Source organism: Cervus canadensis, chromosome 21 (genome assembly GCF_019320065.1).
Source record: "Cervus canadensis isolate Bull #8, Minnesota chromosome 21, ASM1932006v1, whole genome shotgun sequence".
NCBI classification, from domain to species: Eukaryota; Metazoa; Chordata; class Mammalia; order Artiodactyla; family Cervidae; genus Cervus; species Cervus canadensis.
The window spans coordinates 6,186,495-6,257,801 of NC_057406.1; the positions used below are offsets into that span (position 1 = coordinate 6,186,495).

At 47.0% G+C, this 71,307-nt stretch overlaps 1 protein-coding gene across 1 annotated transcript; it reads left to right on the top strand.

The window, feature by feature from the left end:
• The first annotated feature begins 844 nt into the window (after nt 1-844).
• ARFGAP3 (ADP ribosylation factor GTPase activating protein 3) lies at nt 845-51,110 on the top strand. The gene is made up of 16 exons (XM_043440418.1): nt 845-1,006; nt 8,769-8,887; nt 15,420-15,492; nt 18,073-18,204; nt 19,824-19,907; nt 21,234-21,318; nt 23,200-23,262; nt 24,582-24,628; nt 25,192-25,334; nt 32,220-32,348; nt 33,251-33,373; nt 39,033-39,164; nt 43,031-43,154; nt 44,120-44,210; nt 48,693-48,814; nt 50,036-51,110. The coding sequence occupies exons 1-16, from the start codon at nt 932-934 to the stop codon at nt 50,051-50,053; spliced, it is 1,560 nt and encodes a 519-aa protein (XP_043296353.1). The 5' UTR covers nt 845-931; the 3' UTR covers nt 50,054-51,110.
• Nucleotides 51,111-71,307: the final 20,197 nt, after the last annotated feature.

Sequence of the window (71,307 nt, forward strand, 5' to 3'; positions counted from 1 at the left end):
TTGAAGAAGAATTTTAAGAGTCCTTTGGACAGCAAGGAGACCAAACCAGTCAATCCTAAAGGAAATCAACCCTGAATATTCATTGGAAGGACTGAAGCTGAAGTTTCAATACTTTGGTCACCTGATGAGAAGAGCTGACTCATTAGAAAAGACCCTGATGCTGGAAAAGACTGAAGGCAGGAGGAGAAGGGGGCAGCAGAGGATGAGATGGTTGGATGGCATCACCGACTCAGTGGGCATGAGTCTGAGCAAATTCCAGGAAAGCGTGAAGGACAGGGAAGCCTGGCCGTGCTGCAGTCCATGGGGTTGCAAAGAGTTCATGGGGTTGCAAAGAGTCCGACACGACTTAGCAACTGAACAATAACTGATATACCCAAACTGATACTTGAAGAAAACCAGTTTCGCTACAGGACGCTTCCCACCCAGGCCTCAGCTTTAGCTCGGGGCAAAAGAAATAAATATATTAAAAGGCGGCTAGAGAAAACCCTGCCCTCGGGCATCGGGAAACGGAAGGGAGGCCCCTCGCCTCGCAAGTTTTCTCCTTTGCCACTTGGAAGGGCAGGTTCGGCCGACCGACTGAGCGGAGGAAGGAGTGCGTCATCCAAAGCGGTCCTGCCTCGGGCAGCCGTGAGCGCCGGCACAAACCAGACCCAGGTCCGCCTGCGACAAGCCCCGCCCAGAGCCAAAGCCAGGTAGGAGCCTGGAGACGCGCGAGCCTCCCTGCGCATGCGCATGACGCAGCGGGGCGGGGCTTGAGCGAGCAGCGCGTGCGCTGCGGCGGTAGGCAGGGCCAGGGGCGGGGTCATCGATAGGCGGGGTCTGATCTTCCCGGGCAGCCCCGCCCCTCGGTCGGCGTCTACCCCCTGGAGGCGGCAACCGCCACAGCTCTACCCTTCCCGGTTGGCGGGGCCAGCTGCGCCCCGGTTCTTGGATGATCATGGGGGACCCCAGCAAGCAAGACATCCTGACCATCTTCAAGCGCCTCCGCTCGGTGCCCACCAACAAGGTAACGGCCGCCAGGAGTGTTCAGGCTCGCCTGGCATCGCTGCGGGATCCCGCGGGCGGCCCCTGCGGCGCCAGTGGCCGCGGCCGCGGGGAGGAGGAGCCGGCCCGGCCTGTGTGACACGTCGCACTGTGCGGCCGCAACGGCTGGGCCTGGCCTGGGTCCGGTCGGTGCGCTGCCCTCCCCGCTTCAGCACGGGAGGGGCGGGGGTGGGGGTGCACGCCAAGGCCCAAGGCTGGGCCGACACCTGGGAAGTCCTGGGGGCGGGAGGCGAGAGCATCTGGGGGTCCCAGGGGCGTACGGGGCCTGGGGGCTTACGGGGAGGCAGAGTGGGCTTTGAGGGAGCAGCAGAGTGGACTCTTGAGTTCCTGAGAGAACTGGGGGCGAGCTCTGGGATCTGAGAGAGGGCTGGAGGGGAGGGGGGCGTACACGGGGCTCCCGCGGTTGGGGACGGACCCCGCAGGCCACCTGTGACCCAGCCAGGAAGCATGCACCGGGTCAGAAACTCCAGCTGGTAGCGCTGGGCCCTGGGCAAGCTGAGCGTGCCCCCTCCCCACATTCGAGCTCACCTCTGAGGCTCCCCAGAGGTGCCAGTCGGAGGCTGGTTGGTGCCCTGTGTCCTGGGGTGGCAGCCTCAATCTCCGTGTCTCATGAAGCTGCTAAGTAGTTGCTGCTAAGTGACTTGGAGCTCTTAACTCTTGCTAAGAAAGCCCAGCACAGACCCTTTCCCTTCCTTCCCTTTGGGTCTCCTTGGAGATTGGGGTTTTCCTTTTTTTCTTCATCTCAGGGGCCGTTTCCCACCCCTATGACTCTTAGCACTTTTTGCGACTGGCTAGAGACGGGATGACACATCAGGCTAAAGTGACACCCTCGGTGAGGATCACAGGTTGGCGTGGAGCCTGGCCAGTGCAAAGGGCGGTCATGTCAGCATGGACTCTCCCCTCTTCTCCGTGACTGTTCTGCCTGGTCCCCACTGCCACCTCCAAAGTGAACAGCTGTTAGCCAGCATGGTCATGACACGATGGCACAGAAAGTCCCAGAGTTTTACAACATGTAGATGTCTTTCAGTCTAGGTGGAGGGGAGCCAGTATTTTTACAGCCTAAGAGAAGTACAAAAGGAAGCCGTTTATTGGTGGTGATATCTGACGAGTGTAAGAAAGACCGGAGGAGAAAGGTTCCAGGAATTCTCCAGTGCCGACTTCTTTGCTGTTTTCTTGATTTTCAAATTTTCGTGAGTCTGTTTATAAAGAGTGGTTGCTGTAAACTAGACAAGATAAGGATCTAGAGTTAGAGTAGAAGCCATATATTTTTGTCTGCTTTATGTCAGAAACACAATATACATTCTCATTGACTGAACTCATCAACAGGAAGGTGCCCCTTTTAAGTAAGAAGTCAGTGTCTTTATACCAAGAATGCTTTTGAAGGACATGTGTGGGCTTGGCTATAAATTGTTGTCCAGACACTGTGACTTCCTGTCACTTTGGGCAGATTACTTGACCGCTTTGTGCCTTATTTTCCTCATCTGAAAATGGGGCATGAGCCGGGTCTAATTCAGACAGTTATTGTGAGGATTAAATGAGAAAAATCCAAGAAAAACACTTAGAGTAGTACCTGTATATATTGGCCATCGATACATGTCAGCTATTTTTGTTATTATTATTTTAATTATGAACAACACACCTGTAAAAAAAATTTATATTCTGTAGTAGGGTTAATAAAAGCACTGAGCAAAAATAGTTTGTGGTAGTGTTCCACATGGAGAAGGCAATGGCAACCCACTCCAGTACTCTTGCCTGGAAGATCCCATGGACGGAGGAGCCTGGCAGGCTGCAGTCCATGGGGTCGCAAAGAGTTGGAGACGACTGAGCAACTTCACTTTCACTTTTCACTTTCATGCATTGGAGAAGGAAATGGCAACCCACTCCAGTGTTCTTGCCTGGAGAATCCCAGGGGCGGCAGAGCCTGGAGAATCGCAGCCTGGTGGGCTGCCATCTATGGGGTCGCACAGAGTCAGACACGACTGAAGCGACTTAGCAGCAGCAGCAGTGTTCCACAGTATGGTGCTACATTCCTTGACTAAGACTTTTTATTTATTTGAGTGTTAGTAATAAACCACTGAGCTTCCCTTGTGGCTCAGATGGTAAAGAATGTGCCTGCAATGCGGAAGACCTGGGTTCAATCCTTGGGTTGGGAAGATCCCCTGGAGAAGGGAAAGGCTACCCACTCCAGCATTCTAACCTGGAGAATTCCATGTACTATACAGTCCATGGGGTCGCAAAGAGAATAAACCATTGGGCTTCCCAGGTGGCGCTAGTGGTAAAGAACTGCCTGCCAATGCAGAAGAGGTAAAAGACGCAGTTTCCATCCCTGGGTCAGGAAGATCCCCTGGAGGAGAGCATGGCAACCCACTCGTGTTCTTGCCTGGAGAATCCCATGAACAGAGGAGCCTGGTGGGCTACAGTCCATCGGGTTGCACAGAGTTGAACACAACTGAAGCTATTTAGCATGCACACATGCACAATAAACCTTTACCTAAGCAAAGATGGAAACTAGTTATAATTACCTAAGCAAAGATGGGAACTAGTTATAATTACCTAAGCAAAGATGGAAACTAGTTATAATTACCTAAGCAAAGATGGGAACTAGTTATAATGATGTGGAAGAATTAATAAGCATTTTTAAAGGAGAAGGTTAAAAAGAGCTCTAAGACACATGACACAGGAAAGATAACTTAAAAACACTTTGGTTTATTTTTAGAATGCGGCATCCAACTTCTCCCTCTCTGTGTGTGGTGAATATTTACTCTGGATCAAAGGTTTACCTCAAAGGGTCAGTTTTCTAGTTTGTGAAATCCTTCCCATCTCAGCTGTTCCTTGATGTTACACTGATCGTTTGAGTTATTCATTCAACAAATACCAGTTAAGCACGGGCAGCGTGCCGGGCACTGCAAAGCACAGAGGATGCGCCAATGGGAAAAGGGACAGGTTGCTGCCTTTTTGGAGCTAGTGGTCCTGTGTTTAGAGGACAGATCAAGGGCTGCCTGGTCTGGAGAGAGGTAGCGCAGTGAAGGGATGAAGAGTGTGCTCAAGGGCAGACTGCCTGTCTGGGGTCTCATCCCTGTGATACTACTTCCTAGCTATAACCCTTCACTTCATATTTCCTTAGTTTCCTCTAACATGGGGATGAAGACTGGCTTTATAAACTTTGCAGGGAACTTGAAACATGCAAAGTGAACATACAGGGCTCTTGTTGGAAAAGTATTAAGAATTTCAAGATGGCACAGCAGAGCATTAACCACTCATGGGCCCTTCTGCATGCCATGCAGGGCCCTGTGTGAGTGAATGTATGGATCACACACACGCCCAGAAGCTGGCCCTGATGGGGATAAGAAAAGTGCCTTCTTATACGGTTGTTAGAAAGATTCCATTGACCAGCAACAATGCCTGGCATGGAACACATTAGCCGTGATTTCTATAGTAATTACTATTCTCACACAAGGCAAAACAAACTGCTAGTCCAAAATTATTTTTATTACCATAAGAGCTGATATTTTGCTTAGAAAACCATATCTCCACTTTGGTTTGTCATTGTTGTTCAGTCGCTAAGTCACGTCCAACTCTTTGTGACCCCATGGATTGCAGCACTCCAGTCTTCCCTGTCTTCCACCATCTCCCAGAGTTTGCTCAAATTCATGTCAATTGAGTCAGGAATGCCATTCAACTGTCTCATCCTGTCATCCCCCTCTCCTCCTGCCTTCAATCTTTCCCAGCATCAGGGTCTTTTCCAATGAGTTGGCTCTTTGCATCAGGTGGCCAGAGTATTGGAGCTTCAGCTTCAGCAAAAAGTCCTTCCAATGAATATTCAGGGTTGATTTCCTTTAGGATGGACCGCTCTGATCTCCTTGCTGTCCAAAGGACTCTCAAGAGTTTTCTCCAAGACCACAATTCAAAAGCATTGATTCTTTGGCATTTTGTTTTAGGGTTGCATATCAAAACACAGTGGAGTCCCCATTCCAGCAGGAGAACCAAGCAGCACTTGTGAGAGCCAGGCTGGGATTTCTAGCTGCCCTCTGACCTCAGCCTCCAAAGGTCACAGTCTTGGCTCAGGAGCTCTTTGACCACCTGTGTTTGCATTTGGTCCGCGCTTTGTGTCGGGCTCAACACTCAGAGCTCAGCTGAAGCGAGCAAAGCCCCAGCCCTCATGGAGCTACATTCTTAGTTGGTAGGGCGGGAAGATGGTGAGGACACTTGTTAGAAACCTTGATGCTGTCTTTTCACAGCCAGCCTTGCGACCACCTTGGGAGTGATTCTCAGACTTGCCTGCTCTGGGCTGTGTGCTCCCAGCCTCTGGGTCATCTCCCTGCACAGGGCCATTTCCTGCACAGGCTTTTGCCACTTACTGCCCTTTTAGACTCTATTCTTGATGTCCCAAATGCCACTTGTACCCTGTCTAGAAAACTTTGCATCCTATCCTTGCTTACTGAGGTTCAGCATTATAACTAGTGTTGTCTTCTCCACTAGGACTCCTAGACTGCTGTGAGCTCCACAGGCCACCTTTGTACATCACTCCGTGTGTGCCAGGGGCTTCCCGATAGTGGCAGCTGTTGGCTGAGTGAATGAGGAATCACAGTGGCCTCTCGCAGGGGGATGGCACCTCTGGCAGAGTCGGTCCCACTGTGTGGCAGCCCACTAGAGGGGATTCCTTACTCTAATGGCTGTTACCTCGGGCGTCTTCATTTTCATGTCCCGAGTGGTCCTAGTGGTAAGGAATCCGCCTGCCAATGCTGGAGACACAAGAGACTTGAGTTTGATCCCTGGGTAGGGAAGATCCCCTGGCAACCCACTCTAGTATTCCTGCCTGGAGAGTCCTCATGGACAGAAGAGCCTGGCGGGCTCCAGTCCATGGGATCACAAAGAGTCGGACATGACTGGAGCGGCTTAACATGCATGCATTTCTCCTACATTAGTGGCCTGTTGGGGGGAAGGAGGAGGGACTCAGCAAGTGTTTGTGGAATCAGTACCACCACCCATTTCTTAGTACCCCAGGCTCTGCCATGGCGTCTGGCATACAGCAGGCAATCAATGAACACCGAAGTGAATGACCGGTGTGTCTCACGTCAGCTGTTCCCCTCCACCACTGTTCCCACAGGCTGCATGTGAGCCTGTCACCGTGAAGGGCTTTGGAAAATCCACCTGTGTTTTCACACTTGTATTGCCCTCAAGAGGCCAGAAGCCAGATCTCTCTTCATGGTTAAAGTTGGAACAACCTTCACAGAGGTTGCTCTGCCTGAAAAGCATATCTGAAATTTGGGAGTTTTTTAAAAAAACCTCCTATTCATGGAATTTTTACTATTCTGTTGTTCTGGTTTTAATTCATTACAACTATTAATTCCATGACAAGCACTGTGTATTTTAGAATACTTTTATGTCTCATTATTAGATGAAGAATGGTTGACTCCAGTCAGTGTTGAGGGGGCTGGCGATAATTTTTGAGCTGGTGATATTTTTTACAAATTGTTCATTTGATTAATATATTTACTGAATGCTTAGTGCGGGTACGTCACTATTTTTCAGGCTCTGTGGGAGATAAAAAAATACCCAGAAAACCTTGATGAGCTCTCAGCACGTCTGGGCTCTGTGTGGATGAGGAGGGGGGTCCCCAGGGCCGTAGGAGTGCCAGGTGCCATCTGTGCAGGAGGGGTCATGCTCCCTGGGCGTGAGCTGTGTGTCTGTTGTAAAAGCGGCCTGCAGAGAGTGGAGGGGGCAGAGCTCGTGAAGGACACAGCGTTCCACGCAGCGATAGCTCTCCTATCAGTACCCACTGCAGAACTCAGCATCTTAAAACAACAGACACAACTTGTCTCACACAGGTTTTGAGGGCCAGGAATCTGCGGGGAGAGGGGGCTCAGCTGGGAAAAATATTGGTTTCTTTTTTTCTTTCCTGGAAAACAATTTATTATTAGTGGAATTCTTAACAGCCCTGTTGTTCCGACTCTAATTAATCAGTAGTATTAATTTCCATGACGAGCACTGTGTCTGTGCTCCTGTTATCAGATGAAGAGTGCTGACCTGAGTCATCGTTGAGGCTGGCAGGTTCAGGGCCGCTCATAAGGCTGCAGCCACTGAAGGCTCGGGCTTCTACCCCAAGCTCACCCACGCGGCGGTCAGCCGGCCTCTGCTTCCCACTGGCTGTCGGACTGAAGCCCTCGGGTCCTCCCCACGTGGGTCTCTCCACTAGGCTGCCCAGTGTCCTCCGGACACGGCAGCTGGTGTCTCCCAGAGTCAGTGATCCAGGGGAGAGGGAGCCGGGGAGAGAAAGGAAGCCGCAGGGCGTTTTAGGACCGAACCCGGAAATGACGCAGCAGCATGTCTGCCGCATCATTGGTCACACAAGTCTCCCGGCAAAGTGAGGCTGGAGATTACCTGAGGGTTTAGGACCAGGATGCGGGATTCCCTGGTGGCTCAGACGGTAAAGCATCTGCCCGCATTGCGAGAGCCCGGGTTCGATCCCTGGGTCAGGAAGATCCCCTGGAGAAGTGAAGTGAAAGTTGCTCAGTCGTGTCCCACTCTTTGTGACCCGGTGGACTATACAGTCCATAGAATTCTCTAGGCCAGAATACTGGAGTGGGTAGCCCTTCTTTTCTCCAGGGGATCTTCCCAACCCAGGGATCGAACCCTGGTCTCCCACATTGCAAGTGGATTCTTTACCAGCTGAGCCACAAGGGAAGCCCCGCCCTGGAGAAGGAAATGGCAACCCACTCCAGTACCCTTGCCTAGAAAATTCCATGGATGGAGGAGCCTGGTGGGCTACAGTCCATAGAGTCACAAAGATTCGAACACGACTGAGCAACTTCACTTCACTTCGGACCAGGAGGGCAGGACCCTGGGGCATCTTGGAGTCTGGGTACCACGCTCTCCGCCTCCTCTAGCTGAGGAGGAAAGAAACAGGCGTGAACAGCTGCCATCTGGTGGAGAGCCCCTGCCCAGGGGGTAAGGCCTTGGGTGTTTCCAGCAGGATATCCCTGTCTAGTGTTTGTTCATGTGACGGGGGAGGAGCCCTGTTGATGCTTCCTGCATGCGTCATATTTGAGATGATAAACGCACCAGTTCACTTCACTACACATACCGCCGAGTGTTATAATAACCTGTATGTGTGCTTCAACTCTTTGTGACCCAATGGACCGTAGTCCACCAGGCTCCTCTGTCCATGGGATTTTCCGAGCAAGAAATAGCGGAGTGGGTTGCCATTTCCTCCTCCAGGGGATCTTCCCGACCCAGGGGTGGGATTCGTGTCTCCTGCGTCTCCTGCTCTACAGGTGGGTGCTTCACCACTGAGCCACTGGGGAAGTGTTATAATAGATACACAATAATATGTAATTTATTATGTAATTAATATACTATATTAATATTTCTATTAATATATAATATGTGTAATATAATAATATCATATAAATGAAATAGAAACTTGAGCTTTTTTAAAAAAATTGAAGTGAGATATTTTCTAATAGCCAGTTTGTTTATTTGTTTGTTTTTGGCTGCACCACTCTGCTTGTGGGGTCTTAGTTCCCTGACCAGGGCTTGAACCCAGGCCCCAGCAGTTAAAGCTCTGAGTCCTTATCACTGGACCACCAGGGAATTCCTTCTAATAATCAGTTTAAATTGTGAGGCTTGAGCAGTTTTCAAGCCAAATCCTATATTGTCCTATAGGATGGCCGATCTGGCAAATAAGGATCAATTGGTGACTGAGTTTTGAACTTTTCTTTCAGGTGTGTTTTGACTGCGGTGCCAAGAACCCCAGCTGGGCCAGCATCACCTATGGGGTATTCCTGTGCATCGACTGCTCTGGGAGCCACCGGTCCCTGGGCGTCCACCTGAGTTTTATCCGGTAAGGGGGCCTCTCTCCTGGGGGCGGGAGTGAGTGCAATGTTCCACAGGTCTCTCTCCCCTTTTCCTTCCCATTTGGCTTTGCCATCAAGTAACATGAGAGGTAGGTTGAGTCATGGAGATTTAAGTCTAATGGTAACTGAGTAAATTGGGAAAATGAGTAATTTTCTATTCAGTTGCTATTCTGTAGAGCCCGGCCCAAGAGCTGAGGCAGTGGTATTGAAGACACAGTCACAATCTAGGGTCTGAGGCAGTATTTCCTTTTCCTTTGTTGTTGTTGTTCAGACACTAAGTCATGTCCAAGTCTTTGCGACCCATGGACCGCAGCACGCCAGGCTTCCCTGTCCTTCACCATCTCTCGGAGTTTGCTCAAACTCATGTCCATTGAGTCCGTGATACCATCCAACCATCTCATCCTCTGTTGCCCCCTTTTCCTTTTTTGTCTTCTGATAATTAGCACATGGGAGTCTTGCTCTGACCCCTCCTGGGAGAAGGGGGGTTCTGTCTGTCCATCACTCCTTCGGCTATAGTTACTTAAGTTGGGGGGACCCTCGGAGCTGGGTTTCGCCTCTAGCGTAATCCCACAGCTCAGGCTCCCAAGGACATTAATAGAGCTGGAGGGAATGATTTTTGTATGAAAGATGTGTGCAGTGTGAAGCCTTTTTTCTTAACCTGCAGATACGGGTTGCCTGGGCTCCTCTGGCGAGTGCCTGTCTCTATTCTGACCCCCTATGGGGCCTTTGTGGGTACCAAATATACCCCACAGTCCAGTGGGAGGCTGGATGTGCCCTTGTGTGAAGTTAAATACACTGAGATAAAGGATCCCCAGGCAGGCTCCGGGCTTGGAAACCAAACAGGTCGTGCACTCGAGTAGTCCTTGCCTCTGCAGGGGACCCCTGTGGCTCAGATCTCCCCGTGGCTGGCCTCCCCCTGTCAGTTCACCTCTTTCCCTGCCTGTTATGACTTAAGGAATACATTGATCCTACAACATGATTACCACAAAGAGTTATTTGTTCCCATGGAGTAACCTATTAATATTATAATTTTTTACTGTATTAACCTAAAAAGCTTTCTTTATGTGCTTTCATGAATTCTTTTTCTCAGAAATCAATTTATAAGAGCTGCTGCTGCTACTAAGTCACTTCAGTCTTGTCCGACCCTGTGCGACCCCATAGACAGCAGCCCACCAGGCTCCCCCATCCCTGGGATTCTCCAGGCAAGAATACTGGAGTGGGTTGCCGTTTCCTTCTCCAATGCATGAGAGTGAAAAGTGAAAGTGAAGTCGCTCAGTCATGTCCTACTCTTTGCGACCCCATGGACTGCAGCCTACCAGGCTCCTCCGTCCATGGGAGCAGAATGGGTTAAATGTTGTAGCCGTTTAACTCCGTAGGCAGTGATTTAGGGAAGGGAATTCTCTTGTGTGTTCTTACTACTTTCAGGGCATCTGTCAGTTTCCCGTCCTGTCTTTTCTTTTTCCTTAGATGCAGGATATTTTTAACACTTCTGGCCCTCCTATCTTTTTCGAATGTGGAGGGGTGTGGTTGCCAGGGCAAGCTTATCTCCGTGTGCTTTCCCCCCAGTTACATGGTGGCCCGCTCTGCCCGGAGCTCGCGATCCCAGGCTCCGTGTGCAGCTGGCTCTCCTCCTCTCTGCTCGGCCCTGCCCCCCGGAGCGGGCCCTCCCTTTTCCCCACCACACAGCGTACTGCCAGTTTAAACCATCCCAGGAAACTGGTGGCTTTCTGACGTGTCCCCAGCTAAGGGGAGGGCTGACTGAGAGCCTGACGCGACTGGACTGCAGGGTCTGTCTGGGCTGTTGCAGGTTTAATCACCACCCTTGGAAAAGTTAGATAAATACAACTGGATGAATCATGATGCTTGTACATGATTCAAAAACAGCCATTAAGGAAGAAAAAAATCTCTGTATGTATAACCTGAGGGCAGCAGTCGCGAATTTGGGCAGGAGAAAGTCAAGGATGATAAAGGTATTCAAGGATTTTTTTTTTTTTCAGAGGCGAAGGGCTGCTCTTTAAACATTTTTCATTGATTAAAAGAAAAAAACAATTACAAATATTAGTTCATTGGGAAAAAAGAATCCAAACAGTCCTAGAGTAGGAAGTGAAAGTCCCTCCTCTAGAACTCCGTTCCCTCTTCTTTCTCTCCCCCTGCAAACCAGCCACACATCACATGTGTGCACACATATGCACACACACACGAAGTCCCATCTCCTGGGCATGAACATATTAACAGTTTGGCATGGGTGGAATGTTTATTTAATAAGAGCTATGTTTTGGGGTTTTTTTAAGTAGAATTTCAAGCCAATAAGTTTGAAAGGAAAAAAATCATGAACTCTGGCTTTTTGCCAAGCAAAAAGGGAAAGGGAGGTCAGGCATCTGCGGAAATGGCCAACTGCGCTGGGAGGCGCCAGCAGAATGGACCTGGTGGCCTGGCCCCGCCCCCTCCCCACCCCGACCCCAGGCCCAGCGCTCTCCCCGCAGGGCCTGTGACACCAAGTCTCCCCGAGCTCCTCTCTGGCCGTGTTTCTTCTCTAGTTCACCATTAAGTGTTTCACCAGCCATGAGAGGTGCAGGGGGTCTCAACCTTATATCACCGTTGTTGGACTGGGGGTACAAATACAATATAAACAGTAAGGTGGTCTATACAGAGCACGATAGAAAGAAATAGCATTGTGTCTCCTGCTTGGACAATTAGGCAAAGTTTAAACAGAAGGTAGCAGATGCAGCGAACTTCAAAGGCCTGGTGCGATTTTGATAATGGAGAGACGGAGGGCAGCACTCGGACAGTAAGAAAAAGTCTAGAGAGACTCCTCTGGTGGTCCAGCGGCTAAGACTCTGTGCTCCCAATGCAGGGGGCCCAGGTTCAACCCCTGGTCGGGGAACTGGATCCCACAGGTCACAGCTAAGAGGCTTCCCTGGTGGCTCGGTGGTAAAGAACTGGCCTGCAATGCAGGAGACATGGGCTTGATCCCAGGGTCAGGAAGATCCTCTGGAGAAGGGAAATGGCAACCCACTGCAGTATTCTTGCCTGGGAAATCCCATGGACAGGAGAGCCTGACGGCTGCAGTCCGTGGGGTCTCAAGAGTCAGATGTGAGTTAGTGACTGAACCACCGCCACCGCCACTGCAACTAAGACCCAGAGCAGTCAAATAAACAAACAAAAGGAAAGGTGTAGAGATGGGAAAAATGGAATGTCTGGTAGCTAGTTTTTAATGCATAGGAAAATGAGGAGAAGTTAGATTCAGAGGGGAAGGTCTGTGTGACCTTGGCAGGGTCTTGATTGACTGCCAGGCTGGGAGCTGAAACATTATACTCCTGCGGCCCATGAGGGGTGCATCCGGGAGGGAAGACTGACGTCCTGGGCACAGTGGGCGTCCCCAAGGTTCACGAGGCAGTGCTGGGTGGGCCCTGAGAGTGAGGACGCTGGGGCTTGGCTGCTGGGGGTCTGAGTCCCGCTGCCATCCCTTACTAGCTGTGGGTGGGCTCCTTCCTCTCTGTGTCCGTCTCCTTCCCTTGAAAGTGGAGACGAGAAGGCTTATACTCTTCCTAGGGCTTTGGGAGGAGTGAGCAAATGAACTCTCATGGATCCTGGCACGTGGCAAGCCGCCAGCTTGTTGACAGTGATCAGATCTGAATTATCTGGGTGCCGGCTTAGTGGATGCAAGAGGAGAGCCTTTTTATGATGTTAGCTTAGAAAGGCAACACCTCTCGTGACCTTGAATTAGCCCATCAAGCCAGTTATAAACAAATAGCTGCCTGGAAGCCGTCGCTGGGCTTGTCTGTGAGAGTCTAGATTACTAGTTACGGTGTAATTTACTCCACTTAAAATTTTTGATTCCAGGATAACTTTGTCATGTTTATTTGTGAGATTTGTTCTGATTTCATAAGTTTCTGAAATCCGTTTAAATGCTCTACTTACCAAAAAAAAATAAAATAAAATACTGACTACAGCAGCCATTGGTGCTAATTCATGCATTTTTTTAAGGCAGCTATGTCTTGACATGTAAGGATTACAGAAGTTGTGGGAAAACTGTTTTTTCATTGACCTAATTCGTTAACAGAAGCTATTTTGTTAAAGGGACACTAATTCTCCAACTTCTCTTGCTTCCCTTGCTTTACATTTTATTAGCACTGTCACAGATTCCTGCCTTTCCACTTCTCTTAATCTAAATTAAAGGTGAGACGCAACCTACGGGGAGTCGCCTCCCCCTGTAGGAATGGGAACTGACAAGCAGTTTGAGTGTCCTCTTAAGGTTGACTATGTTCAGAGTCCAGTACCATCAACCTTTTATTTTGAAATTCCAATGTTAGCAGAGAAAATCTCTGTCAGGTCAGTTTAAGCACAATCAGTTCTTACTTTCATTTCTAAGAAATATACAGAGAGAGATATTTGGCTTGGGGACTTCCCTGGTGGTTCAGTGGTTAAAACTCCGAGTTTCCAGTGCAAGGGGCACGGGTTTGATCCCTGGTCCAGGAACTAAGATCCCACATGCTATGAGGTGCGACCAAAAATAGATAAATAAAATACAAATAGCTTTGTATAAAAAAAATGAAATACTTGTGTGTGTGTGTGTGTTTTAAGGTAGTTTACGATTAAAAGTTAGAGGCAGGCTAGCAAATCTGAGTACTTATAGCCTCAATTTTAGGACCTCTAAAAATATTTAAAGCAATGTACCTATTATATGCCTGTGCTAGGAGTTGAGAGAACAATATGGGGTGTTCCTGTCCTCTGGAGCTTGCTGCTTATAACAGTGTGACAGAGTTACCACAGTGATGATGGTGGTGCTGGTGATGATGGTGGTGGCGGTGATAATGGTGGTGATGGTGGTGATGGTGACTATGATGATGGTGTGTGTGCTGGTGGTGATGGTGGTGATGGCGACTGATGATGGCCCTGGTGGTGATGGTAATGCTAGCGATTATAATGATAGTGGTGGTGGTGATGGTGGTGATGGTGGTGATCATGACTGTGATGGTGGTGGTGATGGTGATGGTGGTGATTATAATGATGGTGGTGATGGTGGTGATGGTCGTGATGGTGGTGGTGGTGATGGTGGTGGTGATCATGATGACTGTGGTGGTGATGGTGGTGGTGGTGATTATAATGATGGTGATGATGGTGCTGGTGATGGTGGTGATGGTGGTGATCATGACTGTGATGGTGGTGGTGGTGGTGATGGTGGTGATTATAATGATGGTGGTGATGAGAACTTTAGCCATATGGTAATGACCATGAGCCAAGCACCTTTCCAATATTAGCTTATTTAATTTCTATAAGAGCAAAATAGATAGTACTATAATTATCCCTACTTTACAGATGAGGAAAGTAAGGCGCAGAGAGGTAAGTAATCTCTCCAAGGCCACACAGCTTGTAATGACAGAGCAGAGATTTGCACTTTAAAGCTCCCTCCAGAGATTGTGCTGTTGATGCCACCTTGCCTCCCAGGAGGTGGGGATGGCCCCTAACTCAGCCTGGGGGAATTCATGAAAGTGTGGTGACTAAGCAAGATCTTTCAGAGAAAGAATTTCAGAACAATATACATAATTTAATCACCTGGCTTGGTATTCAGATTCCAAAGAAAGATTTTTTTGTCTTTATAAGAAATCTGTTTCTTATAAAGTAGGGTTTAATTTTTTACTTTTTATATGTTACCGGGAAGTCAGTTTGTCCTATGTATAGTTAATAATAATATGTATTAGTATTAATCTTATGGTAGCTATTGGCTTCAAAATAACGTCCTAACAGTTACAAAAATTAAATGATACCAATAGGCAGAGAAATAAGAGAAACAGGAAAGGGAGCATAAAAGGATATTTTTTGATGAATATGGAGCTTCTTTTCTTTCTACCTTGCCCATCTAGTAAAGGATGGAGCTTCAACCTATACCCATTTCAAAATGTCCACGTTCCTTACCAGTTAGTGTGGGACAAGCTAGTGTTGAATGTAGGGACAGCCTTGTTTTTTGCTCATGTCTATGGATTCAACAGAAAGATTTCTAATATTGTCTACAGTGATCACTTGGTGAATTTTTATAGTTAGGGACTATAGTCACTGCTTTTACCTTGCTTTTAGATTACAAACAAGTAGGGTACAAGGTATGGTGGCGGTAGGAGGCACACAGTTTTTGCTTCAGCGACATTAAATCCTTAGTTTTCTCCCCTTCCTGATGGTGGTGATGTTGGGTGGGTCCCTTCTACTTGATAAGACAGTGAGCATCCTCCCGGCTGCTGTTAGGGGTCAAACTGTTCAAATCAATAGCTGACCTGGAAAAACTCCAAACAGTACATCTCTTTTCAGAGCCTTGGCTTCTAGGAAGGGTGAGAGGGTCCAGGAGCAGCTTGTACCAACTGTCATTCACCCAGGAGCCCCAGCATCCCAGAAGCATGTGTCACTGCTAACGGAAACTTAGACTTCTTCAGGATCCTGCAGATTGAGGAAATCTTATCCTCAAGAGTCAAGTGGCTTGATTCTGGGGAGGAACAGTATTAACATTTCAAAATATTTTTTTCCATTTAGATCTACAGAGTTGGATTCTAACTGGTCTTGGTTTCAATTGCGATGCATGCAAGTTGGAGGAAATGCTAATGCAGTAAGTTCATCTCAGATTTCTCGTTTTCTTTTTGTGCACGTGTGTGTTGCACTCGTAAAGAAGTTCAGCATTTGCACGTAAGAGTTCAGGAGGCTCTGCTGGAACGGCGGGAAGACACAGTGGGCTTATGAGCTGGATGACCCAGATGGCTTCTTTATCCAGAAATCTATTAGAAACCTGATGTACGCAAAGCACTGGGCTAGGATACAGTGATGGACAAGATGACTGAGACTCCTCCCTTACCGGCAGAGACAGAGAGCAAGTAACGAAGTAAATAAACAAGAAAGTAACAGGTGGTAGTAAGTGCTTTGAAGAAAAAGAAAATAGGAAGTGATGATGCAGAGGAACTGGGAGGCTTCTTTATGATAATACAGTTTTTTAATATCTGAGGGTGTCTTTTGTACTCAGATGGAATGCTTCAAGCTTCTTTCATTTCAATTTATTAAATCTACAAATTAAAAAAGCCATTTTCCAAATCTTCAAATATAGTATGTAAATATCATGTATCAATTTATAAACTTAGTAATTTCTCTGTCAAAGTAGCTTTTGAAGTGTTCAATTAATATATCATAAAAGAGCAAATTTCCTTAACCCCATTTACAAACCTAGCTAAGGATCCTCAAACATTTTAAACTTCATTTACAAATTCAATAGATCTGATTTCTAAAACACTAAACTGGCAGCCTTACAAACCTAGCCAGCAAAATCTCCCTTTATATAAAATACCATTATAAGTTTATAGCAGTATGCCAAAATGATATAGATTGAGTAAGTAGAATTCCCTGAGACATACCATTAAATGTTCAAAGTATTAGAAATCAGTAAATAAAAATAAATATATATGCATTTTTTTTTTTTTAGAAAGGGACTTCCCTGGTGGTCCAGCGGCTAAGACTCCACACTGCTAATGCTGGGGGTCCCGGGTTTGATCATGGGTCGGGGAGCTAGCTCCTGCACGCCGCAGCAACGCTCCCGCATGCTGCAGCTAAGACCTGGTACAGCCAAGTAAATAAATAAAAATAAATATTCAAAGTATCAGAGATCAAACTGGTATCCACTTCAAGTAAAATTTATATCGAGCTTCAATTAAATATTCAAAATTAAAACAGTAAATCTAAAAGAATAATTTTCAAAATACCAGTTTCCTTTGGATCAGTGTCTCGGCCTTTTTCTTCATTACTGTCCCCTAAGCAGAAAAATGAAATTTAAATTCATCAGTCAGCTTGTTTTAAATTTAAATTTGATTTAGTTTTCCCTCGTGAGAGAAATGAAATACCAAGGACTATGATTTTTGACCAGTAGGGGTGATCTTTGGAAGGCTACAAAGTATGGTAATAACTAAGTTTTTTTTTTTCACTTTCCAAGAAATATTCCCCTGTTAGAATGTAAGCCTTCAGTATTTCAAACATGTGATTAGAAAACCATGCCCATGTTCATTATGTCCACAAACTTGTTCTTCACCTTAATACTGTGGGTTCGATAGTCTCTGTCCTTATTTCTAAACCTTCATAAGGTTGTAGGGTCCCCACCCAGCTCCAGAGAGCAGTGTCCTCGTCTCAGCCAGCTGATGCTGGGGAGTGGAGGGGGGCAGGTCAGTCAGCGGCCGCTCAGCTCAAGCAGAAGCTTGGGTTTGAATGCCAGCTCTGCCCCTCGCTAGTCTGTGTGACCCTGGGCAACTTGTTGGACCTTTCTGCTTCAGGCTCGTCTGTAAACAGCAGGTGTCTGAGAGCGTGGCCGTGAGGGTTTGATGCGATGGTGCCCACCGAGAACTTAGACAGGACCTGGTGGTACGTGTGGGTGCCCAGTACCATAATTTGTCCCGTTGAATTCACAAAAGGATCAGTCACACAGGCTTTTAAAACACCTGCTTTAATTAAGCTGTGAATGCTGTAATTCATGTCTGTACAGAGATCCTTCAGAGATGCTGCGAGCAGAGTCCTCTAACTAAGTCTCTGCTTCAGTACCGTGCCTGTGCTGTGGTCTCCACCGATGAGGAAATAGTGCTCACCAAGGAGAGGGTTAGCTTGGCTCTTGCTTAATTCGTTTATCAGACATTCCAACTTAGGGAGCCCCCGTGGTGGCCTAGTGGTTAGGATTCCGGGTTCTTCCTGCTATGGCCCAGGTTCAGTCCCTGGTTGGGGAAGTGAGATCCCGCAAGCCACACGGCAGAGCCTAAACACATAATTAAATCATCTCATACGGATGCAAAGAAAAGAAAAGAAAATTTAGTCCAGTTTAGTAGGACTCTAAGCTAAGGTCAATCGCTCAAGTTAGATGCAGTTCTGAGTAGAAAGCGTGTGCTCAGATAACGTTCAGGATGAAGGAGGTGTTATAGTGGAGCAGTGAGGGACCAGTTATTTTGTTCTGTGAGGCACATCTCACGTCTACTTTTACCAGAATATTAATGTTACATCTGTGGAAGGTATTACTCCTTCTACAAGGAAAAATTTTCTAAAAATCTTTCACGGTTTAAGTTGTATTGGTTTTCACTAGTATTTTCAAAAAGGCCCTTCATGGCGTGCAGTAATGCTTTTAGACTGAGCACAGCCCTGCCACTAACCCGCGTCCTCTCCTCCGCAGTCTTGCTTTTTCCATCAGCACGGGTGCGACACCAGCGACACCAACGCCAAGTACAACAGCCGCGCCGCCCAGCTCTACAGGGAGCGGCTCAAGGCGCTGGCCTCCCAGGCCACCCGGAAGCACGGCACTGACGTAAGCAGGCCGGCGGGGGCGGGGTCTCCCGCCTACGAACGCGTGTTTCCGCGGAAAAAGTCCTTCATATTCCAACCGTACTTTCTGGCCAGACTCGCTTACAAGGAAACGGCGTGGAGCCGGTTGTCATTATTCACCGTCCTGCTCAAAAACGTTGCCGTGAACACTACACGGCAGTCCTGCAGCATCACTTTTATTTGTCAGCTGATCAACACTGACCTCATTTTACATGCTTTTTGTTTAAAGACACCTCTTTCAAGGAGTTCCCTGGCTTTCGGTTGTTCTTTGTATCTTTTTCTAATAATAAAAATGTGCCAATAGACTTAGGAAGAAAATAATCCATAAAGCGAAAAGTTTAAAGGTTTTTAACATTATAAGATTTATAGTTCAAGGTATAACAGAAATTTATGAAAAAGAGCTAGCTACACCATATGACTTAATATTTTAATATTATGACTAAATATATATGTTCATCATCTTCCCTTCCATCATACTCCCTCTCCAGTGTTTCCTAGCTCTAATAATTGGCATCATCATCATCTGCCAAGTTGCCTAAGTCAGAAATGTGGGCATCATTCTTAATTATGACCGCTTTGTCAGGCTTCCCTCTGGCTCAGCTGGTAAAGAATCTGCCCGCAATGCAGGAGACCTGGGTTCCATCCTTGGGTTGGGAAGATCCCCTGGAGAAGGGAAAGACTGCACACTCCAGTATTCTGGCCTGGAGAATTCCATGGATTGTATAGGCCATGGGGTTGCAAAGAGTCGGACACGACTGAGTGACTTTCATTTCACTTCCATTGGTTGAGACTTTGCCTTCCATTGCAGTGGGGGCCACGGGTTCAATCCCTGGTTGGGGAGCTAAGGCCCCACATGCCTTGACCAAAACATGAAACAAAAGTAATATTGTATCAGATTAAATGAAGACTTTAAAAATGATGTGCATCAAAAAAAAAAATTCCTTAAAAAAATAAAGACACCTTCTTCAGTGCATATTGTTGACACATTGACTCTGAGCCCGTGGCCAAGGGCACTGTGGCTTGAGCTGAGTGAAGCTCATCTAACTGCGTCTCTGTGCTTACTTACACGAGGTGGCACTTAGCACTGAGATCGGGACCATCGTGAATGACGGATGCCAACAAAAAGCACAAAAGCATGGGAAGTGTGTCAGTCAATAGACCACAGAAAGGGCCGGTGCTTGCCACAGGAGCGGAAACCAGGGAGCTGAGCATCGCACCTTGGGGGACACATTGCTGCTCTACGTGTGTCCAGGCAGGGCGACACATCTAGGGTCACAAGTTAATTGCAGAGTAGGCGAGTTCATGAATGTGCAATCCACAAAGCGTGGCAACTGGCGGTACTTTGGAACATGCACCTAGACGTGAAGTCCTTGATCTTCCCTTTTCAGAAATGGCTTGGGGAACTGCCTTTTGCCTTCCACAGGGCCTGGCAGCACAAGTTAATGGATCTATGCATTGCTAAAATGTATTCAGGGGCCCTGACTTTATAATAATGGAAAGTACGGATCTTTAGCAGACAGGCCTCTAGAAAGGCAGGGAACTGTATTAAATAAACCCTCGAAAGCAGGTGAAGTGCTGAGCGATGTGTGTGTTCTGTTCCAGCTGTGGCTTGATAGCTGTGTGGTCCCGCCTTCGTCCCCGCCACCGAAGGAAGAAGATTTTTTCGCCTCTCACGCTTCTCCTGAGGTATGTGTTACACCTTACATAGTTTTAAAGGGTGCTCCCCTGACATAAATTTTAAAGGGCCTGTATTTAAAGTGTTTCAGTTAGGACAGAGGCTAAGCTGCTGTGACCCACAGCGCTGAAACAGTCACTTACGAGAGAAATAAGTTTCCCAGCAGTAGTTCACGGTCATCCAGGGCTGCTCATCTCATTGTGTGGCTCCCATCTCAGAGTCCAGAGTGGCCACTCCAGTTCATGACCTTTGCTGGCCAGTGGGAGGGGGACGAACATCCACATCCAGGGAAGCAGTGCCCCAGCCTTTTACAGTCTGGAGGTAGCATTGCTTCTGCTCACTCACTTCCTGCCGTCTAGAATTCAGTCCCACGCCCTGTACCCAGCTTCCTGGGAGGCAGAGGTCTTACTAGGGGCCTGTCCAGTGCAGTTCAGAACTTTGCAATTGACAAAGACAGTTTGGGGGACTTCCCTGACAGTCCAGTGGTTACAACTCTGCGCTTCCCATGGGGGGAGTGCAAGTTTGATCCCTGGTCAAGGCACTAAGATCCCACAAGCTGCACGGTGTAGCCAAAAGAAAGAATAAAGACATTTTTTTAAACCCAGATTTGAAAAGGAATTTGAATCTCGTTGCCACTGTTAGCTGTGTACATAGAACATCTCTCAAGGCTCTTGAGAGAATGAGCACATGATAGAGAACTAACTGTAGATCTGTGTGTACGTGTGGGTTGGTGTACACACACAAGGTGTATGGCCTAGCTCTGTCCACTATGAGGCCTAGAGACAGAGACACCCCAGAATGACAGGCACACCCAGCACCCACACCCTCATTTCTAAATGCTGTTCTCCAACAAAAGGAACCAGGGCTACCTTTGGAGAGGCAGCCAGTTCTAGGACTGGAGTTGCAGGGGCAGAGGAGCCTGGAGTACCCAGTGGTGCTGGAAGTAAGGGAGCGCTAGGAGGCCAGGGAGGGGGATTGGACGAGGACACGGCTGAAGGACTCGGGAACCAACCTGGAAGAGGTTCCGGTGGTCAGAGCTGGATCCGTTTGAACAACAAAATAAATAATGATAGTACTGGGCTGTAATACAAAGAATTGACCAATATTCATGAGTCGATTACTGATACAAATAGATGGTTGCATAAAGGAATGGAGGAAAGGGACAGTCTTCCTTATAGAAAATTCCAAACCATGCGTATACTTCCTACCCTTCAGGATGTGGGGCTTAACCTGCTCCTCTGGCATGTGGACCGGGCTTAGTGACTCACTTTTTTTGAAGTTTGTTTTTTATGACTTTTCATGCTTTGCTGGTAATGACTTTTCTCCCCTGGCTTCAGGTGAGCAGCACAGGGTGGGCGTCAGCACAGCCAGAACCTTCTTTAACTCCAAGGAACCTGGACACACCTCCAGCAAGCAGTGAAGGTAACACTGAGATTCGTGTTGTAGTGCCCTGGGCCTCTGCGGAACGCCTAGAAAATGAGACCCCTGCATTTACCAAGAGTAGGGAAAGATGCCCATGGTCCATTATAAAACGGAGAGAGAGGATTACTGAACATGGAGTATGTATGACCTCACTTTTGTAAAAAAACAGGTAGCCAAAATTGCACATGCAGTTAACTCGGAAAATGAAATTGCTGAGGATTTTTACTTTCAACTTGATACAAGTTTGAAGTGACCGAACTTTTATCATGAGTATATGTTACTTTTATAATCAGAAAAGTAAGTGAAAGTGAAAGTCGCTCAGTCATGTCCCACTCTTCAACCCCATGGACTATACAGTCCATGGAATTCTCCAGACCAGAGTACTGGAGTGGATAGCCATTCCCTTCTCCAGGGGATCTTCCCAACCAAGGGATCGAATCCAGGTCTCCCACATTGCAGGTGAAGTCTTTACCAGCTGAGTCACAAGGGAAGCCCAAGAATGCTGGAGTGGGTAGCCTAACCCTTCTCCAGCAGATCTTCCCAACCCAGGAATCTAACTGGAGTCTCCTGCATTGCAGGCAGATTCTTTACTAACTAAGCTATCTTATAATCAGAAAACAAGATTCCAATTTAGAAAACTATGGGCTTCCCCGGTGGCTCAGCAGTAAAGAATCCACCCGCAATGCAGGAGACACGGGAGACATGGGTTCGATCCTGGGGTCAAAAAGATCCCTGGAGGAGAAAATGGCAGCACATTTCAGTATTCTTGACTGGAGAATCCCATGGACAGAGGAGCCTGGTAGACTACAGTCTATGGCGTTGCAGAGAGCTGGCCACAACTGAAGCAGCTGAGCATACATGCACACATTCTGTCAATAGTCAATGTCTAATAATTCACACTTGGTAATTTTATTTTAGGGTTATATTTATTGTAAATCTACTTACATCACTTGCTTACATCCATGGATCAAAACATCAATACTTTCTGGTTTAAAATTGAGCATTTTTTGTTAGCCAGAAAATTAGTGTAAATTAACAACAACAAGGTATCATTTTTCACCTAATCAGTGAACTGCTGGCGGGTGGGCCCCTCAGACATGCTGGCCTGTGAGAGTTAAGCCTGGAACTGCTTTAAGAAACTTAGTGTAACAGGAGGGACTAAAGAGTCACCAACCTCAAGATCAGGTGATGGTCCTGAGAAGCCTTCAGACAAGGATTTGCTGGAAGGTTGGACAATAAGTGGCATTTTCATCAAGTAGAGAGCCCTGAAGAGAGAGTCATTCAGCTCTACATGAGAAGGGGGTCAGGAAAGTCCATTCATTTCTTTTTCCGCCAAATAATATCCCATCTATTGCATGGATATGCTACATTTTGTTTATCCATTTTAAGGTAATAAAATAAAGAGAACAACATTTTTTAAAAATAAAGACCTTAATGGAATTCCTAACCAGGATCAGTTTTTTAGATCAACTAGAAAATTCAGCAGATTTCTTGGCAACTGAAAATTTAGGTTTCTATCATTGATTGGATTCATATTAGACTTGCCAAATGTTAACATATTGGGTTGGGTGTATAGTCCACATATGTACTAGGTATCTCAAAACAGTTTACTTTAAAACACCAGACCATAAGGTAGGATTCCAAATTATAATGATTAGGGAGACCACTAACAAAGCAACTGGATACAAAATACACTTCTATTTTAATGGATTTTTAAATTAGAATTCTTAAAGTGATAAAATATGGAGCTAAAAAGAAAAGACAATCATTGATCTGCCTGGATAAGATTTGTAGTACTGAACAAATTGGATGTGTTACATATTCAAAAGCACATTTGATGAATCTGTTTTCTGCGTTGATATCAATATTTTTAACTTTCAGGTGCACCAGAACAAGGACCAAGTGTGGAAGGTCTTAATGTACCAACAAAGGCTGCTGTAGGCGGTATGTGTTACCCTGTAGTCTGATTCAGAGAGTGAGGTTAATTAAGAAAAAAATGAATCCCGTCTATACATTCTGCCTAGAACTTACAATGTAATGAGATTTATTTAAACAAAAAATGCTGTTTTGTTTTGGCCAGCTTGGTGACTGTGAAACGCATTAGCCTCTGTACCTGGCGAAGGTTGCTCTTGATGCTTTTTGATTTGCTGGTTTATGTCCCAGCACAGGCAGAGGGCAGAGCAGCCACATCATTCCTAGTTACTCAAGAACTCTTAGCATTTTCTTCTTTCTGATTGTATTGTAGGTGAACTTAATCTCTAATTTTTCATTATCAGGGAAATGTAATCTGAAATTAGTGCATATCACACTGCATTAATTGGAAAGCAACAGCTTTGGTGAAAAATAACTAAACTATTAGGAATGTCTCAGGTATTTCCCTCATGTATTAATAGACGTGTAGGAGGCTGGATGCAGGTTATATGACTGCCACAATGCACATCTAAAAAAAGTGAAGAAAAGGAGGATTTCCATGAATGTCTTTTTTTATACTCCAAATGTAATGATGTTATTCTCTCATTAAGGACTAAAAATTTTAATCTTCATGGTTTTATGCTATCTTTTCCTGTTAAATCACATTCTCATCTTTGTAAGAAAAGATTTGATTCTTACTAGGTCTCTTACACATAATTCTAAAACCAGAATATGTAATCTATGATTAAAATTTACCCAGAAAACAACTTTTAAGAAACTTTATCTAAAAGCATCATATATTTTTGTGCAGTTTAGTAAGTAATGCTACCAAAATAATAGAATGCTTTCCATTTCTGATTGGTTAGTATGATAAAATCTGTACATAAATCAGAGTGGGAAAGCACTTCACTGGCTGCTTTAGTTGTATACATAATGTCTGGCTAACTTTATATTTTAAAACAATTTTGAAAATTTTTGAAGAGTAGAGATTACTAGGCGAGTTTGTTCTAATAGCCAAAATGCTCCTGAAGAAAGTGGTGAATGAGGCAAGCTGAGGCTGTTTATTTCTCTGCAATGTGGTGTTCCCCGCCACCACCCCCCCCCCCACAAAATATATACTCTCTGAGTTTGGATGCAATCTGAAAATACTGAGAACTCTATTTTGATGAAGCTCTGTTCATCTGAAATACGTTGATGTACTTGAGTCTCTGGATGACAAACTAATGTGGAATATGTTATAGTCTCTTAAACAATAAAATACAGTATCTTAGAATTTTTCAAAAAAATACACTAAAAATAGGAAAATTATGTATTGCCAATGGTCTGACTTTCTACTTTTTGTCTTTTGACAGAGATTTCTTCTATCATAAAAAAGAAACCAAATCAAGCTAAAAGAGGAGTGAGTATTATGTATAAACTGTCTGGTGATTTAGCTCTAAAATGACTCTTGGACTCGAGGAAGCCACCTTGTCATTTTTACTTCCATTGTTTTTGAGCCACAATCTGATAAATGCGGCTTTGATAAAAAGTTGGTTTGCTCAATGGAGTGACGTTATACATGGTGAAAATTTTCTGCAGTGAGTGTTTCACATTTCTCTGTTGGCGATAAAGCTCTGAAATAAAAATCACCCGAGGCTCCCCGGGGTTTCAATCATGCTGCCATTTCTAACAGTGCCATTGGGCGAGGCTGGGAGCGTTGTCCGCGGTTGAACGTTCAGCTTCTGAGGTTACGTTCAGAGCCGCTGCCCTGGACGCAGGTGCGAGGGCTGAATCCTGACCTCGTCACTTGCCAGCTTTGTGATCTTGGTCATGTCTCTTCACTAACAAGAGCTCAGGTCCTCCTCCGTCGCCCGGAGGTGATGACCGTGCCGGACTAAGTAATAACCCTCAGTAACTGTCAGCTGTCATTGCAGACATTCTCAAACAGTTGGGTACAACGTAATCTTCTACTGTATCCTCCAGCTTGGGGCCAAAAAAGGAAGTTTGGGAGCCCAGAAACTGTCAAATACGTGCTTTAATGAAATTGAAAAGCAAGCCCAAGCCGTCGATAAAATGAATGCACAGGAAGACCTTCTGTCCCGGGCAGCACCTAAGGAAGAGTCCATGTAAGTTTGATCAAATCATAATATGATTCTAGTGTCTACAGTTATTAACTGGGCTTCCCAAGGTGGCACTAGTGGTAAAAAACCCACCTGCCAATGCAGGAGACACAAGAGACTGGGGTTCGATCCCTGGGTTGGGAAGATCCCCTGGAGGAGGGCATGGCAACCCACTCTAGTATTCTTGTCTGGAGACTATCCCACGGACAGAGGAGCCTGGTGGGCCACAGTCCATAGGGTCGCAAAGAGTCAGACAGTTCTGAGGCGACTTAGCATGCGTGTAACACGCAAAGCTATTAACTAAATGACTCTGAGATTTGCTTTCCAAATGCCATTTATTTTTACATCTGTGTGTAAGGAGGGAAATGCAGAATTTGGTATTATGAGAGTTAATACCACATGGACATGTAGATGAGAAGGAGAGAGACCAGTATTTAGGGAGGGCAGCCACCATTTCCAGTTGAAGTTGTGTGGACAGGATTTGGGTGGGGTCAGCAAGAAGGGAAAGATAGAGATGTGTCAGGAGGTACTGCCCCAGGAAAGATGCTCAGCGTCGTTAGTCATCAGGGAAATGCAAGTCAAAGCCACAGGGAGATACCTCCTCACTCTCAGGGAGCTGTGATCAAGAAGATGGAAAACAAGTGTTGGTGAGAATTAAGAAACTGGAGCCCTCATGCTTTGCTGGTGGCAAAGTTACTATATGACCCAGCATTTCACTGTGCAGTATATTCTCAAAGTAATGTATATGCCCACAAAGTCACACAGAAACTTGTACACGTGTTCACAGCAGTACTAATCCCTATGGCCGAAAAGTAGAAACAACCCAGATGTCCACCAGCTAGTAAACAGATGAACAAAATGTGTGTGTCTGTATAGCGGAATATTATTTAGCCATGAAAAGGGATAAGGTACTGATACATGCTGCAGCATGCACAAATCTTGAAAAATTTATGCTGAGAAAGACCCTGGCCACAAAAGACCACATATTTTATGATTGCTTAGATGTGGACTGTCCAAATCAGGCAAATCAAGAGACAGAAGCAGACGGGTGGTTTCCAGGGGCAAGGGCAGAGGGAAGAATGGGGTGGGACTGTGGGTGGGTGGGGTTTCTTCTGGGGTGATGAAAATGTTCTGGAATTAGATAGAGGTGATGGTGATAGCCTTGTGAATATGCTAAACTGAATTGTGCATTTTAAAAAGGTGAATTTTATGATATGTGAATTATATCTCAGTAGTGAAAATGGTGTTTATAATGTGAAGCCCCATTGGACCTAGCGACTAACTTCTAATTGTGTGATGGAAGGTTTTGGGTATGGTGGAATCTCCAGAGGTGCTGAGCCTGGATCGTGAAGAGGTCTCAGAGGCAGACTTGGGGGTGGTGGCAGAGATAGGGAGGAAGGAATAGCCTACGAGGATGAGGAAGAGGGAATCTGACAGTGGCTATGGGGTCCTGCCTGGATTGGAGACATTGGAATGATGGCGTGGGTCACCCTGAAGTCAGACCAGCCGGGGGGTCTACATCACATCTGAGGAGAGTGCCATGAGGCAGGGGTATGTTTTGGAAAGTGTGTTTGGTCGTGATATCCAGGGCAGAAAGAATGGGGGGAAACCTGGAAGCCAGGAGCCCAGCCCAGAGACTTGTTTTAGGTAGCTCCTTAAGGTTCTTGAGAGGATGTCATTGCGTTGAAAACAGAAGGGACACATGGCTACCTGGAAAGGACTGGTGACTGGCATAAGGATCCAGGGTCGTAAGGAGAGAAGGGAGGAAAGGCGTCCTGGATTCCTGTTTTGTACACATGTGTATTTTATTTGTATGGTATTTTCTCTTGTCATGTGTATCTCTTGTGTGTGTGTGTTAGTCACTCAGTCGTGTCTGAGTCTTTGTGATCACATGGACTGCAGCCCACCAGGCTCCTCTGTCCGTGGGAATTCTCCAGGCAAGAACACGGGAGTGGGTTGCCATGCCCTCCTCCAGGGGATCTTCCCGACTCAGGGACTGAACCTGGGTCTCCCGCATTGCAGGCAGATTCTTTACGATCTGAACCACCAGGGAATCCCCTATCTCTTTTAGCGTGGCTTCCTTACTACAGGCTGTATAATGAAGAAAATACTGCTACTTACAAGATTGTTAGAGGTTCATCTAGTTAGTGCTCATTAGAGTGCATCAGACAATGCCTGGCACTTAGTAGGTGCCCAATCAGTGTAGTTTCTTGCTATTCACACTCACAGTTTGCTCAGTGAAGGTGAAGTCACTCAGTTGTGTCCGACTCTTTGCGACCCCATGGACTATAGCCTACCAGGCTCCTCCGTCCATGGGATTTTCCAGGCAAGAGTACTGGAGTGGGGTGCCATTTCCTTCTCCAAGAACAAAGCTTCAGATGGTAGCTAACTCTACAGTGAGCTGAGCCACGAGGGAAGCCCAAGAATACTGGAGTGGGTAGCCTATCCCTTCTCCAGGGGATCTTCCCGACCCAGGAATCAAACCAGGGTCTCCTGCATTGTGGGCAGATTCTTTACGAACTGAGCTATCAGGGATGCCCTTGTTCAGTGGACTTCTTATGATAAGCCTGGATCATTTGAAATGGGTGGTTACTCCTCATTGTCATTTAACTCACAGCACCTAGGGGGCAGCACTAAACTGTATTTAGGTTAAATGTGATTTGAGATGTCAAAGGGGCTTCACTGGTGGCTCAGATGGTCAAGAATACACCTGGAATGCGTGAGACCTGGGTTCAGTCTCTAGGTTGGGAAAATCCACAGGAGAAGGGCATGGCAACCCATTCTTGCCTGGAGAATCCCCCTAGCAGGCTACAGTCCATGGGGTCACAAAGAGTTGGACACGACAGTTTGTTGTGATCCACACAGCCGAAGTCTTTAGTGTAGTCAATGAGGCAGAAGTAGATGTTTTTCTGGAATTCTCTTGCTTTTTCTATGATCCAGTGGATGTTGGCAATTTGATCTCTGATTCCTCTGCCTTTTCTAAATCCTACTTGAATGTCTGGAAGTTCTCAGTTCACGTACTGTTAAAGCCTGGCTTGGAGAATTTTGAGCATTACTTTGCTAGTGTGTGAGATGAGTGCAACTGTGTGGTAGTTTGAACATTCTTTGTCATTGCCTTTCTTTGGGATTGGAATGAAAACTGACCTTTCCCAGTCCTGTGGCCACTGCTGAGTTTTCCAAATTTGCTGGCATATTGAGTGATTTGAGATGCTCTGTGTAAGATTCACTCTAAGTTGTCACAGACTTCACTTTGATGTCTCTGACTTAGCTAGGTTTCTTAACACTGAGAAAGGCGGAAAGTTAAATCTGAGTGTGTTTGGGAGTGGACTCCATGCAGATCACTCGTGCGTGAGGTTTTCTCAGGGAACTGGTAAAACTGTTGCCTGATCAGAACAGGAGACGGGGAATTAGAAAGCAGCAGTCCCCTCCCTGCAGGTCAGGGGGACAGAGACTAGTGCGTTAATGTTAGAGACAGTACCAGCCTTAATCAGGACTGCTCGATAGAGCATAAATGCGAAGATGCAGATCATGGGGTGTTTATGAACTGGACTTGGGAACCCAATGAATCCCTTTGTTCAGAACAGCTGCAGCCCAGGCCCTGACCACCGCCCTGCCACTCAGACGCATCACAGCTCAGTTTCACCGAACCAGTGCTGTGCCAGCTGTGAGAAGTGTCCAGGCTTTGTTTATTTATTTACTTTTTAATATTTACTTATTTACTGGGGGCTTTCCTGGTGGCTCAGTGGTAAAGAATCCTCCTGCAATGCAGGAGATGCAGGTTCAATCCCTGGGTCTGGAAGATCTCCCAGAGAAGGAAATGGCAACCCACTCCAGTATTCTTGCCTAGAGAATCCCATGGACAGAGGAGCCTGGCGGGCTACAGCCCTTGGGGTCACAAAACAGTTGGACACAATTTAGCGGCTAAACAACAATGTATTTATTTGGCTGCACTGGGTCTTAGCTGCGGCAGTGTGGGATCTTAGTTCCTCAACCGGAGATCGAACCCAGGCCCCCTGCATTAGAAGTGCAGAGTCTTAGCCCCTGGACCACCAGGGAAGTCCCCAAGAGTGCTCGCGCTTTATGTTAGTCTTCTGCAACTTCATTTTTTAAAATGGCTGTACATAAAGTTATTTCAATCAGCTGTCAGGAGCAGTATTGATTCCTGTGTGTTCTGAGTGTGAACTAAACTATCCGTGCAGCAGCCTCATCCTTCTGGGCGTTTCGTCCTCAGAGATGTCTGTGTGTACAGCTGGTAGGAGAGTAAGAGGAGGCGGAGATGACGCTGGAGCTGCTCCTGGGCTCTCCCTGAGTCTGGAGGACGTGGCCAGCCCTCCTCCAAGCTGGTCCTGGAAGGGCTCCTGCAGGTCTGAGAAGTGCAGAGCCCCAGCGTCTTTATTCTGTTAGTGCTTCCAGGGCCTGCATGTTAAAGTGCATGCTTTTAATGAGCGATACAGCCAATTCCGCGGCAGGTACCCCAAAAGGGAAAACTTCCTCATCTCACACTCTCTTGAAATTCTTCATCCCCATCCATTCATCTCCAGAAGACTCTGTTACCACAGTTGTAGCTTTTTGTGATTTTAAACAGATCTACTAGTGGCTCAGAGGGTAAAGCGTCTGCCTGCAATGCGGGAGACCTGGGTTCAATCCCTGGGTCAGGAAGATCCTCTGGAGAAGGAAATGGCAACCCACTCCAGTACCCTTGCCCGGAAAATCCCATGGATGGGGGAACCCAGTAGGCTACAGTCCATGGGGTCACAAAGAGTCGGACACGACTGAGCGACTTCACTTCATTTTACTGTTTTCCCCCAAAAATTATACTTGAAAGAAGATTGCTTATTTTCCTCTTTCAAGCACAATTTGGGGGGGAACAGTAGATGTATTACCATTACCTGATCTGAAGGAATAGCAATAAAGAAAACAAATGGCCACATTAAAACAAAACAGAGGGACTTTCCTGGCGGTCCAGTGGTTAAGACTCCAAGTTGCCAATGAAGGGGGCCTGAGTTCAATCCCTGGTCAGAGAACTGGATCCCACACGCTGCAACTAAGAATTCACATGTTGCAACTGCTGATCCTGCGTGCTGCTACTGAGACCTGGCACCACCAAATCAAATACATATAAAGAATGAAGGCATCCATTTCTTTAATGCCAGGTTCTGTTAAAGTCCAGGTATACAAAGCATGTTCTTGCTGTAAAGAAACGCCTAGCGGGAGAAGCATATATATAAGCAAGAGCAGAAAACAGAATAGAAATCCTGCTTGACTCATTAAGAAGGGAAACAGCAAAAGTGAGGTTATTTTCTCCTAGTAAGAAATTGTTATCACTTCCTTTCACTACAGAGAAATGTATTTATATTATTAGGGAGTTTATATAGTACCTTTCTCATGAGGGATTTGTGACATTTTATATAATTTTATAAAATGGATAATATCTTAGAAATCCTGATAATGTACATATATCATTTTTCAAGTCCCTGAAATTTTGTTGCTATTTGCTAATATAATAATATACCCTTGATAATATAGGCCTGGTTTTCTTCAGAAGAAATTAAGTATCTATAGCATTTTTGGAAACGTAAGCGTAAGGGACAGTGTTTTATTCATCTCTCCTCCCTCCCCCACACTGGGTGCATCATTTGTCACAAGTATTTGATAGATAGGTGATGGGTATCTGACTGGTGGTGCAGAGGAAACTATTGACTGAAGAATGACAGCTCCATTTTGAGTGTTCTCAGAGCCTGGTTCCATAAAGAGACCTTATGGGGAGCCTCCCTAGTGGTCCAGTGGCTGAGACTCCATGCTCTCAATGCTAGGCAGCCTGGGTTCGATCCCTGGTCAGGGAACTAGATCCCACATGCCACAACTAAAGATCCTATGTGCCACAACTAAGCCCCGTTGCAGCCAAATAAAATTTTTTAAAAGAGAGAGACCCTATGGGAAATTTTCTTGTAAACTGAAGAATCCTTTTGCAATGCAGTAATCCCTTCTTAATTTACCTGTTAAGTCAAATATATTTATATATATATGAAAAGTGAAAGTGTTAGTCGCTCAGTCGGGTCCGACTCTTTGCACCCCATGGACTGTAGCCCTCCAGTCTCCTCTGTCCATGGAATTCTCCAGGCAAGAATATTGGAGCAATTCCCTATATATTTGGACTTCCCTGGTAGCTCAGCCAGTAAAGAATCCGCCTGCAATTCGGTTTTGATCCCTGGGTTGGAAAGATCCCTGGAAAAGGGATGGGCTCCCCACCCCAGTATTCTTGGGCTTCCCTGGTGGCTCAGATGGTAAAGAATCTGCCTACAATGCTGGAGACCTGGGTTTGATCCCTGGGTTGGGAAGATCCCCCGGAGGAGGGCATGGCAACCCACTCCAGTATTCTTGCCTGGAGAATCCCGTGCACAGAGGAGCCTGGTAGGCCACAGTCCATGGATTCAGAAAGAGTTGGACTTGACTGAGCGACTAAGCCCAACACAACACACACACACACATATATATAATCTTAAACCAGAACAAACCAGTGAGACTAATCTCATACTTTTGTTACATAATGTGGAAGTATAGTTTAAAAAAAAATCTGCATTTTACTATCCTTTATAGAAGTAATTTAAGTATTTATTATGTTGTGACATATTATGATACAGTAAGTAATATAAGCTAGAACAGCAATTAGATTCAGCAGCAACCAAAAATTAGCTGTAAACTCATGCACCTTCTCATGAGCATCTACTCGAAAGAGATCTTTACCCAAAAAATGCCAGCTTGCTTTTATCATCATTAATCATGGAAAGTTGCAGCAAGATAAAAGCATGTGACATGTTTAACATTCTTGGTATTTTAACTTAAGAGCACAGAATTAGCGCTAAGTTAAGTAGCATTTGGTTTTTCTGGCAGTGTTTCATCATTACGATTAGCCTATAAAGATCTTGAAATTCAGATGAAGAAAGATGAAAAGATGAACATGAGTGGCAAGAAAAAGGCAGAATCAGAGAGACTTGGCATGGGATTCGGAAATAGCAGAAGGTAAGACTCTGCTTTCTTGGGTTTCGTAAGTTAAGCTAGTTTGCTGACCTCGCGTGGACTTTCCCTGTTAGTTTCCACTTCAGAAGCGTCTTCTCCTTGCTCACGTCCTTCAGTTGTGATCTAATGCAGTCGGCCCGCAGCGCTGTCTATCTAGGGCTTCTGCCTTTGCAGATTCAGCCAATCGGGGATTTGAATATATTGGGATAGGGAGAATTCCAGAAAGCAAAACAAATTTTCTGTACATACCATACTTAAGGACAATGATTTACATAGTATTTACATTGCATTTATGATTATTTATATTGCATTTCCATGGGATCAGCAAAGAGACGGCACTTAGCAACTAAATAGCAACAGATGTAGCCCTTACATTGAATTTGGTGTTATTAGTAACTAGACATGATTTAAAATACAAAGGAATAGTAAGGATTTTTGGGGGGGTGAAGTAGAGAAGGATAGCTTCCTTACTTTGCCAAGCAAAGGAGGACACATCAGGCCTCTGCCTTGAAAAATTATGTGTCCCTGAGGATTGCTTTTGTTGGCTGGGGTCATAGAACCAGTCCCCCTCAGATACCAAGGGACAACTGTGTTTACTCCAGCACAAAAAGTTCCAAATTTGATTATTAAATAAAATGAAATAGGTCTGATTGTCATTAAATGGATGCCATAAACATAACTTTCACATGTGACTGTATTTTGTATAATTAGTTACAGTCCCCACTAAGGTCCAGTATTTTTTAGCACTTGTACCACAAAAATATTTTTCTATTGTTCATGTTTGTAACCCCCTGAATAAACTATATTTTTGTTGAGAGAATAAATTATAGGCATTCTTTGGTGAACACATGTATCTTCATGAACTAATATTCTTTTTTTTCCATCTTATTCTCTATTTTCTCAAGTGGTATTTCACATTCAGTGACTTCAGACATGCAGACCATTGAACAGGAAACGCCAGTCACAGCAAAACCGAGAAAAAAGTATGGTGATGACAGTGACGACTCATATTTTACATCCAGCTCCAGGTAATCTGTTAAAAATCATCCTGAAAATATTGTTTTGAAAAGCAGCAATCGATAGACTTACTAGTTTTTCTTTTTTTTACATCAGGAACAAATACAAATAAGTTTACTTCATTGTTTTTAAAAGCTTTGGCTGGAGTCAAGGATGTCCTTTGGAGAAAAATTGGGGTCCCCTTCTTTAGTGGATGATATTTGCTAACTTTGAAATGTTTGAAAATAAAATCAGCAGCCAGGAATTAAAATCAGAGGTGGGGAAGCTATATTTATCTAAAATGTGAAATTGGAGAAATACGCAAAACCCCAAAGATATATGTTAAGTCATTTAGTCTTATTCCAACAGTTGGAATGTTTCCCAGCTGCGCCTTTAGCAGATTCTTTTGTTTTCATACCGCCGGCTTCTGGAGTCCCTGATTGGCAGGATATAGAATATTAAATGAATGCTCTTTGTGTGTGTTTATGTATGAATGAAAAGCACTGTTGCCCTCTGAGGGGTTCCCAGGATAAAGCCTAGGCCCCATCCTTCAGCCCTCACCCTCCGACACGGACAGGTTACCTAACTCCAGTGTGAAGCCGACCGTGGAGAGGCCGTGCTTCAGGTTCAAGCTGCCCGCAGAGACGGAGAACAAGTTTAACTTGAACTGACTCGCTCTGTGCGGTTCTTCCAAGAACCTGATCAGCATCTGAGGGAGGCCTGCTGTACAGCCCCCAAGTAAACCTGGGCTGTCAGGAGGTGGGCACCAGCTGGGAAGCCGGGCGGCCTGGACTTGAGTCCTGGCCCTGCCACTTCATGACCGTGTGACCTCGGCTGACCTGTCCAACCTCCCTGTGCCACAGCCTCTTATCTGTAAGCTAGGGACACCAGCAGTGTCAGCTTCTCAGGGCAGTGTGAGGGTTAAATGAATGAATGCACACAGAGCATTGTTTAGCTCTTATTTTTTAGCTGTTATTTTTATATAGAAACTCAGTTCAAGAGACACATGACTCAGTCTGAATGCTTAATTACTGTTATATACTTAAATTAGCCATGTGGAGGGCCGCCTTCAGTTTTGGGGTTTGGGGAGATCGACCGTGTACCCGTTAGTATGGGCAGTCCTTAGAGGAGACACCCTCACTCAAATCTCAGAGGGTATCACTGTCGTCTGGCAATTACACAGGCTTAGAAGCAGTTCCATATGCATAACAGATAGAAATGTGTGTTAACTAATTAGGCTCTAATTCTGAAATTCTGTATTCTCCTATCAAAGTTCACAGGTAAGGAATTGTAATACAGAGAACTGTCTTTAAATCATTCACCTAGCATCACTTCAAATTGCTTCAAGTCCAGATTTTTACCAGAAAATAAGTAGTTTAGATGTATTCCCCATCAGTACTTTCAGAGACAGGGTGGTTTTATGTTTGCCTCTCAGGCTTCCCTGATAGCTCAGTTGGTAAAGAATCCGCCTGCAACGCAGGAGACCTCAGTTCGATTCCTGGCTCGGAAAGATCCGATGGAAAAGGGATAGGCTACCCACTCCAGTATTCTTGGGCTTCCCTTGTGGTTCAGCTGGTAAAGAATCTGCCTGCAATGCAGGAGACCCTGGTTTGATTCCTGGGTTGGGAAGATCCCCTGGAGAAGGGAAAGGCTACCCACTCCAGTATCCTGGCCTGGAGAATTCCGTGGACTGTATATTCCATGGGTTTGCAAAGAGTCGGACTCAACTGAGCGGCTTTCACTTTCAGTTTTCCTGTGAGTAACCTGTGTTTCAGGTTAATTGGAGGTAACTCCCAAATCATGCCTTTTTAAAATAATTAATTAATTAATTTGGCAGTGCCAGGTCTTAGTTGCAGCTTGCAGGATCTTTTATTAATAATTGTGGCATGCGGGATCTAGTTCCCCGAGCAGGGATCGAACCCAGGCCCCCTGCATTGGGATTGCGGAGTCTTAGCCACTGGACCGCCAGGGAAGTCCCCCAAACCATGCCTTTTAGATAAATACATTTTCTACAGGATAGAGTTAAATCTCTAACTTGATTTGAAGGCTGCCTACGTGTCAGGTCACTTTAGATGAGGGAGTATGTCTGTGTCGGGAAAGCTCCTGGTGGTGCAGGGTCTGTGCTCACCCACCTGGCTTCTCCACAAAAGCCTGTATGATTCTTTCACCGATCATTACAGCTCCTGCCGAGAGCGTAGGGTTCCAGCTCCACCAGTGGTGCGGAGTTGGAAGGAGAGGCGGCTGCGACTGAGGATGTGCCCAGGGAAGCTGTTGGGGAGCCTTGCCCGCTCCAGGCCGCTGCCGGGCTCCTTCCTGGGGGGCTCTGTCCACCCATCAGGAGCTTCGGGAATCCCATCGGCCTCCCTCTCCAAAAGCTTAGTCCAAAGAGTCAGCCCGAAAGGCCTCCGTTGCTACGGAACAATTATTTATGGTTTGAAACTGGGGAGCAGATGGTGTTTTTATATTGACCACACTGGCTGGATTCCTGCCAGAGGCCTTGGTGTATTGTTTGTCTTCACCTGCAGCTTGTCGGATGGGAACATCAGTGCTGGTCCTCCTTGCTCGTAACCGCTGCAGGTAGAACAGTCCTCACTTTGGCAGATGAAGTCGGGTACACATGGCCTCTGGGAAAGCAGGCATTTCCATGAAGAGCTCTCACTGCTTCCAAATTATTCATTAGCCCATTAGAACTTGAATACTATTGAATTATGAAAGAGTGCTGTTTCTATTAAAAATGAGACCAGCCGTATCTTTGGGCTTTTTTTTTTTTTTTTCCTTTTGAGTTCCATTATTTCCAGGATATAAACAATGTAATTATATATTGAGTACAAAATAATGAAACTAGAACAATTTGTTCAGCCTTACAAAGCCAGCATGGCCTTCAGTGGAAGAGGCAGCTGTCTACAGCTGTAAATCCTAAATTGAGTAAGGATCCAACCAACGTCTCCTGTGTTGGCAGGTTCTTTACCACTAGTGCCCCCGGGGAAGCCTATGTAAGGAAAGTTTTCAGGTTGAGTGAAACCAGAGTGAGAGGGAAAAAACATAAGTGAAAAGCATTAAGAATTGGGATCTAGAAATCAAAACATTAGAAAATCAATAAAAGCAGTTCCCTGGCGATCCAGTGGCTAGGACTCAGCACTTTCACTGCCGTGGCCCTGGGTTCAGTCCTTGCCTGGGGAGCTGAGATCCCTTAAATCATGTGGCCAAAAAAAAAAAGGTCAATAAGGCCTTGGGGATCCGGGGAGACTTGTGTTTCTGAGGAAGGGCAGGTGCTTCACAGCCATCAGTGGGTTCTGTCACCCCGTCCTCCCCCAGCAAGTGGCTACCTGCTTCCCACACTGTGTGCACTGGGTCAGAACTCAGAGCCTTGCTGGTGAACCGTGGGAAGAGCCCCCGCCACCCTCCCTGCCTCCCACCCGCTCCGCAGCTTGGAGAACACGGTAGAGAACATGGTCTAGTGGCTGATCAGCAGGGTGCTAGCAGAATGGCTTTCTCTCTCCTTCTGATTCTTGAGTTATCCAGCCATTTAAAAAAAACAACAACAAAAACTGATGCCCCTACATTCCAGGATAAGCACTTTGGCTTATGTGGATGAAGAACATTTCCTTAGAGTGACACTAAATTTGAAAAACCCTGAGTCCCAGTACCTAAGACTTGCAAAGGGCCTGGACGTTCTACCCACCGCCATTCAGTGCTCACCCCCAACCCCAAGCCCAGAGCCTCCGGGGGACCATGCAGCCCCTCCGCGTTCCTGGTCCTTCAGTCCCAGGGCAGCTCCCCGAGAAACACTGCCTTGGGCTTCCACGTTGTCGCCCTGGGTTTCTGAGCTCAGATCGGCCAGCCCCATCCTGGTGGGGACTGAGCGTGTCTACTCACTCAGCCAGGGCCTGGCCCCTCATAGATGTTTATTAAATAGTTTTAAATTCCTCATTGGATCCATCTTCGTTCTTTCACTGGGACCCTCACTAATATGTCCTCGAACATTTGTAGGGAACTTTCCAGGTGAGGAGGGGTTGGTTGAGTTTCTAGCTGAAATCCAGATACGCTTTGAACACAGCAGGTTTTCCTTTCTGGAGAGAGAAGGCTGGTGTAACAAGATTTGTTGTTAATTACCTCCTTGCCAGAGAACGCGGAAACTACGTTTGGAAATTCTGCTTTTTCTTCTATCATTCATATAAGGCCATACCATCTGCTTCAAACAGCAGGTTTATTCCCCCCTCCTTTGTTTGTTTGTTTCCTGCAAGAAAAAAACAGTACGTTTAGTTTTATTCCAGCACCACCCTCCCATCTCAGCTCATCACTGAGTGACTCCTGCCCTCGGAGTTTGGCCCTCACTTGTCTCCTGTGTGCTTCTGTTCTTACCCTCCAGAAACATCTTGGCAACTTCTCTAAAGTCTCTGCATCCTCCTTCAGCCTCCTTCCTTTCCTGAGACCTAAGCACTAGAATCTGAGTCTCTCTTCTGAACTTCTTGAACCGCCTTTATAAGGAGTGCGGGTCTGGCTGGGTTTTTCTTCCATCCTAAGCTGTCACAAATTCTGATATGGCCCAGTCACTTCTGAGTATGTCTCTGGCTTGTCTACCTCACCAATCTATTTCTGTCCTGTCCCAGCCAAAGCCTGCTGCTCTCCGTCAAAGATCTTTTTCCCCCCGACACAGGACCGGAACTGCCATTGAGTTTTGCTCTCTGAGACACGCCCTGCTCAGTGATGATCAGCTAATGGAAGTGTAAACTGGCCCAGCAGGCCAGCGTCCCCCCTGAGATGCCTACCGACCAAGTCCACTTCCAGCCCCAGTCTGAGAGAGCTTCTGCAGGGTGGTCCCATGACCAACAGTCGCAGCTCTGCATCTGACTGCAGGAAGAAGCCAATTAGCATCACATACACTGAGTGGTGGTTTCTGTTAGGAGTGATGTCTTATCCGGGGCTGACATGGCAGGGTTACCAGCAAGGATCTCCTAGAATGGGGTCAGTTCTCCAGGCCTTAAATCATTGATGGTGGTTTAGTCGCTAAGTCGTGTCTGACTCTTTGCAACCCCATGGACTGTAGCCCGCCAGGCTCCTCTTTCCACGGGGTTTTCCAGGCAAGAATACTGGAGTGGGTCACCGTTTCCTTCTCCAGGGGATCTTCTCCACCCAGGGATTGAACCTGGGTCTCCTGCGTTGCAGGCAGATTTTTTTCTTTTTTTTTTTGCAGGCAGATTTTTTACCGACTGAACCATCAGGGAAGCCCTCCTGAAGGATTATTCATGACCAGCCTATAGTCGGGTAACCCTCAAGGATGTCCTGTGCTGTTGGGATAGGCTAGGTTATGCCGCAGTGATAAATACTCCCCCCAGATCTTAAGGGCTTAGCGCAGTGATGATTTATTTCTTTGTTGACTAATGTCAGCTAAGGATATAGATTATCTGTCCTTCTGGTGGCACCTTGATTGTCCAGGTGGATGGTGGTGTCACCTGCCTGAAGCTACAGCACCTGGAAAACACGACCCCTTCCACTCGGGAGGGGAGAGAGGATTGGGCACCTGAAAGGCCTTGGGAGTGACTGGCCTTGTGTCTGCTCCTGTTGCGCTGGCCAGATTGCACGGCCGCCCCCAGCTTCAAGGGGGTCTGGGAAATGCAGTCCCCACGTACCCGATGTGAGTGGACATCAGTAAGGTCCTCCAAAGTCTCTCTTCTGCTCTCTCCCATACAGGTTCTTTGACGAGCCCATGGAGTTAAGGAGCAGTTCTTTCTCTAGCTGGGATGACAGTTCAGATTCCTATTGGAAGAAAGAGACCATCAAAGACACTGACCCAATTCCGAAAAACACAGGCTATACGGACAGGTATGGACCCCAGAGGGCTGGGGCTGTAAACTGTGACTCCACGCACATCTCCAGGGAAATTCTCTAACCCTAGTAAATGAATGAATACTATTTCAAGAATATTCTTTGTATCCTGGTCTGTCTTCTGAACTTAGAGCTTTGCCTTTCCCAGAAGGTCGTATACTGGAGTCGAGCAGTAACTGGCCTTGTTAGACAGACTTCTCTAACGTTCCATAGTGCGCTTGAGACTCATGTGTTGCTGTGTTCATCCCTCTTTATCGTTGAGTCTGTTTATCCATTTACCTGTCGAAGAACTGTCTCCAGTTTCTGGTGCTCATGAATGAAGGGCTAACGTGTCGTCCAAACCACGGAACTGCTGGGAGTGTAGGGGGCAGTCCTAGCACGTTGGGACAGGAGTGTGACCTGGGATTGTCCTCGGTGCCTGGGGTGTGCTGCCGCCCTACTCATTTGCATCCTGTGTAACGTGGGACACTGTTTCAGCTGCGTCACAGCTCAGAACTCAGTGTTTGATCCGTAGAACTGAAGTCACATTACAGGCCTCTTTTAAGTAGCAGAATGCCTCAAATGTTGTGTGGTTTGGATATTTATTCATTTTTTTCTAAATAGGATTTACAGGCTTTTTTAAGTGCCCTAAAATCCCTTTACAGAATTACTGCTGTTGGCTTTTTAAAAAGTAAAATGGCATGTGCTTACATTATAAATGAGAAATACATTTGCCTTACCTCAAATTAGTTTAACCTACTTTGGCTGTTTTTGTTCTTTGTGCTGAGCACACTTCAGATCTGCTGTCTTCCTGTAGTTCAAGTAACACTCCAGGTTATTAACTAATCACTGTGCTGGATGTTGGGTCCCCAGAACTTATCCTTCTTATTATAAATGATGAAGAGTTTGTACCCTCTGACCAGCATCTACCCATTTCCCCCACCGCCTTGGAAACCACTGTTCTAGTTTCTGTTTCTTTGAGTTCAACCTTTTTAAAAAAATTTTAGATTTCTTCCCACAAGTGAGAACATACAGTATCTGTCTTTCTCTGTCTGACTTCATGTGATGTCCCCCAGGTTCGTCCCCATTGTCGTAAGTGGCAGGGGTTCCTTCTGTTTTATAGCAGAATGTTATCCCATTGTGTATGTGGGATAATATTTTCTCTATCCATTCACCCACTGACAGATACGCAGATTGTTTCCATGACTTGACTGCTGTGAAAACCTCGGCCATGAGCATGGGCTGCAGAAATCTCTTCACGATACCGACTTTGTTTCCTCCAGATTTATACCCAGAAGTGGGATCAGATGGCAGTTCTATGTTTAACTTTCTGATGAACTTCTGTACTGTTTTCCATGCGGCTGTACTAATTTCCATTCCCACCACTGGTGCACAAAGTTTCCCTGTTCTCCAATCTTTACCAACACTTATCTCACATCTTCTTGACAATGGCCATTCTAATAGGTGTGAGGTGTTGATTTGCCTTTCCCTGATGATTAGTGATGTTGATCACCTTTTCATATACCTGTTGACCTTAAACTTCCCTCTTAGTATTGCTTTTGCTGTATCCCATTAAGTGTTTCCATTTTCATTTGTTTCAAGATATTCTTTCCTTTTTTTTTTTTAATTGAAGTACAGTTGATTTACCATGTGGTGTTAGTTTCTGGTGTACACCAAAGTGATTCAGATATATATGTATGTATGTATATAGACAGAGAGTTGTTGTTGAGTCACTCAGTTCTGTCTGACGCTTTGCGGCCCCCTGGGCTGCAGCAGGCCAGGCCTCCCTGTCCTTCACCAACTCCCAGAGCTTGCTCAAACTCATGTCCATTGAGTTGGTGATGCAATCCAATCATCTCATCCTCTGTCATCCCCTTCTCCTGCCGTCAATCTTTCCCAGCATCAGGGTCTTTTCCAATGAGTCAGTTCTTCGCATCAGGTGGCCGAAGTATTGGAGCTTCAGCTTCAGCATCAGTCCTTCCAATAAATATTCAGGGCTGATTTCTTTTAGGATTGACTGGTTTTATCTCCTTTCAGTCCAAGGGACTCTCCAACTCAACAGTTCAAAAGCATCAATTCTTCGGCACACAGCTTTCTTTAATTTTCACATCCATGGGTGACTGCTGGAAAAACCATAGCCTTTGACTATACGGACCTTTGTTAGTAAAGTAATGTCTCTGCTTTTTAATATGCTGTCTAGGTTGGTCTTAGCTTTTCTTTGAAGAAGCAAGCATATGTTAATTTCATGACTGCAGTCACCTTCTGCAGTGATTTTATAGCCCAAGAAAATAAAGTCTGTCACTGTTTCCATTGTTTCTCATCTATTTGCCATGAAGTAATGGGACCGGATGCCATGACCTTCATTTTTTAAATGTTGAGTTTTAAGCCAGCTTTTTCACTCTCCTCCTTTCACTTTCATCAAGAGGCTCTTTAGTTCCTCTTCGCTTTCTGCGATAAGGGTGGTGTCATCTGCATATCTGAGGTTAGTGATATATCCCCTGAGCAGTCTTGATTCCAGCTTGTGCTTGAAGCTAGAAGGTTGATCAGCTTCCTTAAAGCAATTATTTTGAATTCTTTGTCAGGCAATTATTTGGAGTTGGTTACTAGAAAATTACTGTTTCTTCTTGTGATATCACGTTTCCTGTTCTTGGAGTCTTGTGTTGCTGTCTTTGCATTTGAAGGAGGAATCACTTCCTCCGGTCTTTCCTGCTCAGCTTTGGATGAGAAATGCCACCAACCGTCGGCCCTGCTGGAGACGCTGGGGCGTTCTCAGACCTTTTCTGTGGATGCACTCTCTCCTCCCTGCTTACCCCTTTTGGGGAGTGAAGTCTTAAGATGGCCTGTCCTCTCTCCATCCCACACACAGGGATGAGAGCCTCCTGCTTGCTTCCCCTAGGATGGTGCCCTGGGAGGTTGAAGTCAGTGCACTTTTCTGCCAGCCCAGAGTTAGGCTGTCTGCATGGGCTCGCACTTACCAGGGCGTGTGCAGGGAGCGAGGGTTCATGGGTCAGCCCTGGAGGGCCCCCATGGGCCCACTGGGGACTCCACAGGCAAAGTGCACCCAGTGGTTTGTGAGCAGGCCTGCCCGTGGAGTCCAGGAAGTGGTTAGTAGAATTCGCATGCCTTTGATGAGTTCTCAGCCCTGGCAGCCCCTCCCAGCGCCTCAGCCATGTAGATCCCCTCAGTCTTCCGGGTGGATGAGGAGGCCCGAGGCATCCTTGGAAAGCAGGCACCCCCCCGCCCGCCTCGTGCCTTTCCCTCGGGGAGGGACTGAGCGCGCTGCCTTGGAGGAGGAGTGATGTGAGCACAGTGACGCTCTTGCTCTTACCCTCTTCAGTGCGACCAGTCTTGGATTTTTTTTTGCTCCAGCAGTGTGTTGGAACCTCTCTGCTGGACTCCTGGACTCCCACAAAGGCATGCTCATCTGTGGGTGATTGTCGGAACCAGTGTTCTCGGGAATTCTCTGGCAGACCAGTGGTTAGGACCCTGCGCTTTCATTGCTGAGGGTGTGGGTTCAATCCCTGGTTGGGGAGCTAGATCTCGCATGCTGCAACTAAGACCTGGTGCAGCCAAATAAATAAAAACAAATATCAACCAAATTATACACACACACACACACACACACACACACACACCCCAGTGTTCTCTGGGGGATAATGTGAAAAACTCCCGCTCTATCAACCAAATTATACCCACACACACACACACACACACACACACCCCAGTGTTCTCTGGGGGATAATGTGAAAAACTCCTGCTCTATCAACCAAATTATACACACACATACACACACACACACCAGTGTTCTCTGGGGAATAATGTGAAAAACTCCTGCTCCACCACCTTGCTGATGTCACTCCTGCTTTGGCTGTTTCTAACTGTAGACCTACCACTCGCCGCAAGCCGGACTATGAGCCAGCTGAAAATACAGATGAGGCCCAGAAGAAGTTTGGCAACGTCAAAGCCATTTCCTCAGATATGTACTTTGGAAGGCAAGCCAAAGCTGATGTAAGTGTCCAGAGAGGCTCTGTGTGGTCCCCACAGAGTAGAAAGCAAGCCAGGGCCGTGGGAGGAGGTGCTGAGTGCTAAGTGAGGTGGACTCAGGCTGCAAGGCTCCCCTGTCCCCAGGGCAGGCTCGAACCCTCGTCCTTCTGCCCAACGGCCCCGCTCGGCTGCTCCAGCTAGAGGAGTATGGGAGGTAGGGGCTGTGTCACACCTGCCGCTTGTTCCTTTCCCAGTGTTTTGAATAGCCATCCATGCAGTATCTTTTGAATAAATTTCAGGAATTTTTGATACACCTGTAATTTCCTTACTAATTTTCTTAACCATAGCTAAATGAAGTATATAGCTGTTTCTCGAAGGTAGGTATATTTATTTTCAGAAGAGAGATTGTTGCCTCTTTTCTCAGAGATGTTAATGAGCTTATCTCAGTGGAGTCTGGCTAAACAGTAAGACTCAAATGGAAATGGGGAACCTGAAAGGTCCCTTCTCCTTGTGAAGTAGTCGTGTGCTTACACGAAATTCTTAGCGACGCAGGTTATCACTAGGCTTCTTGCACAATGCAGAGAATTATTTCCTGAAGTGTACTGAGTTTATTTTGTAACAGTAGAAATTCCACCAGCATTTTGAGAGTATTTAGACCTGCCACTTGGTTGTTCTCCACCCCCTAAACTCGGCCTTGTCTTAAAGTGGACGACACTCAAGTTCAGTCAGCAGATAACAAGGCTGTTGGGAGAGAGGCTGGTGGAGCAGCCTTTCCTGGCAGCTGGGTGACGGCAGCACCGTGACAGAGGCTCACTGTCACCCTCACTCTGGGCTCCCCCCAGGGACCGTCCTTGGCCTGGCTTTGGACACTGATCTGTCTGCTTGTGACTGTGGAACCCCAGCGCCGTGATAGCTCCTCAGTGACCCTTTCTGCAGAATTGCTCATGACTTTGGAGCCTGATTTTCCTTTTCTTGCTACTGTCCTCTAGTACGAAGCCAGGGCTCGGCTGGAGAGGCTTTCGGCAAGTTCTTCCATCAGCTCAGCTGACCTGTTTGATGAGCAGAGGAAGCAGACGGCAGGTAACCGTCAGGGCAGGCGGGTGGGCGATGAGGCTGGTCTCCATTGCGCCTCCATCTTCTCTGCATAGGACTTCTTACCTTTCCAAGACTGTTGGCAGCCTTTATTTGATGCTCCTAGGGACTGAGCGCACGCACACACGCACACACACACACACAGCCCCTGTAAGTCAGGCAGAGCGGAAGTTATTGTTCCAGGCTTTGCATGTGAAAAGGTCAGGTCATGACATTTAAGCAACCTCCCCAAAGTTACCTGCAGTTTCAGGAAGTTGTCTTCCTGAAGTGTTGTCACGGCAGCAGGGGTGTGGGGGGATGGGTGGGTTTCCTAGCACAGTGTGGACATGAGATCTACTTTGTATGGCGTCACAGCCTTGGAGGGGACAGCCCTGGGCTCTTGTGTGATGTGAGCCACTCCCTAACTGTGAGTCCTGCAGTATTTCAGGTCGCCTTTGGCCTTAGTCTTCTCCTCTGTAAAGTGGGTGGGTAATACCCGCCTCACAAGCATGTACTGGGGCATAAATGGGGTACTTTCTATCAAGTGCCCCCTGGGATCTGGACATGGCAGGCCCCCAGGGGCCACTCCTAGGCCCCAGGAGTAGGCAGGGCAGATGGAACAGGTGACTCCACCAGCCTCCGCCTTCCCTGGAGTCACATGGGGCTTTGGAACCAGGGAGGCGGAGAGGAGGGTCCAGACCCGGATGAGGAGATGTCTGGGCGCCCCAGGTAGTGAGCCTCAGCGCACAGGCCCATCATGGACATTGAGAACCACATGCCTCTGCTTGGGCCTCTGACCCTGAGCTGTCGGTCTGCTCCTGTCCTGCTCCGTCAGGCCTTGGGGGCAGGGAAGGGCCAGTGTCTCTCTTGAGTCACAGCCAACCTTCCAGGGGCAGGGTCCTCTGAGGTCCTTTCAGGAGCCCACTCGTCAGCAGGAGCGCCCGGGGGAGGGGGCTCTCCAAGGCCTTCGGGGCCCAGCACCACCTGCACCCTCGTTTCCAGCCCTGGAGGAGCTGGGCGCAGGCAGGGAGGGACCCACACGGGCGGCCCTGCAGCCACAGAGAAGCCCAGAGAGAAACACCTCAACAGAGAAGGCCATGGGGGAGACCCCAGTGCCTTGGGCCTTCTGTGATGAGGTTTGGTGGGTGTCTCAGGAGCCACCGTGGCTCTTGGGGTGCAGCAGGCACTGCCAGGCTGCTGTGCTGTGGCGAAAGGGGAGAGGGAGGGGTCTAGCTGTCCCCCAAGTCCACCCCCCAAGCACCGATCCGGAGACAGGCAGAGCAGGGCCGCCCTCTGGCCTCAGCAGAAGGTGCATTCTCATCTGTGAACTTCCAGTGTCCCGGCCTCTCTTCCGGGAGATTTCCTTGTGTGGGGCCAGCCCCCCCACAGCCCCCCACCCCCCGGCAGAGGGGTGCTTGGCCCGGCCCATGCGTCAGGCCTGCCTCCTTAAAGGCGCCCTGGCACAGAGGCAGGGCTGCCAGAGAATGTATCAGGTTTGAAAATCACCCCCAGCTGTATGTGTTTTTGTAATTCAAGCTTCTGGAAGTCTCACTCTGAAACATTGTTTGTTAAAAAAAAAAAGCCTTCAGAGATCAAATGAGCAGCCTTTTCCAATTGTTGAAGGCCGGCTGCAGCCAGTCTATGTTTACCTTCCTGTCCCCTTTTAGAGAACAAAGGTCCATTAATTTTCTTGGCCCTTGTGGGTCCAAGACAACTCCCATCCTGAGGACTCGCAGTCACGATGGGGGTGCGCTGGTTATGCGAGGCCGCCCAGGGACCCCAGCCCCTCCCCAGTGGCCAAGGGCCTACTCCCCTCTCCATTCCAGCCCCCCACATGGTTCAGACCACAACTCCCCTCTCATCTGCCCATCTCTCATCAGATGCCTTTAATAACTGCTCTAAATGGGAGCGCATTGAACAACTCTCATTAAATATTTACCCCTTTATTTAGAGTGCATTTCAACAAAGGGCAAAAGCTGGTTTTAAGAGCATGTTCTGTGTTCCTCATCTTAGACTGTTTCCCCATCTGTGAAGTATCGGCACATGGGGTGGATCACAGTCACCTTTATAATCTCTTTGGAGGTCAGGGGAAGACAGTTCCAGATTGGAAATGCCTCCTGGTGAAGCAAAAGTACTTCCTGGGGGCGTGGTTTAACACTGGCATTTCTGGGGGCGCTGTTCGCTTCCAGGATCTTGGAGGGACTGGGTGAGGAACACACATAAGCAGCCACCGCGATCACCCTAGAGCAGGGTCAGCTGGGCCTGCCGTCGCCGGGCACGCCTCAGAGGTCGCCACTCAGCGCACCAGTGACAGCAGAGATAGCTTTGTGAGCGCAGCGCTGGAACAAAAGAAACTGCAAACCCAGCTTGGCCCTCTAGGGTATTTCTTTCCAGAAATGACTCCAATCATCTGAGTCTGAACAGGGCCCCTTGGGACTGCCAGGGCACTGCAGCCGCCTGTGTCCAGGCTCCATGCGCACTTGCCCGGCATCACATGGGGACTGCCGGCGTGTTTGCTGTCGTCCCCGGATCTTGAGGCTCCCGTGAGGCCCCTCAGCCACCCTCCCCTGTCCTCCTGGCTCTGGCTCGCCGAGCCCAGGAACCTGGCCTCTTGGGGTCTGTTGGCCTCCAAAGCACAGACCTCAGTCGGCCGTCGGGCGGTTTTGCCTGGCGACTTGCTGAGCATGCGTGTCGCACGTCACAGCTGTGCGGTGGGGTCACCGGCCGGTTCTGCCGCACAATCTGGAGTCGCGTCAGCCTGAGCGAAGGGATGTCCGTGCACCCGAGGCGCTCTGGTTCCAGCTTAAACCTCCCGCCTCAACCTTGCCCTCCCCTTTAAACGCTGCTGAGTTGGAAACTTGTAACTGGAGGCGCTGGTGCCGAGGTCACCTCCGCTGACCTCTGGACGTCACGGAGCAGCTATGACTCGGGCCCTTTGCACTCAGGGTCTCCCACGAGCTCTTTGTTTCTCCTAAGACTCATCCCACAGGCTGGCAGCTCTGCCTCGCTGGGTTTCAAACCCAAGTCCCACCCTTGGGTTAGACTGCCGCTCTGTCGTCGGCAAGTGAAGTGAGTGAAAGTCGCTCAGTTGTACCTGACTCTTTGTGACCCCATGGACTGTATAGTCCATGGAGTTCTCTAGGCCAGAATGCTGGAGTGGGTAACCTTTCCCTTCTCCAGGGGATCTTCCCAACCCAGGGATCGAACCCAGGTCTCCCACATTGCAGGCGGATTCTTTACCAGCTGAGCCACATGGGAAGTCGTCGGCAAAGGGCTACTGAATTTTAAAAAGTCACCTGGAGGCAGAGCAGGAGAGGCAGCCGCCCTTGGGCCCCTCTCCCACTGGTCAGCATGGGAACAGTGCTGTGGGAAACACAGGGTCTCTCCCGGTGGCCCCTGTGCTGGAGGGTAAACGCGTGGCTTCTGTTTTGTTCCTGGCAAGAGACCTGGTTTCTACTGCTTAAGGGGCAGGCGGGTGTAGACGGGTGGCATGTGGAGCTGAGGGCGGCTGGGCTGGCTCAGGGGGACCTCAGGTTTGGGGTCACTCAGTCTCTGAACCCCTCCAGTGCCTGATCACAGCTGAGTGACAGGAGCGCACCACCAAAGCCCAGCTGTCGGCTCAGAGACCCTCGACGAGTGATGACTCAGACGCACGTCACTTGGGCTGGTGGCCATGTGTGTGTGTCTGTGCTGGGATGAACCAAAACCTAGGCAGCAGAGAGACCCAGCTGACCCGGGCCTCGGTGAGGGTGAGGAGTCAGCCTCTGCCTGGGAGCTGGCCGTCAGGAGCCTTGCCTGTCTGGCCAGCTGCCCGGGTGAGCCTCCTTCTCTTGCTCTGAGATAGGCTTCCTCCTCCTCCTCCTTGAGGTCTGGAGGGGAGGGGGCAGCCCTGGCCCCAGACAGCTGCAGCAGTTCACTGTCCCGCCAGTAACCCCAGAGCAAGTGGACAGTCCCCTCCCTTGAGTAGACGGGAATCCCAGGAAGGCTCTGATTGGCCAGGTGTGGGTCACGTGCCCACACGTGGTTTGAGGGGGTGGGGATCAGGGGAGAGACCTCCCAAAGAAGGGAGGAGGGTTTTCACCAGAAGGGGGAACTGATGCTGAGCCTGAAAAGCCTACTGATGTCCACCCATCTGCCACATACTGAGTTCTTCCTGTCAGGTCTTGTGTTAAGTGCCTGGAAGACACAGGGGCCCAGAGGGTAAGGAATCTCTCCAAAGACACACAGCTTGGAAGCGTCAGTGCCAGTGTTTGAACCCCTGACGGTCCTAAGGCCTAGTGCTGCGTGCTCACTCGCCGTGGGGCCTTGCAGCTGGTTCGTGGTGGGGCTGGCACTGAAACCCACGCCCGGGTCCTGTCCCGTAACCACAGCTGCTGCCCGTGGGCAGTGGGGGGGGGGGCACGTCCTCCAAGCTGCCCAGTGCCTGGACGCTGGCTGCGCGGTTGCTGCGGTGGAGTGACAGTGACAGGCCTGCCTCTGCTCTGCGTGCAGGAAGCTACAACCTCACCAGTGTGCTGCCCACAGCCCCCGACATGGCCCAGTTCAAGCAGGGAGTGAGGTCGGTTGCCGGAAAGCTCTCCGTCTTTGCTAACGGAGTCATGACTTCCATTCAGGTCAGTGAGATGGGGACGATGGTAACTGAGTTTGATGGTGGGTTCGTAGTTTTGAAAATGAGATTTGGACCACTCTTTAATTGCTAGAAAATTAGATTTTATATTTTCGATTTATGTGTTTGCTACAGTGTAACCCAGGACATCATGAAAACCAGAACTTATAATTTCATATTTGTTTAAATTTTCTAGTTTATGACTCCAGAGGAATTGTTACAGGAATTGTCATGATCATTACCTACGTTTCTCCTATATTAAAAAATAAAAATATTAAGAACAAAGTTAAAAATTGCCCATAACGCCACCTCCCAAGGAAAACGTTCATTAATATTTTGGTTTATCCTATTTTAATTCTAGATTTCTATGCATACCTGTTGAAAAATGTTAAAGGATTATATTGTATATGTGGTTTTATATCCTCTTTTTCTTCCTAATGTTTTGTTATAAGCACTTCCATGTAATTCAAAATTCTTCGGAAGCTATTCAGTACATTTTATTGAGCAAAAATACATGTAATTTATTTAACTATTCCCCAAGTTGAGATTTTAGATTGTGTGTTTCAATCTTTTAAATGAGGCAAGGGTGGAACACACTTGTGTATAACACTTTAAGGCCGGCTCTGATTATCTGAAGGCTATTCCTTTCACCTTCCTGCTTACATCAGGTTATTTTAGGACACTTAGGAACGGGAAACACAGCCACAGAGAGCAGGACCTGATAGACGTGAACTCTGATGCCTCTAAGGGGGGTCTTCCAGGTTGGGGAGGCACCCCTGCTGTGGAGGCTTCCTCCGCCCTGGGCCAGTGGCTGTTGTCGGCGCAAGCTTTGGTTAGAATTCCCAGAGCTCTTTCATGTCCCTTAGGTCAGCTGAGCCCACATCAGTCCTTCCAAGGAGGTGACATCCCTCTTTACAGATGATCATCCCCATTTTGTAGATGAAGAAACAGAGGCACAGAGGTTAAGCTGCTCCTGTGAGACTACTCAGCTGACCCAGAATTTCGGGGTTCGCGCTCCACATGTGTGCCTCTGTCCCCCCATTACACCTGCCTCCCGGAGGGCTCACCGCATGACCTCGCGCCCCTCACGGCCCTTCCCGCCACCCAGGGGCTCCAGTTCCCACTTCCTCGGGTGCGGGCTCCAGTCACTGAGGCATCCGTTGCGGTGATGCTGAGAATGCAGAACCGATGCGGACACTGGTGAACTCCGTGTTGGTTCTCTCTGTAGGATCGCTACGGTTCTTAACACTGATGTTGGCGGTGCGTGTTTCCTGGAGAAATTCCTCTTTTCGTGAACCAGTGACCACATCACGGGCTGCAGTGAAGACCAGCTGGCTTTGGGCAGATTGTTTTGCTACTTTTTCTCGTGGTATATATGTATTCAAGGCTGATTTTTAATATTTCTTTTGAGAAATTCTCGTTTTTGATGTAGTAGAAACTTCATTGTAATCTTGGTTTTGTGTTACTTCCGTCTGGCGTATCCGTGCACACCCCTGCTCTATTTCCTTGGAATCTTTGGTTCTAACAGCTGGAGGTCTGGAGTCACGGGCTCCTTGGCCTCTCTTCACTGGGGGAGGGGAGGGTGTCTCAGCACAGTGAGACTCATGGGCTAAAGGTTGCCCAAATCAGCTGATACGAGAAGGGCCTGGAGAAACAAAACTTACAACACACGCTTCATTAAAAAGAGAACAAAGAATAAAAATAAAAGACCAAAAATAGCTGGTGTCTAATGTGATAGATCGATTCATCGATACTTCCACATCTTAAGGTAATTTCAAAATAATGTCTGAAGACGTCTGTCCCTTTGAAATTGTTTGTTTTATATGATCTATAAATTTTAAAATAATTTTCAGTAAGTGCTTTTAACAGCCCAAGCTTCTGCATTGCCAAGCAAATTAATCCTTTGACAAGGTGTCGCTGTTTGAATTTATGAGAAATGAAAGATGAGAACTCCCTAAGTGCATTTATAAATCGATATGGTGTACAGAAGTAAAAAATGAATAAGGTGAGAAGATACACCCACAGAAAATATTTCAGTTTATGGGGAAATAGTAGTTGTAATTGGGTAGTTTTCTTAATATTTTTTATCTTAATCTTGGTTTTCAAAAAATGACAGAAAGTGTACAAATGAATGAAAAATAATTTGGCTGTGTTTTAGACAGCATTAGAATATATTGTTCAGCACAGTAAAATATATTCGAAATTTGATGAACCAGATATGTGGTTTCAACTGAGTATTTTGTGAATTTTTCTTAAAAGCTCAAATTTGTAGACTTCTGAATATAATAAACAGTTGCAGCAGATTGCGTTCCCTACTTTTTTTTTTAATAAGTTTTTGTGATGAGTCTAGAGTCAGGGCTTATGGTATAACATTAGTGTGCCTTTGATTAGGATGTAATTCCAGATGGGCCTGTTTTTCTGTGTGGGTCTGGGGCTTCCCTGGTGGTTCAGACGGTAAAGAATCTGCCTGCAATGTGGGAGACCTGGGTTCGATCCCTGGGTTGGGAAGATCCCCTGGAGGAGAAAATGGCTACCCATTCTAGTACTCTTGCCTGGAGATTTCCATGGACAGAGGAGCCTGGTGGGCTGCAGTCCATGGGGTCGCAGAGTCGGACACGACTGAGCGACTTCCACTTTCTTGACTTTCTCGACTTGACTGGGGCCCAAGGTGTGCCTTTCCTGCACTGGGGTGTTGCCCAGAGTGCAGGAGCAGGGCAGGAGCCCTTGTTGAAAGCGAGGGTGTACAGAGTGGCACTTTCAAGCCCAAGGCGCTGCCCTAGCAAGGTGCCGCCCTAACACAGTGCCACAGCCAGGGCAGCTTAAACAACAGAATGTACTTTCTCATGCTTCTGAAAGCGAGACGTGCAGGATCAAGGTGGCGTCGTGGGTGGGCTTGTAGATGGTTGCCACCCCCCACCCCCACCCGCCGCCTGCTGTCTCTCCCTCTTATTATAACAGCACCAGTCCTATGGGATCTGGGCCCCTTTAAGCTTAATTGCCTCCTTAAAGGCCCCACCTCCAAATGCAGTCATGTTAAACTCTAGGGAGACACAGTCCATAACAGTTCATGAGATGCTCCCACACTGGGTGAGCCCTGCTCCAGGCCCCGGCCAGGGCTCAGACCACCTCCAGGAGACCCTCCAAGCAGGTTATGGTCCCATTTTACAGCAGAGGCGAATGAGACTTAGCAGAAGGGCCTCCCTCGCCTCTGGCCGTGCTTCTCCCCGTCACGGAACCTCTGCACGTGGGAGGGCCTGGGACTGCAGGGCCAGGCTGCAGGAGCCCCATCTGGTGGGCTCACCCCGCCCCAGCCCACCTCACCCCAGCATGTGTGTGCGTGTCTGTGTGTGTGTGCGAGAGACAGACTTTAGTTTGTGTTCCTGGCCCACTTACCCTTGGAACTTGGTGTTTTGTTTTGGAATCAGTTTGCATGAGTGCTTCAAATAGTAAAGATGTGAGTTAATAATTGTTCTAACAAATCACATTTGGGATCTATTGATTAAAAAAGAGAATGGTACTATGATGACCCAGGGACCCGGAGGAAACTGGCCAAGACTGGGCCGAAGGGTTAAGCAGTGGGGCTTTGAAAAAGGTGTTTATTATGCTTTTGCTCTTGAGAGCAAAGCTCGAGAGGACCAGGTATTTCTGTGAAACGGAAAGCAAAGGAAGGAGTGTGGGGAGGGGAAGTGGGGAGTGTTTTACCAGAACAAGTTCTCTTTGAAAATGCAGTACTTTTTGATCACCTTGAGAGCTACTGGTAATGTAGGTAAATGGCTGTGGACAGTGAGACCGCGGGGCTCGGGGTGGGGCTGGGTGATGCTGGGGGCCAAGCAGAGCCAACCTGAAGGCCTTAGATGAACGCCAGGACCTGGGCTGAAACCTGCCCCCCCCACTTGCATACGGGCAGTTTGAGGGTCCAGGACACCCATGTCCTTCTCGCCTCTGGATGCTCAGCCTGAACACCTGGTGCAAATATGACCCTCCCCCGAAATCCTGGGGCGGCACCTCGGGATCCTGGGGTCTCCTTGCTGCCCCTTCCATCTGTCAGTGCCTCTGCCTGGACCTCCACTCTGCAGGATACTTCTCTGACCTGAGTGGGCCTCCTGGGTGCTGGCCAGGGAGCTCCTCACTCCCACCTCCCGCCCACCCCGCTCAGGTCACTTCCCTTCTCAATGACACTGACCTCCCTTCTAAAAATTGCAGAGACTTCCCTGGTGGTCCAGTAGCTAAGACTGCACTCCCGATGCAGGGGACCTGGGTTGGAACCCTGGTCAGAGAACTAGATCCTGTGTGCCGCAGCCAAGACTGGGTGCAGCCAAATAAATATTTTTTTAAAATAAAAATAAAACTTGCCGCCCACCACCAGGCGCTTCTGTGCCCCAGTCCTGCTCTCCTTTTGCTTTTCCCCAGGGTCCTGCCTGAGGCCCCTCCCAGCTCCTGCTTCCGTGGCTTCTCCTGTCATCCCAGGGGTGCTTCTGTGCTCAGGGTGTGGGGTCTCTGACCTCCCTCCCAGACCCGAAAACCGCCCTGCTCTCCTGGTGGTGCGGCTCAGACACCCTTGTTTGCACTGAGTCACGTGATCCATTTACCAAGGCACCTGTGCTTTCTCCCGTCCCCTCCATCCCAGGCCCGTTTTCCTCTATTTGTAGTTCTTATCATCTGCTTGCCAGGTCCTTTGTCTCACGGAAACAAGAGCGCGGTGGCAGGAATACCAGCCGTGGGCCTGGCACAGACGGATGGATGGACAGACAGAGGACACACCAGGGTCCCTCTGTGCGGGTCCCTCTCTGGGAACCGAGGTGCGCGGTCCTGGGGCCCCTCTGCCTGCTGAGTGTCCCAGCTTCACCCTGAGGCTCTGGTGCCCACCCCCTGCACCTGGTCACCCCCTTCCTACCCCATCCCGCCCTGCCGCCTGCCCCAGACCTGACCTTGGTCCCCTAAGCCCCCGGTGCCTCTCTTACAGCCTCTGACCGTCCTCCTGCTGGTGAGCTGCGCCCGCGTCTCACCACACACACTGCGGGCGTGGGCGCTGGCCTCCCTCGGGGCTGTACCCCAGGCTGGTGCGGGTGGCCTGGAAAGGCCTGAAAGAGAGACAGAGCTGGGGCCTGCAAGGGGCCGCTGAGTCCAGGACCCAGAGGAGCAGAAAGGAGCTGTGGAAGGTGTGCACTGGGAGGACAGGAGCCCCTTGGCGTGTGGGGGCAGCTGGAGGAGGGGTCCCCAGGCTTCAGAGTCCCCCCGGCTGGAGACAGTGGCCGTGCGTGGGGCTCAGACACCCGGTCATCGTGGCCGGGCATTCAAGGCCGGCTCTGGAGGTTCCTGTGGCACGTCCAGGACCCCCTTCCCTCAAACACATCCCCCCAAGACCCCAGACGTGCAGGCAGCCTTCTCCCTGGCCTCCCCACCTCACCCCCTGTCCTCCAAGGACCACCAGGGCCTTGGGGAGAGCGGCACCTGCCCGGCCCCTGCCCGGTGACTCAGGCCGCCCCGCGGCTCCCGCCGTCCGCATGCAATGAGCCGGCGGGCCTGCAGAGAGTTCTTCCCAGGTGTTCCCGTCCACGGCCTCCCACCCTGAGGCCCTGCTATCTCCAGTTTCAGGGGGACGCTGCAGCCCGGGATCCCTCCTCGGCAGCCCCCACACGCAGAGGGGCTCCTGTCCTCCCAGCCCACAGCCTCCACAGCTGCTTTCTGCTCCTCTGAGTCCTGGATGCAGAGTGGCCCGCAGACCCCGCAAGTGTCCTCCCTGTCAGCCCCTTGCGGGTCCCGGGGCCGCCAGGCTCGTCTCTCCTCCGGGCCTTTTCCCAGTGGTGGCTTTTGCCAGGAAGGAGCCCTCACGGGTGGTAGTTGAGAGCTAGTTCAGGGCTACAAGGGGCAATGATAGTCTCATGGTGTCGTTGTGCAAATGGGGAGAGGAGGGGACTTCCCTGGTGGTCCAGTGGCTAAGACTGCGTGCTCCCAATACAGGAGGCCTGAGTTCAATCCCTGGTCTGGGAACTTAAATCCCACATGATGAAACTAAAGATCCCGGGCAGACAAATAAATTTTTTTTTTTTTTAAGGAAAAGAACAGGGTCCATCACCTCACAGGGGATGAAGGGAACCATGGGAAGTGCAGGAGGTGCCTAGTGGGGCCCCCAGCACACTGGAGGCCTGGGGCTTGGGCCTTCGGGTGAGGCAGGGTGAGGCCCCCCGCAGGCAGGCTTTCACAGAGAAAGCCCAGAGCACAGAGGCCGGGAGTATCAGCTCACACAGGTAAACGGAGGGGTGCCAGCCTGGGGCCCCCATGTTTGGGGTGGCCTCGCTGTAGCGGTCTCGCTGAAGCACCTGCTGTGTGCTCTCAACACACCCCCGTACGACCATCCTCCAGCAAACTCCCTGCGGCGGTCCTGTCCCCGTCCCGGCCTCTGTCCCTCATCTCAGGCTTCAGAGGGGAGGCCGTGAGAAGCCCAGCCTGGCTCCAGTGTAGTCAGTGTAGGGGAAGAAAAATTCTTTTTCCTTCTACCCTCCTAGGTTCTCTGGCCCGGGCCCTGTAAAATTAACTGACTAAAGGCAGATTAACAAGAGAAAAACAAACACAAGAGTGTTGACATGTACTTTGCGCATACACATGGGAACAGGCGTGGTTAGAACCAGGGCTTCTATAGCATCTTAACAAAAGAATACTAAATCCTCGGAGAAGTGACGAGACAAAGGAAGGGGAGGACTACCCTGGTGGTCCAGGGGTTTAAAATCTACCCACCAGTGCGGGGGACACGGGTTAGATCCCTGGTCGTGGAAGATGCCACATGCCTTGGGGCAACTAAGCCCGTTTGCCATAACTGTGAAGCCTGTGTGCTAGAGCCTGGGAACCACACACTGAGTCCACACGCCACAGCTCCTGAAGCCTGCATGCCCTTTCATGCCCATGTTCTGAAACAGGAGAAGTCAAGAGAAGTCACTGAAATGAAAAGCCCGAACATCACAACTGAAGAGTAGCTGCCGCTCCACCCAACTAAAGCCCGTGCACAGCAGCAAAGACCCAGTGCAGTTATTTATATAAAATAAATAACATTTAAAAAAAAAAAAAGGAAGGGGAGTCAGGCTTTCAATGGCAGCAAACTGTGGGAAGGTAAATGCACAGAGAAACTAATGAAGTAAGTAAGGCTGGTTCATGCAGGTCCATCGTGGCCCAGAGAGGTCCCATCTTCTTTTCGGCCATAAAACTCTATCTGGGAGAGGGGATTCCTGGCAGCCCTCCCTTTTCAGGCATTTCTGCTTTCACCCAGATGAAGGAGGTTCTGGGAAGGCATCCTTCTGCATCTGTTGGTTCTCATTTGCCTCCAGCTCAGAGTCATCCTTATGCCAAAGTGGTGTGCTCTGGTCCCGTGCACAAGTCAGAGGGAGGCTAGAGATGGCCTAAGGCCCGCTGGGCAGGGCTGTGCTCCTCTCTACAGGGTCTGGGGCTGAACCTGCTTCCGGGTTCATTCAGCCTGTTGGTGGAATGGCTTCCTTGTGGTTATAGGCCCAAATCCCTGCTTTCTTGCTGATTATTCTTGGCAACCCGAGGCCTCGGGTCCTTGCACAGGGTGCCTCCATCACAGCCGACTCCAGCTGCAGCGAGTCCAACCCTTCTCACTCCCGGGAACTCTCTGACTTCCTCGTATCTCCTGCCTCCAGCTGAAGAAAGTCCTCTGCTCTTAAGGGCTCATAGGACTAGACTGGGCTTGCGGGGATTAATGTAGGAAAATCTCTCTCCCTATTTTAAGGTTCATAACCTTAATTACAGGCTTCCCAGGTGGTGCTAGTGGTAAAGAGCCTGCCTGCCAATGCAGGAGATAGAAGAGACGCATGTTTAATCACTCGGTATGGAAGATCCCCTGGAGGAAGGCATGGCAACCCTCTCCAGTATTCTTACCTGGAGAATCCCCAAGGACAGAGGAGCCTGGTGGGCTACAGTCTATGGGGTCACACAGAGTCGGACATGACTTAGCACACACGCACACCTCTCTTTTAAATATGAGCAGACAGCTAAGGCTCACCAGACACTTGATTAAAGCGTGTCAGAAAAATGAACACCAAGAACACACACATAAACAGGATAATTAAGAGGGACGCATCGTGCTGGAGATTTTTTAGAAAAAAGATGTTTATGATTAGAATCTTCAGAGAGAAAAAGATATTGTACCTGTTAAATGCTGAATTCTAGAAAAGGAAACCAGTGGAGAATAAGAAAGAGCAAATAGCAATACAAATTAAAGTCAAGCTTGAAACTTCCCTGGTGGTCCCTTGATGAAGATTCCGCACTCCCAATGCAGGGAGCCTGCGTTCGATCCCTGGTCAAGGAACTAGATCCCACCTGCCGTCACTAAGAGTTCACATTGCCACAACTAAAATGATGAGTGCTGCAACTAAGACCCAGCGCAGTTAAATAAAGCAAATATCTGTAAAGTCAGTGTTTAAAAAAAAAAAAAAGTAAGTTCAAGAGAAGGGTAGAAAAAGATGATCAAATCTCCCAGAAAGCCAAGCGTCAGAGATGGAAAAGTAGGAGACAGAAGCTCAAGGACATGAGAGGAAAAACTCGGGGGGCCTCACGCTCTGAGTAAGTGAGTTTCAGGAAAAATGGAGGGAAGGAAAGAAGCTGTCAAAGAAAGAACTCAAGAGAATCCCTGTGAAATGAAGAATGTGAACGTGAGAGCAGGTGTTGGGTACATACTCGCCCACCTCTGCCCCAGGTGTGAAGCACTTTACACACAGGACCTTACTTCAACTCAATCCTTCAGAAGAGGCCCTGGCGGGGAGCCTGGGGGGCTACAGCCCACGGGGTCGCCAAGAATCGGTCGCGACTGAGCGCAGCATGGTCAAACGAGCACCACGTCTTCTCAGGCTCTATGGCGTGGTCAATGTTATGAATACTGATACTCCAGAAATTCCATTATATAAATTCCTAAAAATTGGCTATGGCCTGGTAGAATGTTATCAGTCATAATTCTAGTTGTTATCTGCAAGTGTAGTGTGTCAGGGCAGTAACCAAGCTTCTTTGTCAATTGCAATTTTAATCAGCTTTTTTTTTTCTAATTTTTACCTATTTATTTTTTGGCTGCGCTGGGTCTTGGTCGCTGCGAGGCCTCTTCCCTCGTTTCAGCGAGCAGAGGCTACTCTGTAGTCACAGTGTGCCGTCCTCTCAGTGGCTTCTCTGGTTGCAGGGCACGGGCTCCAGGATGTGTGGAGCCCGTTGCAGTTCCCAGGCTCTAGAGCACAGGCTCAATAACTGTAGCACTTGGGCTTAGTTGCTCCCTATCACATGGGATCTTCCTAGATCAGGAATTCGAACCAGTGTCTCCTGCATTGGCAGGCAGATTCTTTACCACTGAACCACTAGGGAAGCCCTATAATCAGGTTTTAAATATGCCTTCTTAAATCTTTTGTCATCATAGACAGTTATGGTTTTATTCTGATGCCTTCCTTTGTGAAAATGCTTCCTCTTCAAAACGATTTATAGAAAGGACTTTTGGATAGTATTTCGACTTTCAGGCCATAATGCTAAATGGGTGAGAAATTAAAGAATTCTACTGGGAAACCTGATGGTTTCACAAAATTGTTCACAAAAAGGTCCTATGTTAGTTACATTAGGACCGAGTGAACTGGTGAATATGGTTATAATTTTTATGGTTTCTAATCTGAAAAACTACTGGTCTACATCTGTGTTTCCCAGGTATAAAGAAACCTTCCCCTCAAACTAACTGTGACTTACAGTAATTTGGTAAATTATACTTTTGTAAGCAGAATTAAAATATTTATCTTTTCTTTTGATCTGCTCACTCCAGACATTGGAAACTCATAGGTTCCCAGCAGCTCTATCAGATAAAATATCTATAAGAAAAACTACCTCCGAACAGGGCTTCCCCAATAGGTTCAGTGGTAAAGAATCCTCCTGCCAATTCAGGAGATCCAGGTCTGATCCCTGGTCCAGGAAGATCCCTCTAGAGAAGGAAATGACAACCCACTCCAGTATTCTTGCCTGGGAAATCCCATGGACAGAGGAATGTGGCAGGCTACAGTCCATGGTGTTGCAAAAGAGTCAGACACATCTTAGTGACTAAACAACAACAAGTACAGAAATCTCAAGGTGTTTAGATGACCTTGAAAAGGGAGGAATTCACCTAGACAAGCCCTTGGCATGACTCTCCTAGCCAAGTTCAGTCTGAGACTCCTTACAAAAGTTTCAACAAAGCAAAAAATAAATACAAATAAACTTATATGATCTATTATAGTTATATAAATCATCAGGTCAAATTTATTGAGACCGAAGTTATTTTTCAAATTAATCTTAATTCGGTTATATTTCGGAGAAGGCAATGACAACCCACTCCAGTACTCTTGTCTGGAAAATCCCATGGACGGAGGAGCCTGGTAGGCTGCAGTCCATAGGGTCCCTAAGAGTCGGACACGACTGAGGGACTTCACTTTCACTTTTCACTTTCATGCATTGGAGAAGGAAAAGGCAACCCACTCCAGTGTTCTTGCCTGGAGAATCCCAGGGTTGGGGGAGCCCGGTGGGCTGCTCTCTATGGGGTCGCACAGAGTCGGACACAACTGACACTACTTAGCAGCAGCAATAGCAGGAGCAGGGTAATTTTAGAGAAAAAAGGTTATGTTTCAATGACTATTAAAGCCCACCTTTGTAAATGGAAGTGGAAGTGAAAGTCACTCAGTCACGTCTTTGCAACCCCATGGACTATGCAGTCCATGGAATTCTCCAGGCCAGAATACTGGAGTGGGTAGCTGTTCCCTTCTCCAGGGGCTCTTCCCAACCCAGGGATCCAACCCAGGTCTCCCCCATTGCAGGCTGATTTTTTTACCAGCTGAGCCACCAGGGAAGCCCATCCTTTGTTAATGGAGGTCTGTATATACTAAGTCTCACTTCCTGGATAGTTCCTTGCTGTTACATTGCCTTAATATAAAGTTTAACTGGATTATTAAAAGGACACTCTAAGTTTCTGAAACTTATCTCAGTAGTATATCTTTGGGTGAAGATCAGGTGTCCCATGACCAGCAACCAGGGGATTATACATACTGGAAAAGACATAATTTAAAGGACTATCTCCAACCTAGAAGGAAGGATCCTTCTAAGGTACTCTTAACTACTCATGCACTGTGAAACTGAAGGGAATTGACTATTGGGTTCATTCCCATTTACAAAGGAACTCCACCCTAGCCTGGTCATAGAGAGGATGTCTAACCTCAAACTCACCTTAAAACAACGCCCAAGGGCTTCCCTGGTGGCTCAGTGATAAAAAATTAGCCTGTCAGTGCAGGAGACACATTCCTGATCCTGGAAGATTCCACATGCCCCCGAGCAACTAAGCCCATGCACCACAATTACTGAGCTGGTGCTCTAGAACCCTGGAGCCACAACTACTGAGCCCACTCGCCCTAGGGCCCCTGTCACTAAAGAAGCCACCGCAATGAGGGGACCGCACACCACAGCTAGAGAAAAGCCCAAGCACTGCAGCACAGACCCAGCACAACCAGTAAATAAATAAAAATTTTTTTTAAGAAAACAGTGCTCAAACAGAGGAGAAACTACATTCACAGTAGGGAGAGAAGACATCAGAAATAGACAGCTAACCTAAGATCTCACATGGCCACGTATAATGCTTTCTTGACTTCTTGGACCTTTGCATATGATTCAATGTTTTTCCATCAGGGGCATAATCCTATACATGTTTTAAAAATCAATCCAATTGTTGTGTTTGTGGCCAATTACCTGTGTGTAGTACTTCTGGATTACCTTGATGGGTTTCTCTACTCCAAGGGTATAACTGGGTGGTCCTTAGAAAATTTATTCTAAAAGAAAGAAATTATAGTCCTGTTTAGGCTACTATTGGTATCTTAGGTGGAATCTCCTCAAATTGCCGACTAATAATACCTGCTCTGACCCTGGTCATAAATATGAATTTTCCTCTAAAGTTACTCAAGCTTAATCAGAGCAACAAGCCAAATTTCAACCAAGGAACAAAACTTCCTACAATTAGGGGAAGATTTAGGTGGTTAGCACTAGGCTATGGTCATTGAAGTTGTTTTTTGTTTTTTTAAATATGTATTTATATGGCTGCACCAGGTCTTAGTTTAGGCACACAGGATCTTTGTCGCGGTGCCCAGGCTTCACTCTAGTTGTGGCATATGGCCTTCGTTGCCCTAAGGCATGTGAGATCTTAGTTCCCCATCCAGGGATCAAACCCACGTTCTCTGCATAGTAAGGAGGATTCTTAACCACTGGACCACCAGGGAAGTCCCAGTCATTTAAGTTTTTTTTTTTTTTTTTTATTAGTTGGAGGCTAATTACTTTACAATATTGTAGTGGTTTTTGTCATACATTGACATGAATCAGCCATGGAGTTACACGTATTCCCCATCCCGCCCTCCCCCCTCCCACCTCCCTCTCCACCCGATTCCTCTGGGTCTTCCCAGTGCACCAGGCCCGAGCACTTGTCTCATGCATCCAGCCTGGGGCTGGTGATCTGTTTCACCCTAGATAATATACATGTTTCGATGCTGTTCTCTCAAAACATCCCCCCTCGCCTTCTCCCACAGAGTCCAAAAGTCTGTTCTGTCTGTCTGTGTCTCTTTTTCTGTTTTGCATATAGGGTTATCAATACCATCTTTCTAAATTCCATATATATGCGTTAGTATACTGTATTGGTCTTTATCTTTCTGGCTTACTTCACTCTGTATAATGGGCTCCAGTTTCATCCATCTCATTAGAACTGATTCAAATGAATTCTTTTTAATGGCTGAGTAATATTCCATGGTGTATATGTACCACAGCTTTCTTATCCATTCGTCTGCTGATGGGCATCTAGGTTGCTTCCATGTCCTGGCTATTATAAACAGTGCTGCGATGAACATTGGGGTGCACGTGTCTCTTTCAGATCTGGTTTCCTCAGTGTGTATGCCCAGAAGTGGGATTGCTGGGTCATATGGCAGTTCTATTTCCAGTTTTTTAAGAAATCTCCACACTGTTCTCCATAGCGGCTGTACTAGTTTGCATTCCCACCAACAGTGTAAGAGGGTTCCCTTTTCTCCACACCCTCTCCAGCATTTATTGCTTGTAGACTTTTGGATAGCAGCCATCCTGACTGGCGTGTAATGGTACCTCATTGTGGTTTTGATTTGCATTTCTCTGATAATGAGTGATGTGGAGCATCTTTTCATGTGTTTGTTAGCCATCTGTATGTCTTCTTTGGAGAAATGTCTGTTTAGTTCTTTGGCCCATTTTTTGATTGGGTCATTTATTTTTCTGGAATTGAGCTGCAGGAGTTGCTTGTATATTTTTGAGATTAATCGTTTGTCTGTTGCTTCGTTTGCTATTATTTTCTCCCAATCTGAGGGCTGTCTTTTCACCTTGCTTATAGTTTCCTTTGTTGTGCAAAAGCTTTTAAGTTTCATTAGGTCCCATTTGTTTATTTTTGTTCCAATATTCTGGGAGGTGGGTCATAGAGGATCCTGCTGTGATTTATGTCAGAGAGTGTTTTGCCTATGTTCTCCTCTAGGAGTTTTATAGTTTCTGGTCTTACATTTAGATCTTTAATCCATTTTGAGTTTATTTTTGTGTATGGTGTTAGAAAGTGTTCTAGTTTCATTCTTTTACAAGTGGTTGACCAGTTTTCCCAGCACCACTTGTTAAAGAGGTTGTCTTTTTTCCATTGTATATCCTTGCCTCCTTTGTCAAAGATAAGGTGTCCATAGGTTTCGTGGATTTATCTCTGGGCTTTCTATTCTGTTCCATTGATCTATATTTCTGTCTTTGTGCCAGTACCATACTGTCTTGATGACTGTGCCTTTGTAGTAGAGTCTGAAGTCAGGCAGGTTGATTCCTCCAGTTCCATTCTTCTTTCTCAAGATTACTTTGGCTATTCGAGGTTTTTTGTATTTCCATACAAATTGTGAAATTATTTGTTCTAGTTCTGTGAAGAATACTGTTGGTAGCTTGATAGGGATTGCCTTGAATCTATAGATTGCTTTGGGTAGAATAGCCATTTTGACAATATTGATTCTTCCAATCCATGAACACGGTATGTTTCTCCATCTGTTTGTGTCCTCTTTGATTTCTTTCATCAGTGTTTTATAGTTTTCTATGTATAGGTCTTCTGTTTCTTTAGGTAGATATACTCCTAAGTATTTTATTCTTTTTGTTGCAATGGTGAATGGTATTGTTTCCTTAATTTCTCTTTCTGTTTTCTCTTTGTTAGTGTGTAGGAATGCAAGGGATTTCTCTGTGTTAATTTTATATCCTGCAACTTTACTATATTCGTTGATTAGCTCTAGTAATTTTCTGGTAGAGTCTTTAGGGTTTTCTATGTAGAGGATCATGTCATCTGCAAACAGCGAGAGATTATGGATTCCTTTACTTCTTTTTTCTGCTGCTGATTTCTGTGCCAAAACTTCCAAAACTATGTATGAATTAAGTGATGAATGTGGGCCACGCTTGTCTTGTTCCTGATTTTAGGGAAATGTTTCAATGTTTCACCATGAGGGTAATGCCTTCTGTGGGTTTGGCTATATAGCTTTTATTATGATTGAGGTATTCCGTCTAATTTCCATGCTTTCTGCGAGAGTTTATCAAAATGGGTGTTGATTTTGTCAAAGCTTTCCTGCCACTATTGAGATAATCATATGGTTTTTATCTTTCAATTTGTTAATGTGGTGTTATTACATCTGATTGATATTGCGGATATTAAAATCCTTGCATTCCTGGGATAAAGCCCAACTTGGTCTGGGTTTGTATATCTTTTTAATATCGTTGTTGGATTCTGTTGCGAAATTTTTTTAAGGATTTGCATCTATGGCTTCATGCAGTGATTTTGGCCTGTAGTTTTCTTTTTTTTTTTGTGGCATCTTTGTCTGGTTTTGGAATTAGGGTGATGGTGGCCTCATAAAATGAGCTTGGAAGTTTACCTTCATCTGCAATTTTCTGGAAGAGTTTGAGTAAGATAGGTGTTAGCTCTTCTCTAAATTTTTGGTAGAATTCAGCTGTGAAGCCATCTGGTCCTGGGCTTTTGTTTGCTGGAAGATTTCTGATTACAGTTTCGATTTCCTTGCTTGTGATGGGTCTGTTAAGATCTTCTATTTCTTTCTGGTTCAGTTTTGGGAAGTTATACTTTTCTAAGAATTTGTCCATTTCTTCCAAGTTGTCCATTTTATTGGCATAGAGCTGCTGGTAGTAGTCTTTTATGATCCTTTGTATTTCAGTGTTGTCTGTTGTGTTCTCTCCATTTTCATTTCTAATTTTGTTAATTTGGTTCTTCTCCCTTTGTTTCTTAATGAGTCTTGCTAATGGTTTGTCAATTTTGTTTATTTTTTCAAAAAACCAGCTTTTAGCTTTGTTGATTTTTGCTATGGTCTCTTTAGTTTCTTTTGCATTTACTTCTGCCCTAATTTTTAAGATTTCTTTCTTTCTACTAACCCTGGGGTTCTTCATTTCTTCCTTCTCTAGTTGCTTTAGGTGTAGAGTTAGGTTATTTATTTGAATTTTTTCTTGTTTCTTGATGTAAGCCTGTAATGCTATGAACCTTCCCCTTAGCACTGCTTTTACAATGTCCTATAGGTTTTGGGTTGTTGTGTTTTCATTTTCATTCATTTCTATGCATATTTTGATTTCTTTTTTTATTTCTTCTATGATTTGTTGGTTATTCAGAAGCGTGTTATTTAGCCTCCATATGTTTGAATTTTTAATAATTTTTTTCCTGTAATTGAGACCTAATCTTACTGGACTGTGGTCAGAAAAGATGACTGGAATGATTTCAATTTTTTTGAATTTACCAAGGCTAGATTTATGGCCCAGGATGTGACCTATTCTGGAGAAGGTTCCATGTGCACTTGAGAAAAAGGTGAAGTTGATTGTTTTGGGGTGAAATGTCCTATAGATATCAATTAGGTCTAGCTGGTCCATTGTGTCATTTAAAGTTTGTGTTTCCTTGTTAATTTTCTGTTTAGTTGATCTATCCATAGTTGTGAGTGGGGTATTAAAGTCTCCCACTATTATTGTGTTACTATTAATTTCCTCTTTCATACTCGTTAGCATTTGCCTTACATATTGCGGTGCTCCTATGTTGGGTGCATATATATTTATAATTGTTATATCTTCTTCTTGGATTGATCCTTTGATCATTATGTAGTGTCCTTCTTTGTCTCTTTTCACAGCCTTTATTTGAAAGTCTGTTTTATCTGATATGAGTATTGTGACTCCTGCTTTCTTTTGGTCTCCGTTTGCGTGAAATATTTTTTTTCCCAGCCCTTCACTTTTAGTCTGTATGTGTCCCTTGTTTTGAGGTGGGTCTCTTGTAGACAGCATATATAGGGGTCTTGTTTTTGTATCCATTCAGCCAATCTTTGTCTTTTGGTTGGGGCATTCAACCCATTTACATTTAAGGTAATTATTGATAGGTGTGGTCCCATTGCCATTTACTTTGTTGTTTTGGGTTCATGTTTATACAACCTTTCTGCATTTCCTGTCTAGAGAAGATCCTTTAGCATTTGTTGAAGAGCTGGTTTGGTGGTGCTGGATTCTCTCAGCTTTTGCTTGTCTGTAAAGCTTTTGAATTCTCCTTCATATCTGAATGAGATCCTTGCTGGGTACAGTAATCTAGGTTGTAGGTTATTCTCTTCCATTACTTTAAGTATGTCCTGTCATTCCCTTCTGGCCTGAAGGGTTTCTATTGATAGATTAGCTGTTATCCTTATGGGAATCCCTTTGTGTGTTATTTGTTGTTTCTCCCTTACTGCTTTTAATATTTGTTCTTTGTGTTTGATCTTTGTTAACTTGATTAATATGTGTCTTGGTGTGTTTCGCCTTGGGTTTATCCTGTTTGGGACTCTCTGGGTTTCTTGGATCTGTGTAACTATTTCTGTCCCCATTTTAGGGAAGTTTTCAGCTATTATCTCCTCGAGTATTTTCTCATGGCCTTTCTTTTTCAGTCATTTAAGTTTTAAGCCCCACCTCCAACTTTATCTTGGGAACAAATTATGCTAAGGATAGCTATTCTAGTAACTCTAGAAAAGTGGATTGGGAGCCTTACAGGCAGTGCCAATGTATAATTTCCCTGAAAGATAAGGATTTGTACAGAACCAATATAGTCCGACAGTGTGAGGATATACTGGGCTGCACCTAAAGGATGTTCTCGGCTTCATTCTTACTTATGACATTAATAATACTGCTAGCTATATTATTTGTAATTTGCCTGTTTCACAAGATTGTTGTTTCTTGCATTACCAAGTGTGTGACTGAGTCTCTGACAAAAGTATATAGCTTTACATGAGATCAAAGATTGTAATATTCTAGATACAGGAAGATGTAACAAGAGTAACCTTCACAAGATGAGCAGAAACTTTCTGCAGAAAAATAAATGTGCTTGAGCTAAGATGTTTTTCTAAAAGCATGATTTCAAATAGTAATTTAATTACCCATTAATAAAGAAAGAAGTAAGCTATGAGCTATGATTTATTTATATAATGGAATATTTCAAGCAGTTAATAGATTTAATGACTTGTTATTTTGGAACCTATTGTATGACACTATCAGATAGATGAAATATAAAGGCTCTATATATTTAGCATGATGTACAATTGGTGTAATTATGGTTAATTAATTTTTGTTCCCTTTGTGTAAAACAATGTGCTTGAGGACTTCCCTGGTAGTCCAGTGGCTAAGACTCTGTGCTTCCAACGCAGGGGCCCCTGTTTGTTCCTTGTTCAGGGAACTAGATCCCACATGTCAGAACCAAGAGTTTGCATGCCTCAATTAAAGACCCACATGCCACAAAGAAGATTGAAGATCCCACGTGCTGCAACTAAGACCTAGTTAGGCTTTGTTGCAACAAAATAATTAATTAATTAAAAATTTAAAACATAAAATGTTTTTAATTTTTAATTAATAAGTGCTTGATTGCATATAATCCCCTTTCACCAAAATCACTTATATATATATATATATATATATATTTTTTTTTTTTTTTTTTACCTTCCCCACTACCTCTTTGGAACAGTTTCTCAGAGCTATCTGAACCTGACCCCCCAGGCTAGAGTCCTCATTTTATCTCAAATAAATTTAACTCTTGGGGCTTCCTGGTTGTCCAGTGGCTAAGATTCTGCACACCCAATACAGAGGGCCCAGGTTCGAGCCCTGATCAGGGAACTAGATCCCACATGCTACAACTGAGACCTGGAATAGCCAAATAAGTAAATAAACATTAAAAAAAATACATATATATATATATATAGGGTATAAATGTAAAACAAACATTTAACTCGCAACGCTCACATTGAGTGTGTGTGTGTTCCAGTCAACAACCTCTGGGAATGACTGGGGTCTCTGGAGACTCAAAATCACAAAGTCCTGTCCCTGGGGCCGGGATGCCTGACAGCCCTCGAAAAGACACACCTGCGTTGGGAGTTAATTGGATGCATGTGTTTTTCTTTCTGTCTTGAGCTGCCCACAGCAGGAGCCGGGGCATCACCTGCAGACTTCCCAGGCTCTTCAGTTCAGCTCAGTTGCTCAGTCGTGTCTGACTCTGTGACCCCAAGGACTGCAGCACGCCAGGCTTCTCTGTCCACCACCAACTCCCGGAGTTTACTCAAACTCATATCCATTGAGTTGGATGATTGATGCCATCCAACCATCTCATCCTCTGTCGTCCTCTTCTCCTCCCAGGCTCTGGCAGGCGAGAAACAAATTCAAGGACAAGAAAGGGCCCGAGCTGCCAGGATGTGGGGCCAAGACTGAGCCCAATTGCACTTGACTCCCCGACAGAGGCCTGGCTTCTGTTCTCTGGCAACCAGGCTCTCAGGACGGGCCCTTCCCCCATGGGTCTTCCCTCGAAGACCTAGCACCAGCAGAGCCCTAGCTATCAGAGCCGGGAGGGCCACGGGTGCCCGAAGGAACACTGCCCAATCTCCCTGGGTGGAGCCAACACCCCCAAACTGGATTCCACCAAAGACGCAACCAAGCCAAAGAGCTGGCAAAGGAAGGATGTATTATTCATATTTGCAGCAAGTAAGGAGAACCCGGGATCTTTCCCAAAGCAGTGTCTCCTCAAACAGCAAAACTGGGGAAGTTTTAAGCTAAGTTGCAGGGACATATTCATGAAGTAGGTTTGGCTGGTATATGCATATTCATAGAGGGGCTTGAGCAAAGAGTTCAGCCTAGAAGTGGAACAAAGATCAACAAAGTCCAAGCTTTAACAGAGTCAGAAAAAGTCGACATCATCATTCCTTAGGTTCCAGTTGATCTGGTAGTTGATTGCTTGAGGGTGATTGGATCCACAGCTTAAGAAAGTATTTCAGGCTAATCTTTATACTGAAACAGGACTTCTTACCTTTATACAACTGACCTATTCCCTTTGCTACTGTTACTTCTGTGGGCTTCTTTGGTGGGATCAGACGAGAGAATCTGCCTACAGTGCAGGAGATCTGGGTTGGATCACTGGGTCAGGAAGATCCCCTGAAGAAGGGAATGGCTACCCACTCCAGTTCTCTCCAGTATTCTTGCCTGGAGAATTCCATGGACAGAGGAGCCTGGTGGGTTACAGTCCATGGGGTCTCAAAGAGTGGGACACGACTGAGCAACTAACACTACTTTACTTTTTTCTTTTTTTCTACTGTTAAATGTGTCTGATGAAGGTCATTTGTTCCTGCCTTCTTTTGTTCATTCCCTTACTGAGCCAGCTTTCACTTTAAGACTGTCATTACTGGGACCTGATCAAGGGCAAGCACTGCAGCCAAACTTAGATCACAAAACAGCTTAAGCCTAAAATGGCTTCTCTTCTGCCAGGAAAGCCAGGCCTGGTTCTCTTTCTCTGGGAACTGTCTACCCTATGGCTCACAGAGCCTCCTGAGTTCCTCCAGGTTTGAGTACTGGACAGATGACGATCCCAGGGATCTTTTTGCAGAACCACAGAGGGTCACTGTGAGGACCCTGGGGTTTGTGTAGACAGGTTGCTGCATGCGGACACAGGCAGTGCAGGCGGAGGACAGAGTCTGAGACAGGGCTTGGTGGGGTTGTGGGCTGGGGACTGGGGCTGTCGGAAAGACAAGAGGAAGTTGGAGAAGCGCTGGGTGGTATCTCACTTTGTGAATCTCCTGTAAAACCAACAGTATTCACCAAAGTGTTTGTTTTGTTAACGGGGTTGGGGAGGAAGAACGTGACGAATGCTGAGTGACCTTTGGGGTGCGTGAGCACAGAGGATGTCATGAGGGTCCTGTTAGACCCCACGGGAGGGGTGGGCAGAGAAACCTCAGCCCCAGCAGCGTTTCCTCACCGGGTCACCCTCCACTTGGCTCGTTCATCACAGATGACTTGTTCACTAGGTAGGAGTAGGACGGCCAAAGACTCCGAACACTGCATCTCCTTCTACAGGACTGGCTCCAGGCTGGAATAAACTCCCAGGAAAGGGCTCTGATTGGCTTTACTATGGTCAGGACCCAACCTTCTTGACCAATCAGGGGCAGCCTGAGGGTAGTCCCATAAGAAATAGGGCTCAGATGCGAACCAGAGAGTCTGATGGGTGCATGACACAGCTAGTAAATGGTGGAGCTGGGATTAGAACCTAAGTCTTGGGGTGCGAAAACCTGGGCCCACCGCCTTGTACCAGGGGCTCATCTTTACAGTCCCTGTCTTGCAGGGCTGCACACCTTCATGAAAGATCATAAGGCTCTGAAGGCAGAGACCATGTTTTTCCCATTGCCAGAGCACAGCGTTTCTCCAAGTTGAGTCTGGGCAGATCGCTCGTTGCTTATCCAGGGATTTGGGCGGGGGGTGGGGGCGGTGATGGGGGGAGTTTGTGCTGATAGAAAAGAGAGCAATGTATCCATTTGTTACATAAATTTTGCAGATGTGTGATGCTGAGTTGTTGGTACTCCTAACCTCAGTACCTTAGAATGAGATTGTAATGGGAGACAGGGTGTTGAACGTGGTGATTAAATTAAATGAAGCCATGGGGTGCGCCCTAATCCAGTATGACCAGTGCCCTTACAAGAAGAGGAGATTAGGACTCCAAGAGGAGATTCAGTTCAGTTCAGTCACTCAGTCCTGTCCAACTCTTTGTGACCCCCATGGACTGCAGCACGCCAGGCCTCCCTGTCCAACACCAACTCCTGGAGTTTACTCAGACTCATGTTCATTGAGTTGATGATGCCATCCAACCAAGTCATCCTCTGTTGTCCCCTCCTCCTCCCGCCTTCAATCTTTCCCAGCATCAGGGTCTTTTCAAATGAGTCAGCTCTTCACAACAGGTGGCCCAGATTAGGACACATTTAGACACAATGATGACTCTCCCCATGTTCTTATGTCCCGGGCTTTCTCCATTTGCGGCGAACAGGAGCTACTCTCTAGTTGCGGGTACACAGGCTTCTCACTGCCCTGGCTTCTCTTGTTGTGGAGCACAGGCTCTAGGTGCGTGGACTCAGTAGTCACGGAGTATGGGCTTGGTTGCCCTGCTGCACGTGGAATCTTCCTGGATCAGGGATCAAACCCAGGCCCCCTGCATTGGCAGGAAATTCTTAACCACTGGACCACCAGGGAAGTCCTCCCCATTTCTTAACCATCATCACAACCATCATTACAACCTCAAAGTTTGCACACGAGCCACGAGGGTAGTCCAAGGCAGATCACCTCAGGTTACACATTTTCATATCATTTGCCTGTTAGAGTTCACATGTGTTAAATTTGCGTTGTCTTTGTTACTATGGTATTGCATTATAGGCCCCAACTCAGAGCTGGAATACAGGACTCAAAGCGACTCATTAAGGCATAAGTGTGGGGCTGCAAAGAGATATGTAAGCTTGCTGAATGATGCTGTAAACATAAATATGAGAGCAGGTGGTGGTGGTGGTTTAGTTGCTAAGTCGTGTCTGACTCTTGCGACCCCCCGGACTGTAGCTCGCCAGCCTCCTCTGTCCATGGGATTCTCCAGTACTGGAGTGGGCTGCCATTTCCTTCTCCAGGGGATCTTCCGAACCCAGGAGTCAAACCTGGGTTTTCTGCATTGCGGGTGGGTTCTTTACCGACTGAGCTACAAGGGAAACCCTCACATGGGAGCAGGAGAGCAACGCAAATGCAGAGAGTGGATCTGCCTGTTCCCGGCCAGCGACTCTGCAGGTGTGATGTTGCCACAAAGAAGCTGGAAAAGGAAGAGCAAGGAGGAGGCATGACCCTGAGGGTCTGACATGGTTCTGTTGGCTCCATCTAGCCCTGGCTCCAGTACAGTGACTGATGCAACTCTGCCAGTCAGTGGGGCAGGAGTTCCTTTTCAGAGAGAACACTACAGCTTCGCTAGATAAAACCACAGATTATTTCTGGAACAAGAGAAATAATTCTTTCAAGCAGAAAACTGACTTTTTCTTTTTTTGTGTACCACTCAGCATGTTGGAACTTCCCTGACCAACGATCATGACCCCAGCAGTGAAAGCAGAGTCTCAGCCACTGGACCATTAGGGAAGTCCCAAAATAATTAATTTTGACACTAAAGGC

Bases quoted from the DNA above. Each gene is read 5' to 3' on its own strand.
- ARFGAP3 (XM_043440418.1), top strand. From the start codon at position 932: ATGATCATGGGGGACCCCAGCAAGCAAGACATCCTGACCATCTTCAAG. The intron at 15,493-18,072 runs GTAAGTTCATCT...TCTCCTCCGCAG, and splicing joins TTGGAGGAAATGCTAATGCA to TCTTGCTTTTTCCATCAGCA. The intron at 19,908-21,233 runs GTATGTGTTACA...CCCTGGCTTCAG, and splicing joins CCTCTCACGCTTCTCCTGAG to GTGAGCAGCACAGGGTGGGC.